Genomic DNA, 72,089 nt, shown 5'->3' on the forward strand with positions numbered 1-72,089 from the left:
ATACGCTGACCCTGGTACTAGAGGGGGTACGCTGACCCTGGTGCTAGAGGGGGTACGCTGTCCCTGGTGCTAGAGGGGGTACGCTGTCCCTGGTGCTAGAGGGGGTACAGCTGACCCTGGTGCTAGAGGGGGTACACTGACCCTGGTGCTAGAGGGGGTACGCCTGACCCTGGTGCTAGAGGGGGTACGCTGACCCTGGTGCTAGAGGGGGTACAGCTGACCCTGGTGCTAGAGGGGGTACGCAGACCCTGGTACTAGAGGGGGTACGCTGACCCTGGTGCTAGAGGGGATACAGCTGACCCTGGTGCTAGAGGGGGTACAGCTGACCCTGGTACTAGAGGGGGTACAGCTGGAGGTACGGGACTATAACATGTTGGGGAACCACTGGTCGAGAACATTCCACTGGGAATCCATCATTAGATTTCCTAATTTGTAGATTATTGATGGCCTCCAACAATTGATTATGTAAATTGTCTATATCCTCCTTTAAACTTTTTTTTTCTTCGGATTTATACAGTTTGTGATACATTTCAGAAGGATCCACTGCTACCATCTGGGGTTTTAATAGTGTGGATGGTATGTTTCTCTTCTTTTTTCTATATTTGCTAAGCAAGCATTTTCCCTGCTCTGTCATCCTGATCAACATATTCTTGTATAGGTTGTCAGTCAGGGTGTCAACATTTCAATCTCTGCTGGGTTAGGTTATCAGTCAGGGTGTTAACATTTCAATCTCTGCTGGGTTAGGTTATCAGTCAGGGTGTCAACATTTCAATCTCTGCTGGGTTAGGTTATCAGTCAGGGTGTTAACATTTCAATCTCTGCTGGGTTAGGTTATCAGTCAGGGTGTTAACATTTCAATCTCTGCTGGGTTAGGTTATCAGTCAGGGTGTTAACATTTCAATCTCTGCTGGGTTAGGTTATCAGTCAGGGTGTTAACATTTCAATCTCTGCTGGGTTAGGTTATCAGTCAGGGTGTTAACATTTCAATCTCTGCTGGGTTAGGTTATCAGTTAGGGTGTCAACATTTCAATCTCTGCTGGGTTAGATTATCAGTCAGGGTGTCAACATTTCAATCTCTGCAAATCAGGGGTTTATTGTGTTATAGTCGAGCTTCAAAGTGTTCAACTGTTGAAGGGTGTCAACATTTCTATCTGTGTTTTCTTTCTACGTCATGGATTTTCTGTTCTAGTATTTCTAATTCTTTATATTTCTAATTCCTACAACTGGCTTGTCTAAAGTTGCATCCCCCAAACAGTTTAACGTATCCTTACAACTTCTTCAAGACTTACTGTGTTATCTATCTATTAACTTCCCCTAAAGAGAGGATATGACAACATCTCCAACCGGTCATAACTCCCCCCCCCCCCCTCATAGAACAGTGTCATCGTCATAATAAAAATTAAACTCTGAAAATATGTGTTTTTATTTTACCTTTATTTAACTAGGCAAGTCAGTTAAGAACAAATTCTTATTTACAATGACAACCAAACCTGGACGACGCCGGGCCAATTGTGCGCCGCCCTATGGGACTCCTGAACATGGCCAGTTGTGATACAGCCCAGGATTGAACTCAGGTCTGTAGTGACACCTCTAGCACTGCAATGCAGTGCTTTAGACACCTGCGCCACTCAAAGATCCATAATCGTCAGGAAATGTCTCTGGTTTAATGTGTTGAGATTCCACCCTGTTGCTTGTGTGTAGCCTCTAAATCTGGTATCAGAGATTAGCTATCTGCACTCTTAGAAAAAAGGGTTCCAAAAGGGTTCTTCAACTGTCTCCTAGGAAAACCATTTTTGGTTCCAGGTAGAACCATTTTTGGTTCCAGGTAGAACCGTTTTTGGTTCCAGGTAGAACCGTTTTTGGTTCCAGACAGAACTCTTTTGAGTTCCATGTAGAACCCTCTGTTTTCCTACGGGGACAGCCAAAGAACTCTTTTAGGTTCTCTTATGTTCACATTATGCTGCCTTAAAATGACATCTAAAAACGGATTACATTAGATTCTTTCCCCCCTACACAACCTTCTCCATAATTTTCAAAGTGAAATAAAGTTAGAGAACATTTTCCAAATTAAAAATAAATAAATAAATAAAATGTTTCGATTGCATATGTCTTCACACCCAGAGTTAATACATGGTGTAAGCATTGGCAGCCATTACAGCTGGGAATCATTTGGAATAACATTCTACCAATTCAACCGTTTAATATACATAACTACCGGCATACAAAAACAACAAACACACGGGCACAAAACCCGTAGCGCACCAGTCACATAAAGCACACGCACTTATAATAAACAATTCCCGACAAGGACATGGGGGGAAACAGAGGGAAAACATACAACATGTAATTAAGGAATTGAAACCAGGTGAGTGTGAAAACAAGACAAAACAAATGGAACATGAAAAATGGATCGGCGATGGCTAGAAGACCGGTGACGTCGACCGCCGAACACCGCCCGAACAAGGAGAGGAACCGTCTTCGGTAGAAGTCGTGACAACAGAAATATCTAATTTACATAAGTACTCACACCACTGAGTCAATACTTTGTAGAAGTACCTTTAGCGGTGATTACAGCAGTGCGTATTTCTGGGTAAGTCTTTAAGAGTGAATAGAACTGTGAGTCTTTCTGGGTAAGTCTCTAATAGCTGGATTGTACAATATTTGCCCATTATTCTTTAAAAAATTCTTCAAGCTCTGTGAAGTTGATTGTTGCTCATCGACAGACAGCCATTTTCAAGTCTTGCCATAGATTTTCAAGCCGATTTAAATCAAAACTGTAACTAGGTCACTCAGGAGCATTAATTGTTTTCTTGGTAAGCAACTAATGTAGATTTTGCCTTGTGTTTTAAGGTTGTTGTCCTGCTGAAAGGCGAATTTGTTTCCCAGTGTCTGTTGGAAAGCAGATTGAACCAGATTTTCCTCTAGGATTTTGCCTGTCCTTCACCTCCCAGTGTCTGTTGGAAAGCAGATTGAACCAGATTTTCCTCTAGGATTTTGCCTGTCCTTCACCTCCCAGTGTCTGTTGGAAAGCAGATTGAACCAGATTTTCCTCTAGGATTTTGCCTGTGCTTATAGCTGTATTCCCTTTATTTTTATCCTAAGAAAAGCTCTTGTCCTTGCTGATGACAAGCATACCCATAACATGATGCAGCCACCACCATCTCGAAAAGATGAAGAGTGGTACTCAGTGATGTGTTGGATTTTCCCCAAACATAACGCTTTGTATTCAGGACAAAAAGTTAATTTCTTTGCCACATCTTTAGCTGTATTACTTAAGTGCCTTGTTGCATAGTCACTTTAACTCTACCTCCATGTACATATTACCTCAATTACCTTGACTAACCGGTACCCCCGCACATTGACTCAGTACTGGTACCCCCCTGTATATAGCCTCGCTATTGTTATTTTACTGCTGCTGTTTAATTATTAGTTACTTTTATTTTCAATTTTTTACTTATCTATTTTCTACTTAACACTTTTTTTCCCCTTAAAACTTCTTAAAGCATTTGATTTGATTTGAAACAGGATTCATGTCTTGGAATATTTTTATTCTGTACAGGCTTCCTTCTTTTCACTCTGTCATTTAGGTTAGTATTGTGGAGTAACTACAATGTTGTTGATCCATCCTCAGTTTTCTCCTATCACAGCCATTAAACTACCTGTTTTAAAATCAACATTGGTCTCTTTGTGAAATCCCTGAGCAATTTCCTTCAGCTCCGGCAACTGAGTTAAATAAACATTTTATTTCTCACATTTTATTTTATTTATTTTAGTTCACCTTTATTTAACCAGGTAAGCTAGTTGAGAACAAGTTCTCATTTGTAACTGCGACCTGGCCAAGATAAATGCACCAAATACAACAGGTGTAGTAGACCTTATTGTGAAATGTGAAATGCTTACTTACAAGCTCTTAATTAACCAACAATGCAGTTCAAGAAATAGAGTTAAGAAAATATTTACTAAATAAACTAAAGTAAAAAAAAAAAAAAAAAGTAACACAATAAAATAACAACAACGAGGCTATATACAGGGTATTACGGTACAGAGTCAATGTGGAGGCTATATACAGGGTGTTACGGTACAGAGTCAATGTGGAGGCTATATACAGGGGGTACAGGTACAGAGTCAATGTGGAGGCTATATACAGGGGGTACCGGTACAGAGTCAATGTGGAGGCTATATACAGGGTGTTACGGTACAGAGTCAATGTGGAGGCTATATACATGGGGTACCGGTACAGAGTCAATGTGGAGGCTATATACAGGGTGTTACGGTACAGAGTCAATGTGGAGGCTATATACAGGGTGTTACGGTACAGAGTCAATGTGGAGGCTATATACAGGGGGGTACCGGTACAGAGTCAATGTGGAGGCTATATACAGGGGGTACCGGTACAGAGTCAATGTGGAGGCTATATACAGGGTGTTACGGTACAGGGTCAATGTGGAGACTATATACAGGGTGTTACGGTACAGAGTCAATGTGGAGACTGTATACAGGGGGTACCGGTACAGAGTCAATGTGGAGGCTATATACAGGGTGTTACGGTACAGAGTCAATGTGGCGGCTATATACAGGGGGTACCGGTACAGAGTCAATGTGGAGGCTATATACAGGGTGTTACGGTACAGAGTCAATATGGAGGCTATATACAGGGGGTACTGGTACAGAGTCAATGTGGAGGCTATATACAGGGTGTTACGGTACAGAGTCAATATGGAGGCTATATACAGGGGGGTATTACGGTACAGAGTCAATGTGGAGACTATATACAGGGTGTTACGGTACTGAGTCAATGTGGAGGCTATATACAGGGGGTACAGGTACAGAGTCAATATGGAGGCTATATACAGGGTGTTACGGTACAGAGTCAATATGGAGGCTATATACAGGGTGTTACGGTACAGAGTCAATGTGGAGGCTATATACAGGGGGTACCGGTACAGAGTCAATGTGGAGGCTATATACAGGAGGTACCGGTACAGAGTCAATGTGGAGGCTATATACAGGGGGTACCGGTACAGAGTCAATGTGGAGGCTATATACAGGGTATTACGGTACAGAGTCAATATGGAGGCTATATACAGGGTGTTACGGTACAGAGTCAATGTGGAGGCTATATACAGGGGGTACCGGTACAGAGTCAATGTGGAGGCTATATACAGGGTGTTACGGTACAGAGTCAATGTGGAGACTATATACAGGGTGTTACGGTACAGAGTCAATGTGGAGGCTATATACAGGGGGTACCGGTACAGAGTCAATGTGGAGACTATATACAGGGGGTACCGGTACAGAGTCAATGTGGAGGCTATATACAGGGTATTACGGTACAGGGTCAATGTGGAGGCTATATACAGGGTATTACGGTACAGAGTCAATGTGGAGGTTATATACAGGGTATTACGGTACAGGGTCAATGTGGAGGCTATATACAGGGTATTACGGTACAGAGTCAATGTGGAGGCTATATACAGGGTGTACCGGTACCGAGTCAGTGTGGAGGCTATATACAGGGGGTACCGGTACAGAGTCAATGTGGAGGCTATATACAGGGGGTACCGGTACAGAGTCAATGTGGAGGCTATATACAGGGTGTTACGGTACAGGGTCAATGTGGAGACTATATACAGGGTGTTACGGTACAGAGTCAATATGGAGGCTATATACAGGGGGGTATTACGGTACAGAGTCAATGTGGAGACTATATACAGGGTGTTACGGTACTGAGTCAATGTGGAGGCTATATACAGGGGGTACAGGTACAGAGTCAATATGGAGGCTATATACAGGGTGTTACGGTACAGAGTCAATATGGAGGCTATATACAGGGTGTTACGGTACAGAGTCAATGTGGAGGCTATATACAGGGGGTACCGGTACAGAGTCAATGTGGAGGCTATATACAGGAGGTACCGGTACAGAGTCAATGTGGAGGCTATATACAGGGGGTACCGGTACAGAGTCAATGTGGAGGCTATATACAGGGTATTACGGTACAGAGTCAATATGGAGGCTATATACAGGGTGTTACGGTACAGAGTCAATGTGGAGGCTATATACAGGGGGTACCGGTACAGAGTCAATGTGGAGGCTATATACAGGAGGTACCGGTACAGAGTCAATGTGGAGGCTATATACAGGGGGTACCGGTACAGAGTCAATGTGGAGGCTATATACAGGGGGTACCGGTACAGAGTCAATGTGGAGGCTATATACAGGGGGTACCGGTACAGAGTCAATGTGGAGGCTATATACAGGGTGTTACGATACAGAGTCAATGTGGAGGCTATATACAGGGTATTACGGTACAGAGTCAATGTGGAGGCTATATACAGGGTGTTACGGTACAGAGTCAATGTGGAGGCTATATACAGGGGGTACCGGTACAGAGTCAATGTGGAGGTTATATACAGGGTATTACGGTACAGGGTCAATGTGGAGGCTATATACAGGGTATTACGGTACAGAGTCAATGTGGAGACTATATACAGGGTGTTACGGTACAGAGTCAATATGGAGGCTATATACAGGGTGTTACGGTACAGAGTCAATGTGGAGGCTATATACAGGGGGTACCGGTACAGAGTCAATGTGGAGGCTATATACAGGAGGTACCGGTACAGAGTCAATGTGGAGGCTATATACAGGGGGTACCGGTACAGAGTCAATGTGGAGGCTATATACAGGGGGTACCGGTACAGAGTCAATGTGGAGGCTATATACAGGGTGTTACGGTACAGAGTCAATGTGGCGGCTATATACAGGGGGTACCGGTACAGAGTCAATGTGGAGGCTATATACAGGGTGTTACGGTACAGAGTCAATATGGAGGCTATATACAGGGGGTACTGGTACAGAGTCAATGTGGAGGCTATATACAGGGTGTTACGGTACAGAGTCAATATGGAGGCTATATACAGGGGGGTATTACGGTACAGAGTCAATGTGGAGACTATATACAGGGTGTTACGGTACTGAGTCAATGTGGAGGCTATATACAGGGGGTACAGGTACAGAGTCAATATGGAGGCTATATACAGGGTGTTACGGTACAGAGTCAATATGGAGGCTATATACAGGGTGTTACGGTACAGAGTCAATGTGGAGGCTATATACAGGGGGTACCGGTACAGAGTCAATGTGGAGGCTATATACAGGAGGTACCGGTACAGAGTCAATGTGGAGGCTATATACAGGGGGTACCGGTACAGAGTCAATGTGGAGGCTATATACAGGGTATTACGGTACAGAGTCAATATGGAGGCTATATACAGGGTGTTACGGTACAGAGTCAATGTGGAGGCTATATACAGGGGGTACCGGTACAGAGTCAATGTGGAGGCTATATACAGGGTGTTACGGTACAGAGTCAATGTGGAGACTATATACAGGGTGTTACGGTACAGAGTCAATGTGGAGGCTATATACAGGGGGTACCGGTACAGAGTCAATGTGGAGACTATATACAGGGGGTACCGGTACAGAGTCAATGTGGAGGCTATATACAGGGTATTACGGTACAGGGTCAATGTGGAGGCTATATACAGGGTATTACGGTACAGAGTCAATGTGGAGGTTATATACAGGGTATTACGGTACAGGGTCAATGTGGAGGCTATATACAGGGTATTACGGTACAGAGTCAATGTGGAGGCTATATACAGGGTGTACCGGTACCGAGTCAGTGTGGAGGCTATATACAGGGGGTACCGGTACAGAGTCAATGTGGAGGCTATATACAGGGGGTACCGGTACAGAGTCAATGTGGAGGCTATATACAGGGTGTTACGGTACAGGGTCAATGTGGAGACTATATACAGGGTGTTACGGTACAGAGTCAATATGGAGGCTATATACAGGGGGGTATTACGGTACAGAGTCAATGTGGAGACTATATACAGGGTGTTACGGTACTGAGTCAATGTGGAGGCTATATACAGGGGGTACAGGTACAGAGTCAATATGGAGGCTATATACAGGGTGTTACGGTACAGAGTCAATATGGAGGCTATATACAGGGTGTTACGGTACAGAGTCAATGTGGAGGCTATATACAGGGGGTACCGGTACAGAGTCAATGTGGAGGCTATATACAGGAGGTACCGGTACAGAGTCAATGTGGAGGCTATATACAGGGGGTACCGGTACAGAGTCAATGTGGAGGCTATATACAGGGTATTACGGTACAGAGTCAATATGGAGGCTATATACAGGGTGTTACGGTACAGAGTCAATGTGGAGGCTATATACAGGGGGTACCGGTACAGAGTCAATGTGGAGGCTATATACAGGAGGTACCGGTACAGAGTCAATGTGGAGGCTATATACAGGGGGTACCGGTACAGAGTCAATGTGGAGGCTATATACAGGGGGTACCGGTACAGAGTCAATGTGGAGGCTATATACAGGGGGTACCGGTACAGAGTCAATGTGGAGGCTATATACAGGGTGTTACGATACAGAGTCAATGTGGAGGCTATATACAGGGTATTACGGTACAGAGTCAATGTGGAGGCTATATACAGGGTGTTACGGTACAGAGTCAATGTGGAGGCTATATACAGGGGGTACCGGTACAGAGTCAATGTGGAGGTTATATACAGGGTATTACGGTACAGGGTCAATGTGGAGGCTATATACAGGGTATTACGGTACAGAGTCAATGTGGAGGCTATATACAGGGTGTACCGGTACCGAGTCAGTGTGGAGGCTATATACAGGGGGTACCGGTACAGAGTCAATGTGGAGGCTATATACAGGGGGTACCGGTACAGAGTCAATGTGGAGGCTATATACAGGGTGTTACGGTACAGGGTCAATGTGGAGACTATATACAGGGTGTTACGGTACAGAGTCAATATGGAGGCTATATACAGGGGGGTATTACGGTACAGAGTCAATGTGGAGACTATATACAGGGTGTTACGGTACTGAGTCAATGTGGAGGCTATATACAGGGGGTACAGGTACAGAGTCAATATGGAGGCTATATACAGGGTGTTACGGTACAGAGTCAATATGGAGGCTATATACAGGGTGTTACGGTACAGAGTCAATGTGGAGGCTATATACAGGGGGTACCGGTACAGAGTCAATGTGGAGGCTATATACAGGAGGTACCGGTACAGAGTCAATGTGGAGGCTATATACAGGGGGTACCGGTACAGAGTCAATGTGGAGGCTATATACAGGGTATTACGGTACAGAGTCAATGTGGAGGCTATATACAGGGGGTACCGGTACAGAGTCAATGTGGAGGCTATATACAGGGTGTTACGGTACAGAGTCAATGTGGAGACTATATACAGGGTGTTACGGTACAGAGTCAATGTGGAGGCTATATACAGGGGGTACCGGTACAGAGTCAATGTGGAGACTATATACAGGGGGTACCGGTACAGAGTCAATGTGGAGGCTATATACAGGGTATTACGGTACAGGGTCAATGTGGAGGCTATATACAGGGTATTACGGTACAGAGTCAATGTGGAGGGTATATACAGGGTATTACGGTACAGGGTCAATGTGGAGGCTATATACAGGGTATTACGGTACAGAGTCAATGTGGAGGCTATATACAGGGTGTACCGGTACCGAGTCAGTGTGGAGGCTATATACAGGGGGTACCGGTACAGAGTCAATGTGGAGGCTATATACAGGGTGTACCGGTACCGAGTCAGTGTGGAGGCTATATACAGGGGGTACCGGTACAGAGTCAATGTGGAGGCTATATACAGGGGGTACCGGTACAGAGTCAATGTGGAGGCTATATACAGGGGGTACCGGTACAGAGTCAATGTGGAGGCTATATACAGGGGGTACCGGTACAGAGTCAATGTGGAGGCTATATACAGGAGGTACCGGTACAGAGTCAATGTGGAGGCTATATACAGGGGGTACCGGTACAGAGTCAATGTGGAGGCTATATACAGGGGGTACCGGTACAGAGTCAATGTGGAGGCTATATACAGGGGGTACCGGTACAGAGTCAATGTGGAGGCTATATACAGGGTGTTACGATACAGAGTCAATGTGGAGGCTATATACAGGGTATTACGGTACAGAGTCAATGTGGAGGCTATATACAGGGTGTTACGGTACAGAGTCAATGTGGAGGCTATATACAGGGGGTACCGGTACAGAGTCAATTTGGAGGCTATATACAGGGGGTACAGGTACAGAGTCAATGTGGAGGCTATATACAGGGGGTACCGGTACAGAGTCAATGTGGAAGCTATATACAGGGTGTACCGGTACAGAGTCAATGTGGAGGCTATATACAGGGGGTACCGGTACAGAGTCAATGTGGAGGCTATATACAGGGGGTACAGGTACAGAGTCAATGTGGAGGCTATATACAGGGGGTACCGGTACAGAGTCAATGTGGAGGCTATATACAGGGTGTTACGGTACAGAGTCAATGTGGAGGCTATATACAGGGGGTACAGGTACAGAGTCAATGTGGAGGCTATATACAGGGGGTACAGGTACAGAGTCAATGTGGAGGCTATATACAGGGGGTACAGGTACAGAGTCAATGTGGAGGCTATATACAGGGGGTACCGGTACAGAGTCAATGTGGAGGCTATATACAGGGGGTACAGGTACAGAGTCAATGTGGAGGCTATATACAGGGGGTACAGGTACAGAGTCAATGTGGAGGCTATATACAGGGGGTACCGGTACAGAGTCAATGTGGAGGCTATATACAGGGGGTACCGGTACAGAGTCAATGTGGAGGCTATATACAGGGTGTACCGGTACAGAGTCAATGTGGAGGCTATATACAGGGGGTACCGGTACAGAGTCAATGTGGAGGCTATATACAGGGGGTACCGGTACAGAGTCAATGTGGAGGCTATATACAGGGGGTACAGGTACAGAGTCAATGTGCGGGGGTACAGGTTAGTCGAGGTAATTTGTACATGTAGTTAGGGGTGAAGTACCTATGGATAGATAATAAACAGCGAGTAGCAGCAGAGTACAAACAAAGGGGGGGTGTCAATGTAAATAGTCTGAGAGGCCATTTGATGAAATGTTCAGCAGTCTTACGGCTTGGGGGTAAAAGCTGTTAAGGAGCCTTTTGGACCTAGACTTGGCACTCCGGTACTGCTTGACGTGCGTTAGCAGAGAGAACAGTCTATGACTTGGGTGACCGGAGTCTTTGACAATGTTTTGGGCCTTCCTCTGACACCAGTTAATATATACACTACCAGTCAAAAGTTTAGACACACCTACTCATTCAAGGGATTTTCTTTATTTTTACTATTTTCTACATTGTAGAATAATAGTGAATACAACCAAACTATGAAATAACACAAATAATAATTTGAGATTCTTCAAAGTAGCCACCACCCTTTGCCTTGTTGACAGCTTTGCACACTCTTGGCATTCTCTCAACCAGCTTCATGAGGTAGTCACCTGGAATGCATTTCAATTAACAGGTGTTCCTTGTTAAAAGTTAATTTGTGGAATTTATTTTCTTCTTAATGCATTCGAGCCAACGAGCCAATCAGTTGTGGTGTGACAAGGTAGGGATGGTATACAGAAGATAGCCCTATTTGGTAAAGGACCAAGTCCATATTATGGCAAGAACAGCTCAAATAAGCAAAGAGAAACGACAGTCCATCATTACTTTAAGACATGAAGGTCAGTCAATACGGAACATTTCAAGAACTTTGAAAGTTTCTTCAAGAGAGTTACCTCTGCTGCAGAGGATAAATTCCTTAGAGTTAACTGCACCTCAGATTGCAGCCCAAATAAATGCTTCACAGAGTTCAAGTAACAGACACATCTCAACATCAACTGTTCAGAGGAGACTGCGTGAATCAGGCCTTCATGGTCGAATTTCTGCAAAGAAAACACTGCTTTTTTCCCCGTTCACATCGAACAATCGTGCCCTTATTTGCGAGGCATTGAAAAACCTCCCTGGTATTTGTAGTTGATACTTTGCTTGAAATGCACTACTCGATTTAGGGACCTTACAGATAATTGTATATGTGCGGTACAGAGATGAGGTAGTCAATCAAAAAATCATGTTAACCACTATTATTGAACACAGAGTGAGTCCATGCAACTTCTACCCCATCTCTTGCCAGCAGCATACCACCCTGCATCCCACTGCTGGCTTACTTCTGAAGCTAAGCAGGCTAAGCAGGGTTGGTCAGTCCCTGGATGGGAGACCAGATGCTGCTGGATGTGGTTTTGGAAGGCCAGTAGGAGGCTCCCTTTCCTCAGGTCTAAAAAAATATCCCAATTCCCCAGGGAAGTGATTGGGACATTGCCCTGTGTAGGGTGCTGTATTTTGGATGGGGATGTTAAACGGGTGTCCTGACTCTCTGTGGTCACTAAAGATCCCATGGCGCTTATTGTAGGAGTAGGGGTGTTAACCCCGGTGTCCTGGCTAAATTCCCAATCTGATCGTCATGGTCACCTAATCATCCCTGTCTCATTTATCCCTGTAACTATTCCCCAGGTCGTTGTTGTAAATTATGCCATTTGTTAAGCACATATTTACTTCTGAACTTATTTAGGCAAAAAAATGTTGAGATACAACAATTATAATTACAAATAAAATTCCACTTTGACATTATGTGGTATTGTGTGTAGATCAGGAGAACAAAATATCAACGTAATACATTTTAAATTCAGGCTGTAACAACAACAACATGTGGGAAAAACTAAAGGGGTTGGAATATGTTCTGAAGGTTTTGACAAAAAAAAAATATTTTATATTATTTCAACAATTCAGTAAATTAAAACATAAGTTAGTTGAAATAATATAAAATAATTTAAATACAGTAAGACATTGTTAGTGTGGCAAAAAAAAAACTAAGACAACATGTGGGTTAAATCTTTTGTCTAATGGAAAATAATTGAAAAAAAAGGCTAAGGATATATGCTGCCCAAACAGCTGTGCAAGGTTGGTAGAATCATATTCAAAATGATTCACAGCTGTGATTTCTGCCAAATGTGTTTCCACCAGACATACACAATCAATACATCCTCATTTTCTATTTCTTAGTCATTTTGCACATTTTCTATCATTTTTAATTTCACTTTGAAAACGTAGAGTAGGTTGTGTAGATCGATAGGTGAAAAAAAAATCACCTTATAATCCCGTTTTAGATAGAACTTTATTAAGGCAGAAAAAATGTGAAGACAACACAAAGATTGTGTACATTTTCACTCGCGACTGTAGATTGACCTGAGGGCGAGACTGATGGTGGTTGCACTAGCTATAGGTTTAGGGTCTAAAGGTTAAACATCTGGCTGGACTCTAGTCCTCCCACTCCATAGGCTGGAGCCATGGGATTGGCTGATTGGGTTTCCTAGGCACGGCAGCAGGGGCAGGAGCGAAGCCTGATTGGTGCTTGGAGAGGGTGTTGGTCTGCTCCTTCTTTGTTGACCCTCTCTGTCCCACTATGGTCTGCTGATGAGCTGTGGAGCCCCTCTGCCCTGTCCCCCCCAAGGCCTGGTCCAGCTTCAGGGCCTCATCTGTGGCTGATCTCCCCCGGAGGAGCTGTCTGATGGTGAGCAGAGCCAGGTCAGACTTACAGCCCAGGTAGCTGCGCAGGTTGAGCTCTGGGAACAGAGTTTCTCTGAGAGCCTCGACCAGCTGGGTGTCTGTATGGGGAAGGGATCTCCCTCTGCTCAGCTGGCGAGACACGTTCTGCTCCAAGGAGACGTAACACAGCATGTCCTCGCTCAGACCTGACTTCCTGTTCTGCTGGTTCTTCCAGGGAGCGGGGACTAGTCTGGCAGCTCCTGCCCTGCCGGATGGCACCTTATTGGGCTTCAGCCACTGCTGCTTGAGGCTGTTCTGGGTCTGAGACCAGGTGTTCTGGTGGGGCTTGGACCCAATATGGCTCTGGGTCCAGCCTTTCTGGTGGTTTTTGAGATCATTCCACTTCTTGCCCGGTGCTCTGGGCTTCTTGGGCAGGAGCTTGTTGAGCTCATCCTGGTCTGCCAGGTCTGCCAGGTCTCCATCTAACAGCTGGTTGAGCCCATCCTGGTCTGCCAGGTCTGCCAGGTCTCCACCTAACAGCTGGTTGAGCTCATCCTGGTCTGCCAGGTCTGCCAGCTCTCCATCTAACATCTGGTTGAGCCCATCCTGGTCTGCCAGGTCTCCATCTAACAGCTGGTTGAGCCCATCCCGGTCTGCCAGGTCTGCCAGGTCTCCACCTAACAGCTGGTTGATGACCTGCCTCCTCAGGAACGGAGAGGTGACCGTCTGAGTAGCACCCTGTAGTCCTCTGCCTGAATCAGATACAGAGCCAAGTACAATAGAGTTTAAGTCCCAGGGACATGTCCTATACGGTGTGGCGTTGGCCTGGTGCATGCAGCGGCATGGCCAATTGAGAGACATTGAAAGTAAGATTCAGATTCTCCTTCTGAAGGTAGACGGGTCCCCCAACCCCCCCCCCCCCCCCCCCCCCCCCCCGCCCCGCCCCGGGCAAGCTAGAGGAAGAGGAGATACAGCACTGCCATGCCAAAGAAGAGCCATACTCAGAGAATCCTGCTTTTATAAAGAAGCGTACAGCCCTTTGGAAATGGAAAGTGAATTTGAGGAGATGAGAATAACATGCAGATTCCTGTCATACTGTCAAGACCGCAGAGCAGAGCATGGTATGTCATACAGACTGTATTATGGTATGTGGATCTATAGTGTGTGGTGAACCGCCACTGAAGAGAGGGCTGGCAAGTCACATTTATGAGCAGAGGGAAGAGCATCTCATTTCATCCCATTCTGACGCGGTAACGGTTCATTTCTAGAGACATGAAGCACGCCCCGTCTTTTAAAAGCTCATTGATGACGATCAAGTCAGAGAGAAAGTCAGGAATAAAGTGGAGAATAATCAAGGATCAACTTGAAAAGAGAAAGTCGGAAAAAGCATCAAAGAAGACCGAGAAGCACAGTTACGGTAAGCTACGGTAAATTACGGTAAGCTACGGTAAGTTACGGTAAGCTACGGTAAATTACGGTAAGCTACGGTAAGTTACGGTAAGCTACGGTAAATTACGGTAAGTTACGGTAAGCTACGGTAAATTACGGTAAGCTACGGTAAATTACGGTAAGCTACGGTAAATTACGGTAAGTTACGGTAAGCACTAAGCAGACACCCAGAAACCATAACCAGGTGATAGCAGACGAGCCACAGACAGTTTGACAGCCCTGGTCTCTACCCCACAGATCTCATCCACCCACACCGACCCTAACCGAGCACCATCCCCAGTTCATACCTCCCTAATCCAACACCAACCCCAGTTCATACCACCCTAATCCAACACCAACCCCAGTTCATACCACCCTAATCCAACACCAACCCCAGTTCATACCTCCCTAATCCAACACCAACCCCAGTTCATACCTCCCTAACCCAGCACCAACCCCACCGTGGGGTAGTACTGTAGTAATACTGTGGTAATAATGTGGTAGGACTGTAGCACCATACTCACCCCCCTGGAAAGAGCAGAGCACAACTCTGTTGTCTGTGTACTGTGGTTTCCTGTAGTTGCTGTTCATGGCCACCGGGGCCAACTCCTGTTGGTCGGAGGAGTAGATGGCCGTTGCCAGGGCCAGAAACTAAAGGCACAACAAAACAAAACCTCTCAGTCACACAGCGATGTTTCAGACAGAGACAGGGCCAGAAACTAAGGGCACAACAAAACCTCTCAGTCACACAGCGATGTTTCAGACAGAGACAGGGCCAGAAACTAAGGGTACAACAAAACCTCTCAGTCCCACAGCGATGTTTCAGACAGAGACAGGGCCAGAAACTAAGGGTACAACAAAACCTCTCAGTCCCACAGCGATGTTTCAGACAGAGACAGGGCCAGAAACTAAGGGTACAACAAAACCTCTCAGTCCCACAGCGATGTTTCAGACAGAGACAGGGCCAGAAACTAAGGGTACAACAAAACCTCTCAGTCCCACAGCGATGTTTCAGACAGAGACAGGGCCAGAAACTAAGGGTACAACAAAACCTCTCAGTCACACAGCGATGTTTCAGACAGAGACAGGGCCAGAAACTAAGGGTACAACAAAACCTCTCAGTCACACAGCGATGTTTCAGACAGAGACAGGGCCAGAAACTAAGGGTACAACAAAACCTCTCAGTCCCACAGCGATGTTTCAGACAGAGACAGGGCCAGAAACTAAGGGTACAACAAAACCTCTCAGTCCCACAGCGATGTTTCAGACAGAGACAGGGCCAGAAACTAAGGGTACAACAAAACCTCTCAGTCACACAGCGATGTTTCAGACAGAGACAGGGCCAGAAACTAAGGGTACAACAAAACCTCTCAGTCACACAGCGATGTTTCAGACAGAGACAGGGCCAGAAACTAAGGGTACAACAAAACCTCTCAGTCACACAGCGATGTTTCAGACAGAGACAGGGCCAGAAACTAAGGGCACAACAAAACCTCTCAGTCCCACAGCGATGTTTCAGACAGAGACAGGGCCAGAAACTAAGGGTACAACAAAACCTCTCAGTCCCACAGCGATGTTTCAGACAGAGACAGGGCCAGAAACTAAGGGTACAACAAAACCTCTCAGTCCCACAGCGATGTTTCAGACAGAGACAGGGCCAGAAACTAAGGGTACAACAAAACCTCTCAGTCCCACAGCGATGTTTCAGACAGAGACAGGGCCAGAAACTAAGGGCACAACAAAACAAAACCTCTCAGTCACACAGCGATGTTTCAGACAGAGACAGGGCCAGAAACTAAGGGTACAACAAAACCTCTCAGTCACACAGCGATGTTTCAGACAGAGACAGGGCCAGAAACTAAGGGTACAACAAAACCTCTCAGTCACACAGCGATGTTTCAGACAGAGACAGGGCCAGAAACTAAGGGTACAACAAAACCTCTCAGTCCCACAGCGATGTTTCAGACAGAGACAGGGCCAGAAACTAAGGGTACAACAAAACCTCTCAGTCCCACAGCGATGTTTCAGACAGAGACAGGGCCAGAAACTAAGGGCACAACAAAACAAAACCTCTCAGTCACACAGCGATGTTTCAGACAGAGACAGGGCCAGAAACTAAGGGTACAACAAAACCTCTCAGTCCCACAGCGATGTTTCAGACAGAGACAGGGCCAGAAACTAAGGGTACAACAAAACCTCTCAGTCCCACAGCGATGTTTCAGACAGAGACAGGGCCAGAAACTAAGGGTACAACAAAACCTCTCAGTCACACAGCGATGTTTCAGACAGAGACAGGGCCAGAAACTAAGGGTACAACAAAACCTCTCAGTCCCACAGCGATGTTTCAGACAGAGACATGGCCAGAAACTAAGGGTACAACAAAACCTCTCAGTCACACAGCGATGTTTCAGACAGAGACAGGGCCAGAAACTAAGGGTACAACAAAACAAAACCTCTCAGTCACACAGCGATGTTTCAGACAGAGACAGGGCCAGAAACTAAGGGTACAACAAAACCTCTCAGTCCCACAGCGATGTTTCAGACAGAGACAGGGCCAGAAACTAAGGGTACAACAAAACCTCTCAGTCACACAGCGATGTTTCAGACAGAGACAGGGCCAGAAACTAAGGGTACAACAAAACCTCTCAGTCCCACAGCGATGTTTCAGACAGAGACATGGCCAGAAACTAAGGGTACAACAAAACCTCTCAGTCACACAGCGATGTTTCAGACAGAGACAGGGCCAGAAACTAAGGGTACAACAAAACAAAACCTCTCAGTCACACAGCGATGTTTCAGACAGAGACATGGCCAGAAACTAAGGGTACAACAAAACCTCTCAGTCACACAGCGATGTTTCAGACAGAGACATGGCCAGAAACTAAGGGTACAACAAAACCTCTCAGTCACACAGCGATGTTTCAGACAGAGACAGGGCCAGAAACTAAGGGTACAACAAAACCTCTCAGTCACACAGCGATGTTTCAGACAGAGACATGGCCAGAAACTAAGGGTACAACAAAACCTCTCAGTCACACAGCGATGTTTCAGACAGAGACAGGGCCAGAAACTAAGGGTACAACAAAACCTCTCAGTCACACAGCGATGTTTCAGACAGAGACAGGGCCAGAAACTAAGGGTACAACAAAACCTCTCAGTCACACAGCGATGTTTCAGACAGAGACAGGGCCAGAAACTAAGGGTACAACAAAACCTCTCAGTCACACAGCGATGTTTCAGACAGAGACATGGCCAGAAACTAAGGGTACAACAAAACCTCTCAGTCACACAGCGATGTTTCAGACAGAGACAGGGCCAGAAACTAAGGGTACAACAAAACCTCTCAGTCACACAGCGATGTTTCAGACAGAGACTTTGGTTTTATTGTGGTTTCAGATACAGTTATAAATCCATATATGTAAAGGTTTTATGTTGCAGGTATAGTCTATAAAATGAACAAGCGGGATTGACATCAAACCAAGGCCCTTACTGGCAGACATCTTCAGTAAGGGCATTAAAATGCATGTAACTCTGACCCTGATGCTAAAACCCTCAGTGGAGGAGACTAGATAGGCCTGCTCCATTGTGAAACTAAACCTGTTTGAGTGAGATGAACAACCCTGTTTGAGTGAGATGAAAAACCTTGTTGGAGTGAGATGGACTAACCTGTTTGAGTGAGATGGACTAACCTGTTTGAGTGAGATGGACTAACCTGTTTGAGTGAGATGGACTAACCTGTTTGAGTGAGATGGACTAACCTGTTTGAGTGAGATGGACTAACCTGTTTGAGGGAGATGGACTAACCTGTTTGAGTGAGATGGTGACAGGGTTTTTGAACACAGTCCAAAGTACGCTGGGATAGCAAGGGGGAGTGGTCAGCGAGCCATCATAGCGGTAGTATTCATCCAGGAGTGGAGGCAGCAGACTGCGGATGTTGAAGGCTGGGACCTGCACCCTCTGATCTACATGTTCCAATAGAATAGAATTAAATGGAATGGAAAAGGATGGAATATAATAGAAATGAATGGATTAGAAAAGAATGGAATAGAATATAATGGAATGGAATAGGATGGAATAGAATTAAATGGAATAGAATGGAATGGAATAGAATGGAATAGAATGGAATGGAATAGAATGGAATAGAATGGAATAGAATGGAATGGAATGGAATAGAATGGAATAGAATGGAATAGAATGGAATAGAATGGAATAGAATAGAATGGAATGGAATGGAATGGAATAGAATGGAATAGAATGGAATAGAATGGAATAGAATGGAATGGAATAGAATGGAATAGAATGGAATAGAATGGAATAGAATGGAATGGAATAGAATGGAATAGAATGAATGGAATGGAATAGAATGGAATAATCATCACCCTCTGATCTACCAGTCAAACACACACAACAGTTGTTTTCACGAACCATTACCATATAAACCAAATAGCCTAAAACGCACCTCTGTATCTAATACCCTTGATGTACTTGAGGAACTGATCGAACGCTGGGTTGAATTCCCCGACCTGCAGCAGAGGCACAGTTAGTTAGTGATGCTCACTGATAGACATTCCCAAATCACTCCCTATCCCTCCACCTGGCACTATCCCTTTGATGTTTGCAGATTTGTAAGGTGTACGAATCCAAGAATTATGACCAAGGGGAAAGGGTAAGGAGCAATTTTGGGACTGTCTGAGAGTCTGTAGTGAGTCTCTCATCTCCTCTCCTCTCCATCTCATCTCCTCTCCTCTCCTCTCCTCTCCTCTCCATCTCCCTCTCCTCTCCTCTCCTCTCCTCTCCTCCCTCCATCTCCTCTCCATCTCCTCTCCTCTCCTCTCCTCTCCATCTCCCTCTCCTCTCCATCTCATCTCCCTCTCATCATCTCATCTCCTCTCCTCTCCTCTCAACTCCATCTCATCTCCTCACCATCTCCACTCTTTTCTTATCCTCTCCTCTCTTCTCTCCATCTCATCTCATCTCTTCATCTCCCCTCCTCTCTTCATCTCCTCTCCATCTCATCTCTTCATCTCCCCTCCTCTCATCCCGCTACTCTCCTCTCTCCTCCTCATCTTATCCTCTCCTCTCTTGTCCTCTCATCCCTCCTCTCCTCCACTTACCTCCCCTCTCCTTGATTCCCCTACCTCTACCCCTACCCTACTCACCTCTATCAGAACTCCCAGTACAGCCAGGCCGTCTGACTTGTCTGCTGCCACAGAGATGTTGGGGTACTTGTCTGAGTTGAAGAGCACCATATGCATCTGAGGAGAGACATTGGAAGAGATAAGTCAGGATCCCCTGTAGCTACAAACACTTATGTTACCATCAGTCACAGGGTAATGTAATAATATATAACCCTAACTCTATCTAGTCTAGTTTATCAGGGTAATGTCAGTAGGTATAAACCTATGAACCTAGCCTGGCATGCAGATATATGCAGTGCATTCAGAAAGTATTCAGACCCCTTGACTTTTTCCACATTTTGATACATTACAGCCTTATTCTAAAATGTATTAAATTGTTAGTTCCCCTCATAAATCTACAAACAATACCCCATAGTTAAAAAAGCAAAAACAGGTTTTTAGACCTGGTTTTAGAACAGGTTTTTAGACCTTTAGACAGATAATCTTGTTTCTCATGGTCTGAGAGTCTTTAGGAGCTTTTTGGTAAACTCCAAGCGGGCTGTCACGTGCCTTTTAAAAAAAAAAATTTAAAATATTTTATTTTTGCATTTTCCAATTAACAACATTCAAGACAAACGTGAAAAGATATTAGACAACAATTAACTGAGGAGTGGCTTCCGTCTGGCCACTCTACCATAAAGGCCTGATTGGTGGAGTGCTGCAGAGATGGTTGTCCTTCTGGAAGGTTCTCCCACTTCCACAGAGAAACTCTGGAGCTCTGTCAGAGTGACCATCCGGTTCTTGGTCACCTCCCTGACCAAGACTTTTGTCCCCTGATTGCTCAGTTTGGCCGGGCGGCCAGCTCTAGGAAGAGTCCTGGTGGTTCCAAACACTGTGTTCTTGGGGACCTTCAATGCTGCAGAAATGCATCGGTACCTGTCCTCAGATCTGTGCCTCGACACAATCCGGTCTCGGAGCTCTACAGAAAATTCCTTCGACCTCATGGCTTGGTTTTTGCTCTGACATCCACTGTCAACTGTGGGACCTTATATAGACAGGTGTGTGCCTTTCCAAATCATGTTCATTCAATTGAATTTACCACAGGTGGACTCCAATCAAGTTGTAGAAACATCTCAAGGATGATTAATGGAAACAGGATGCACCTGAGCTCAATGTCGAGTCTCATAGCAAAGGGTCTGAATACTTATTGTAAATACGGTATTTCTGTTTATTATATTTAATACATTTGCAAAAATTTCAAAAAACCTGTTTTCACTTTGTCAATATGGGGTATTGTGTGTAGATTGATGAGGTAAAAAATGTATTCAATTCATTTTAGAATAAGGCTGTAACGTAACAAAATGTGGATAAAGTCAAGGGGTCTGAATACTTTCCCAATGCACTGTATGCAAACGTATGTGGACACCCCTTCAAATTAGTGGTTCCGGCTATTTCAGCCACACCCATTGCTGACAGGTGTATAAAGTCGAGCACACATCCATGCAATCTCCATAGACAAACATCGACAGTAGAATGGCAAGTACTCTGACTTTCAACGTGGCACCGTCATAGGATGCCACCTTTCCAACAAGTCAGTTTGTCAAAAGTCTGTCCTGCTAGAGCTTCCCCGGTCAACTGTCAGTGCTGTTATTGTGAAGTGGAAACGTCTAGATGCAACAATGGCTCAGCCAGGAAGTGGTAGGCCACACAAGCTCACAGAACGGGACCGTGAAGTGGTAGGCCACACAAGCTCACAGAACGGGACCGTGAAGTGGTAGGCCACACAAGCTCACAGAACGGGACCGTGAAGTGGTAGGCCACACAAGCTCACAGAACGGGACCGTGAAGTGGTAGGCCACACAAGCTCACAGAACGGGATGGCCGAGTGCTGAATTACGTAAAAATCTTCTGTCCTCGGTTGCAACACTCACTACCGAGTTCCAAACTGCCTCTGGAAGCAACGTCAGCACAAGAACTGCTCATCGGGAGCTTCATGAAATGGGTTTCCATGGCCGAGCAGCCGCACACAAGCCTAAGATCACTATGTGCAATGCCAAGCGTCGGCTGGAGTGGTGTACATTTTGCCGCCATTGGTCTCTGGAGCAGTGGAAAGCCTTCCCAAAAGAGTAGGGGCTGTTATAGCATCAAAGGGGGACCAACTCCATATTAATGCCCTTGATTTCAGAATGAGATGTTTGACGAGCAGGTGTCCACATACTGTTGGTCATGTAGGGAATCTTCTCCTTCCTCACTATAAACAGTCTTGGAGAGACCTATCCATCCATCTTCTCAACTAGTACCTCTTCCCTGCAGGCCATCATCATAGTCTTGGAGAGGAACAGTGAGGTTAAGGTTAAGGTTATGGACAGTGTGGTTAAGGTTAGGGACAGTGTGGTTCAGGTTAGGGACAGTGTGGTTCAGGTTAAGGTTAGGGACAGTGTGGTTAAGGTTAGGGACAGTGTGGTTCACGTTAAGGTTAGGGACAGTGTGGTTAAGGTTAAGGTTAGGGACAGTGTGGTTCAGGTTAAGGTTAGGGACAGTGTGGTTCAGGTTAAGATTAGGGACAGTGTGGTTCAGGTTAAGGTTAGGGACAGTGTGGTTCAGGTTAGGGACAGTGTGGTTCAGGTTAGGTTAGGGACAGTGTGGTTAAGGTTAGGGACAGTGTGGTTAAGGTTAGGGACAGTGTGGTTCAGGTTAAGGTTAGGGACAGTGTGGTTCAGGTTAGGGACAGTGTGGTTCAGGTTAAGGTTAGGGACAGTGTGGTTAAGGTTAGGGACAGTGTGGTTCAGGTTAGGGACAGTGTGGTTCAGGTTAGGGACAGTGTGGTTCAGGTTAGGGACAGTGTGGTTCAGGTTAGGGACAGTGTGGTTCAGGTTAAGGTTATGGACAGTGTGGTTCAGGTTAAGGTTAGGGACAGTGTGGTTCAGGTTAGGGACAGTGTGGTTCAGGTTAGGGACAGTGTGGTTCAGGTTAGGGACAGTGTGGTTCAGGTTAAGGTTAGGGACAGTGTGGTTCAGGTTAAGGTTAGGGACAGTGTGGTTCAGGTTAAGGTTAGGGACAGTGTGGTTCAGGTTAAGGTTAGGGACAGTGTGGTTCAGGTTAGGGACAGTGTGGTTCAGGTTAGGGACAGTGTGGTTCAGGTTAGGGACAGTGTGGTTCAGGTTAAGGTTATGGACAGTGTGGTTCAGGTTAAGGTTAGGGACAGTGTGGTTCAGGTTAGGGACAGTGTGGTTCAGGTTAAGGTTAGGGACAGTGTGGTTCAGGTTAAGGTTATGAACAGTGTGGTTCAGGTTAAGGTTAGGGACAGTGTGGTTCAGGTTAAGGTTAGGGACAGTGTGGTTAAGGTTAGGGACAGTGTGGTTCAGGTTAGGGACAGTGTGGTTCAGGTTAAGGTTAGGGACAGTGTGGTTCAGGTTAGGGACAGTGTGGTTCAGGTTAAGGTTATGGACAGTGTGGTTCAGGTTAAGGTTAGGGACAGTGTGGTTCAGGTTAAGGTTAGGGACAGTGTGGTTAAGGTTAGGGACAGTGTGGTTCAGGTTAGGGACAGTGTGGTTCAGGTTAAGGTTAGGGACAGTGTGGTTCAGGTTAGGGACAGTGTGGTTCAGGTTAAAGTTAGGGACAGTGTGGTTCAGGTTAAGGTTAGGGACAGTGTGGTTCAGGTTAAGGTTAGGGACAGTGTGGTTAAGGTTAGGGACAGTGTGGTTCAGGTTAGGGACAGTGTGGTTCAGGTTAAGGTTAGGGACAGTGTGGTTCAGGTTAAAGGTTAGGGACAGTGTGGTTCAGGTTAAGGTTAGGGACAGTGTGGTTCAGGTTAAGGTTAGGGACAGTGTGGTTCAGGTTAAGGTTAGGGACAGTGTGGTTCAGGTTAAGGTTAGGGACAGTGTGGTTCAGGTTAAGGTTAGGGACAGTGTGGTTCAGGTTAGGGACAGTGTGGTTCAGGTTAAGGTTAGGGAGAGTGTGGTTAAGGTTAGGGACAGTGTGGTTCAGGTTAAGGTTATGGACAGTGTGGTTCAGGTTAGGGACAGTGTGGTTCAGGTTAAGGTTAGGGAGAGTGTGGTTAAGGTTAGGGACAGTGTGGTTCAGGTTAAGGTTAGGGACAGTGTGGTTAAGGTTAGGGACAGTGTGGTTCAGGTTAAGGTTAGGGACAGTGTGGTTCAGGTTAAGGTTATGGACAGTGTGGTTCAGGTTAGGGACAGTGTGGTTCAGGTTAAGGTTAGGGACAGTGTGGTTCAGGTTAAGGTTATGGACAGTGTGGTTCAGGTTAAGGTTATGGACAGTGTGGTTCAGGTTAGGGACAGTGTGGTTCAGGTTAAGGTTAGGGACAGTGTGGTTCAGGTTAAGGTTAAGGTTAGGGACAGTGTGGTTCAGGTTAAGGTTAGGGACAGTGTGGTTAAGGTTAAAGGTTAGGGACAGTGTGGTTCAGGTTAAGGTTAGGGACAGTGTGGTTCAGGTTAAGGTTAGGGACAGTGTGGTTCAGGTTAAGGTTAGGGACAGTGTGGTTCAGGTTAAGGTTAGGGACAGTGTGGTTCAGGTTAAGGTTAGGGACAGTGTGGTTCAGGTTAAGGTTAGGGACAGTGTGGTTCAGGTTAAGGTTAGGGACAGTGTGGTTCAGGTTAAGGTTAGGGACAGTGTGGTTCAGGTTAAGGTTAGGGACAGTGTGGTTCAGGTTAAGGTTAGGGACAGTGTGGTTCAGGTTAAGGTTAGGGACAGTGTGGTTAAGGTTAGGGACAGTGTGGTTCAGGTTAAGGTTAGGGACAGTGTGTTTCAGGTTAAGGTTATGGACAGTGTGGTTCAGGTTAAGGTTAGGGACAGTGTGGTTCAGGTTAGGGACAGTGTGGTTAAGGTTAGGGACAGTGTGGTTCAGGTTAAGGTTAGGGACAGTGTGGTTCAGGTTAAGGTTAGGGACAGTGTGGTTAAGGTTAGGGACAGTGTGGTTCAGGTTAAGGTTAGGGACAGTGTGGTTCAGGTTAAGGTTAGGGACAGTGTGGTTCAGGTTAAGGTTAGGGACAGTGTGGTTAAGGTTAGGGACAGTGTGGTTAAGGTTAGGGACAGTGTGGTTCAGGTTAAGGTTAGGGACAGTGTGATTCAGGTTAAAGGTTAGGGACAGTGTGGTTCAGGTTAAGGTTAGGGACAGTGTGGTTCAGGTTAAGGTTAGGGACAGTGTGGTTCAGGTTAAGGTTAGGGACAGTGTGGTTCAGGTTAAGGTTAGGGACAGTGTGGTTCAGGTTAAGGTTAGGGACAGTGTGGTTAAGGTTATGGACAGTGTGGTTCAGGTTAAAGTTGGGGACAGTGTGGTTCAGGTTAAGGTTATGGACAGTGTGGTTCAGGTTAAGGTTAGGGACAGTGTGGTTCAGGTTATGGACAGTGTGTTTCAGGTTAAGGTTAGGGACAGTGTGGTTCAGGTTAGGGACAGTGTGGTTCAGGTTAAGGTTAGGGACAGTGTGGTTCAGGTTAAGGTTATGGACAGTGTGGTTCAGGTTAAGGTTAGGGACAGTGTGGTTCAGGTTAAAGTTAGGGACAGTGTGGTTCAGGTTAAGGTTATGGACAGTGTAGAGTCCAGTCAGTGTGTGGGTAGAGTCCAGTCAGTGTGGTTGTAGAGTCCAGTCAGTGTGTGGGTAGAGTCCAGTCAGTGTGGTTGTAGAGTCCAGTCAGTGTGTGGGTAGAGTCCAGTCAGTGTGGTGGTAGAGTCCAGTGTGTGGGTAGAGTCCAGTCAGTGTGTGGGTAGAGTCCAGTCAGTGTGTGGGTAGAGTCCAGTGTGTGGGTAGAGTCCAGTCAGTGTGTGGGTAGAGTCCAGTCAGTGTGGTGGTAGAGTCCAGTCAGTGTGTGGGTAGAGTCCAGTCAGTGTGGTGGTAGAGTCCAGTGTGTGGGTAGAGTCCAGTCAGTGTGTGGGTAGAGTCCAGTCAGTGTGTGGGTAGAGTCCAGTGTGTGGGTAGAGTCCAGTCAGTGTGTGGGTAGAGTCCAGTCAGTGTGGTGGTAGAGTCCAGTCAGTGTGTGGGTAGAGTCCAGTCAGTGTGGTGGTAGAGTCCAGTCAGTGTGTGGGGTAGAGTCCAGTCAGTGTGTGGGTAGAGTCCAGTGTGTGGGTAGAGTCCAGTCAGTGTGTGGGTAGAGTCCAGTCAGTGTGTGGGTAGAGTCCAGTCAGTGTGTGAGTAGAGTCCAGTCAGTGTGTGGGTAGAGTCCAGTGTGTGGGTAGAGTCCAGTCAGTGTGTGGGTAGAGTCTAGTCAGTGTGTGGGTAGAGTCCAGTCAGTGTGTGGGTAGAGTCCAGTCAGTGTGTGGGTAGAGTCCAGTCAGTGTGTGGGTAGAGTCCAGTCAGTGTGTGGGTAGAGTCCAGTCAGTGTGTGGGTAGAGTCCAGTCAGTGTGTGGGTAGAGTCCAGCCAGTGTGGTGGTAGAGTCCAGTCAGTGTGTGGGTAGAGTCCAGTCAGTGTGTGGGTAGAGACCAGTCAGTGTGTGGGTAGAGTCCAGTCAGTGTGTGAGTAGAGTCCAGTCAGTGTGTGGGTAGAGTCCAGTCAGTGTGGTGGTAGAGTCCAGTCAGTGTGTGGGTAGAGTCCAGTCAGTGTGTGGGTAGAGTCCAGTGTGTGGGTAGAGTCCAGTCAGTGTGTGGGTAGAGTCCAGTCAGTGTGTGGGTAGAGTCCAGTCAGTGTGTGGGTAGAGTCCAGTCAGTGTGTGGGTAGAGTCCAGTCAGTGTGTGGGTAGAGTCCAGTCAGTGTGTGGGTAGAGTCCAGTCAGTGTGTGGGTAGAGTCGAGTCAGTGTGTGGGTAGAGTCCAGTCAGTGTGTGGGTAGAGTCCAGTCAGTGTGTGGGTAGAGTCCAGTCAGTGTGTGGGTAGAGTCCAGTCAGTGTGTGGGTAGAGTCCAGTCAGTGTGTGGGTAGAGTCTAGTCAGTGTGTGGGTAGAGTCCAGTCAGTGTGTGGGTAGAGTCCAGTCAGTGTGTGGGTAGAGTCCAGTCAGTGTGTGGGTAGAGTCCAGTCAGTGTGTGGGTAGAGTCCAGTCAGTGTGTGGGTAGAGTCCAGTCAGTGTGTGGGTAGAGTCCAGTCAGTGTGTGGGTAGAGACCAGTCAGTGTGTGGGTAGAGTCCAGTCAGTGTGGGTAGAGTCCAGTCAGTGTGTGGGTAGAGTCCAGTGTGTGGGTAGAGTCCAGTGTGTGAGTAGAGTCCAGTCAGTGTGTGGGTAGAGTCCAGTCAGTGTGTGGGTAGAGCCCAGTCAGTGTGTGGGTAGAGCCCAGTCAGTGTGTGGGTAGAGTCCAGTCAGTGTGTGGGTAGAGTCCAGTGTGTGGGTAGAGTCCAGTGTGTGGGTAGAGTCCAGTGTGTGGGTAGAGTCCAGTCAGTGTGTGGGTAGAGTCCAGTCAGTGTGTGGGTAGAGTCCAGTCAGTGTGTGGGTAGAGTCCAGTGTGTGGGTAGAGTCCAGTGTGTGGGTAGAGTCCAGTCAGTGTGTGGGTAGAGTCCAGTCAGTGTGTGGGTAGAGTCCAGTGTGTGAGTAGAGTCCAGTCAGTGTGTGGGTAGAGTCCAGTCAGTGTGTGGGTAGAGTCCAGTCAGTGTGTGGGTAGAGTCCAGTCAGTGTGTGGGTAGAGTCCAGTCAGTGTGTGGGTAGAGTCCAGTGTGTGGGTAGAGTCCAGTCAGTGTGTGGGTAGAGTCCAGTCAGTGTGTGGGTAGAGTCCAGTCAGTGTGTGGGTAGAGTCCAGTGTGTGGGTAGAGTCCAGTCAGTGTGTGGGTAGAGTCCAGTCAGTGTGTGGGTAGAGTCCAGTGTGTGGGTAGAGTCCAGTCAGTGTGTGGGTAGAGTCCAGTCAGTGTGTGAGTAGAGTCCAGTCAGTGTGTGGGTAGAGTCCAGTCAGTGTGTGGGTAGAGTCCAGTCAGTGTGTGGGTAGAGTCCAGTCAGTGTGTGGGTAGAGTCCAGAGTGTGAGTAGAGTCCAGTCAGTGTGTGGGTAGAGTCCAGTCAGTGTGTGGGTAGAGTCCAGTCAGTGTGTGGGTAGAGTCCAGTGTGTGGGTAGAGTCCAGTCAGTGTGTGGGTAGAGTCCAGTCAGTGTGTGGGTAGAGTCCAGTCAGTGTGTGGGTAGAGTCCAGTCAGTGTGTGGGTAGAGTCCAGTCAGTGTGTGGGTAGAGTCCAGTCAGTGTGTGGGTAGAGTCCAGTCAGTGTGTGGGTAGAGTCCAGTCAGTGGTAGAGTCCAGTCAGTGGTAGAGTCCAGTCAGTGTGTGGGTAGAGTCCAGTCAGTGTGTGGGTAGAGTCCAGTCAGTGTGTGAGTAGAGTCCAGTCAGTGTGTGGGTAGAGTCCAGTGTGTGAGTAGAGTCCAGTCAGTGTGTGGGTAGAGTCCAGTGTGTGAGTAGAGTCCAGTCAGTGTGTGGGTAGAGTCCAGTCAGTGTGTGGGTAGAGTCCAGTCAGTGTGTGGGTAGAGTCCAGTCAGTGTGTGGGTAGAGTCCAGTCAGTGTGTGGGTAGAGTCCAGTCAGTGTGTGGGTAGAGTCCAGTCAGTGTGTGGGTAGAGTCCAGTCATTGTGTGGGTAGAGACCAGTCAGTGTGTGGGTAGATTCCAGTCAGTGTGTGGGTAGAGTCCAGTGTGTGGGTAGAGTCCAGTCAGTGTGTGGGTAGAGTCCAGTCAGTGTGTGGGTAGAGTCCAGTCAGTGTGTGGGTAGAGTCCAGTCAGTGTGTGGGTAGAGTCCAGTCAGTGTGTGAGTAGAGTCCAGTCAGTGTGTGGGTAGAGTCCAGTGTGTGAGTAGAGTCCAGTCAGTGTGTGGGTAGAGTCCAGTCAGTGTGTGGGTAGAGTCCAGTCAGTGTGTGGGTAGAGTCCAGTCAGTGTGTGGGTAGAGTCCAGTCAGTGGTAGAGTCCAGTCAGTGTGTGGGTAGAGTCCAGTCAGTGTGTGGGTAGAGTCCAGTCAGTGTGTGAGTAGAGTCCAGTCAGTGTGTGGGTAGAGTCCAGTGTGTGAGTAGAGTCCAGTCAGTGTGTGGGTAGAGTCCAGTGTGTGAGTAGAGTCCAGTCAGTGTGTGGGTAGAGTCCAGTCAGTGTGTGGGTAGAGTCCAGTCAGTGTGTGGGTAGAGTCCAGTCAGTGTGTGGGTAGAGTCCAGTCAGTGTGTGGGTAGAGTCCAGTCAGTGTGTGGGTAGAGTCCAGTCAGTGTGTGGGTAGAGTCCAGTCAGTGTGTGGGTAGAGTCCAGTCAGTGTGTGGGTAGAGTCCAGTCAGTGTGTGGGTAGAGTCCAGTGTGTGGGTAGAGTCCAGTCAGTGTGTGGGTAGAGTCCAGTCAGTGTGTGGGTAGAGTCCAGTCAGTGTGTGGGTAGAGTCCAGTCAGTGTGTGGGTAGAGTCCAGTCAGTGTGTGAGTAGAGTCCAGTCAGTGTGTGGGTAGAGTCCAGTGTGTGAGTAGAGTCCAGTCAGTGTGTGGGTAGAGTCCAGTCAGTGTGTGGGTAGAGTCCAGTCAGTGTGTGGGTAGAGTCCAGTCAGTGTGTGGGTAGAGTCCAGTCAGTGGTAGAGTCCAGTCAGTGTGTGGGTAGAGTCCAGTCAGTGTGTGGGTAGAGTCCAGTCAGTGTGTGAGTAGAGTCCAGTCAGTGTGTGGGTAGAGTCCAGTGTGTGAGTAGAGTCCAGTCAGTGTGTGGGTAGAGTCCAGTGTGTGAGTAGAGTCCAGTCAGTGTGTGGGTAGAGTCCAGTCAGTGTGTGGGTAGAGTCCAGTCAGTGTGTGGGTAGAGTCCAGTCAGTGTGTGGGTAGAGTCCAGTCAGTGTGTGGGTAGAGTCCAGTCAGTGTGTGGGTAGAGTCCAGTCAGTGTGTGGGTAGAGTCCAGTCAGTGTGTGGGTAGAGTCCAGTCAGTGTGTGGGTAGAGTCCAGTCAGTGTGTGGGTAGAGTCCAGTCAGTGTGTGAGTAGAGTCCAGTCAGTGTGTGGGTAGAGTCCAGTGTGTGAGTAGAGTCCAGTCAGTGTGTGGGTAGAGTCCAGTCAGTGTGTGGGTAGAGTCCAGTCAGTGTGTGGGTAGAGTCCAGTCAGTGTGTGGGTAGAGTCCAGTCAGTGTGTGGGTAGAGTCCAGTCAGTGGTAGAGTCCAGTCAGTGTGTGGGTAGAGTCCAGTCAGTGTGTGGGTAGAGTCCAGTCAGTGTGTGGGTAGAGTCCAGTCAGTGTGTGGGTAGAGTCCAGTCAGTGTGTTGGTAGGGTCCAGTCAGTGTGTGGGTAGAGTCCAGTCAGTGTGTGGGTAGAGTCCAGTCAGTGTGTGGGTAGAGTCCAGTCAGTGTGTGGGTAGAGTCCAGTCAGTGTGTGGGTAGAGTCCAGTCAGTGTGTGGGTAGAGTCCAGTGTGTGGGTAGAGTCCAGTCAGTGTGTGGGTAGAGTCCAGTCAGTGTGTGGGTAGAGTCCAGTCAGTGTGTGGGTAGAGTCCAGTCAGTGTGTGGGTAGAGTCCAGTCAGTGTGTGGGTAGAGTCCAGTCAGTGTGTGGGTAGAGTCCAGTCAGTGTGTGGGTAGAGTCCAGTCAGTGTGTGGGTAGAGTCCAGTCAGTGTGTGGGTAGAGTCCAGTGTGTGGGTAGAGTCCAGTCAGTGTGTGGGTAGAGTCCAGTCAGTGTGTGGGTAGAGTCCAGTCAGTGTGTGGGTAGAGTCCAGTCAGTGTGTGGGTAGAGTCCAGTGTGTGGGTAGAGTCCAGTCAGTGTGATGGTAGCCATTTGACGAACTGTTCAGCATTTGGCTTGGGGGTAGAAGCTGTTCAGGAGCCCTTTGATCCCAGACCCGGAGACATGTGAATCACCAACATGCTGATAATAAGGTTGAGAATACTTCTAGATTTTTGTAGCTTTTCTAACTATGTGACCAGATATGCAAATTCACGAACAGTAGTTAACGAGATGTCATGAGACGCCACCAGATCTGTAGTTACTCATCTGATTCACATTTTTGAGGCCATACCTCCATTCCCTTATTTCTAATTACATTGCACTTAGACATGACAATGAAAAGCAAACATTTTAAAAATACTTCACAGTGAACCCGCCTATTGCAGTCTCTCATTTTCCACCGAAGATTAGCTGAATCATAAAAGAGTTCTACATTCTAACTTTCATGGTTCTCATCTACAGACATCATTCATGGTTCTCATCTACAGACATCATTCATGGTTCTCATCTACAGACATCATTCATGGTTCTCATCTACAGACATCATTCATGGTTCTCATCTACAGACATTCTGTCTTTCATGGTTCTCATCTACAGACATTCTGTCATTCATGGTTCTCATCTACAGACATCATTCATGGTTCTCATCTACAGACATTCTGTCTTTCATGGTTCTCATCTACAGACATTCTGTCATTCATGGTTCTCATCTACAGACATCATTCATGGTTCTCATCTACAGACATCATTCATGGTTCTCATCTACAGACATCATTCATGGTTCTCATCTACAGACATCATTCATGGTTCTCATCTACAGACATCATTCATGGTTCTCATCTACAGACATCATTCATGGTTCTCATCTACAGACATTCTGTCATTCATGGTTCTCATCTACAGACATTCTGTCATTCATGGTTCTCATCTACAGACATTCTGTCATTCATGGTTCTCATCTACAGACATACTGTCGCCACTTTCAATGAAAGTATTGGAAAGAATGGATGAAGGTTCTCCGTCTTGAACCACTGAGCTAGACGATACATCTTCTGATGGTTCTCTGTCTTGAACCACAGAGCTAGACGATACATCTTCTGATGGTTCTCTGTCTTGAACCACAGAGCTAGACCATACATCTTCTGATGGTTCTCTGTCTTGAACCACAGAGCTAGACGATACATCTTCTGATGGTTCTCTGTCTTGAACCACAGAGCTAGACCATACATCTTCTGATGGTTCTCTGTCTTGAACCACAGAGCTAGACCATACATCTTCTGATGGTTCTCTGTCTTGAACCACTGAGCTAGACGATACATCTTCTGAAGGTTCTCCGTCTTGAACCACAGAGCTAGACGATAAATCTTCTGAAGGTTCTCTGTCTTGAACCACTGAGCTAGACCATACATCTTCTGAAGGTTCTACGTCTTGAACCACAGAGCTAGACCATACATCTTCTGAAGGTTCTCTGTCTTGAACCACAGAGCTAGACGATACATCTTCTGAAGGTTCTCCGTCTTGAATCACTGAGCTAGACCATACATCTTCTGACGGTTCTCTATCTTGAACCACTGAGCTAGACGATACATCTTCTGAAGGTTCTCTGTCTTGAACCACTGAGCTAGACCATACATCTTCTGATGGTTCTACGTCTTGAACCACAGAGCTAGACCATACATCTTCTGAAGGTTCTCCGTCTTGAACCACAGAGCTAGACCATACATCTTCTGAAGGTTCTCCGTCTTGAACCACTGAGCTAGACCATACATCTTCTGACGGTTCTCTATCTTGAACCACTGAGCTAGACGATACATCTTCTGAAGGTTCTCTGTCTTGAACCACTGAGCTAGACCATACATCTTCTGATGGTTCTACGTCTTGAACCACAGAGCTAGACCATACATCTTCTGAAGGTTCTCCGTCTTGAACCACAGAGCTAGACCATACATCTTCTGAAGGTTCTCCGTCTTGAACCACAGAGCTAGACCATACATCTCCTGAAGCATATTGTATCTCCCTGTTGACTGTTTATATAAACGGTGATGTTCTGAGAGTCTAAAACCAGAATGGAACATAGATGGCTTTACTGGAATCTAGATATAGATAGTGATGATGTCATCCAAACCACACAGACCAGACTCTAACTGAGTGTTCAATTATACTATAAAATGGAAGATGCACAATACGCTGGTTTTATAACTGTTGAATGGGGAAAGGGTGTGTTCCTGAAAGTGCACAGTTGACTACCACTTGATGTTGAGAGAAATAGGACAGAGATTTGCAGACAGACAGGTGATCAGCTCTCTGGAACCCCCTCAGAAGTAGTCTGGACAGAAGGCCAGTGTGTTGTGTGTGTGTGTGTGTCTGTGTGTGTGTGTGTGTGTGTGTGTGTGTGTTGACCCTGTGTTAGTGTGTGTGTGTGTGTGTGTGTGTGTGTGTGTGTGTGTGTGTGTGTGTGTGTGTGTGTGTGTGTGTGTGTGTGTGTGTGTGTTGACCCTGTGTTAAGTATATTATGGGAAGACTTCAAAGGGCTGACCAGGGTGTGTCCTGTGTGTGTGTGTGTGTGTGTGTGTGTGTGTGTGTGTGTGTGTGTGTGTGTGTGTGTGTGTGTGTGTGTGTGTGTGTGTGTGTGTGTGTGTGTGTGTGTGTGTGTGTGTGTGTGTGTGTGTGTGTGTGTGTGTGTGTGTGTTGACCGTGTGCGTGTGTGTGTGTGTGTGTTACTGGCTCCAGTCTCTGAACCAGTCAAATGTCACCAGCTGAAGTCACTATGACATAATTAGTCCGAGCCATCAAACGTCTATAACTAATCCAGAATGCTGAAGGCCACCTGGTGGTCAACGTTCCCAAGTTCCCCCGTGTCACCCCGCTCCTCTACAAACTTCCAGTCGAAGCATCCACTTCCAGACCATGGTACATCCCTAAGGAGCAGCAAGAGGAACTGCCTCTCCCTACCTGCAGGCTATGCTGAAACCCTACACCCCAACCCGAGCCCTCTGTTCTGGTCTTTTGAACCAGAGGTAGTTCCCTGTCAGCCCAGTCAAAGCTCTCATCTATCCTGCCACCTCAATGGTGGAACCATCTTCCCCCTGAAGCTAGGACAGCAGAGTCCCTGTCCATCTTCTCCCTGAAGCTAGGACAGCAGAGTCCCTGTCCATCTTCCCCCTGAAGCTAGGACAGCAGAGTCCCTGTCCATCTTTCCCCTGAAGCTAGGACAGCAGAGTCCCTGTCCATCTTCCCCCTGAAGCTAGGACAGCAGAGTCCCTGTCCATCTTTCCCCTGAAGCTAGGACAGCAGAGTCCCTGCCCATCTTCCCCCTGAAGCTAGGACAGCAGAGTCCCTGTCCATCTTTCCCCTGAAGCTAGGACAGCAGAGTCCCTGCCCATCTTCCCCCTGAAGCTAGGACAGCAGAGTCCCTGCCCATCTTCCCCCTGAAGCTAGGACAGCATAGTCCCTGTCCATCTTCCCCCTGAAGCTAGGACAGCAGAGTCCCTGTCCATCTTCCCCCTGGAGCTAGGACAGCAGAGTCCCTGTCCATCTTCCCCCTGAAGCTAGGACAGCAGAGTCCCTGTTCATCTTCCCCCTGAAGCTAGGACAGCAGAGTCCCTGTCCATCTTCCCCCTGGAGCTAGGACAGCAGAGTCCCTGTCCATCTTCCCCCTGAAGCTAGGACAGCAGAGTCCCTGCCCATCTTCTGAAAACATCTGAAACCCTACCTCATCAACGTGTATCTTAAATAATACATCTCAGTCAGTCTTATCCCCTGTAGGTCACTAAACCAACTGGACGTCTGTCCCAGCTGTAGGTCTCTGTCCCAGCTGTAGGTCTCTATCCCAGCTGTAGGTCTCTACCCCAGCTGTAGGTCTCTGTCCCAGCTGTAGGTCTCTGTCCCAGCTGTAGGTCTCTGTCCCAGCTGTAGGTCTCTACCCCAGCTGTAGGTCTCTACCCCAGCTGTAGGTCTCTGTCCCAGCTATAGGTCTCTACCCCAGCTGTAGGTCTCTGTCCCAGCTGTAGGTCTCTGTCCCAGCTATAGGTCTCTGTCCCAGCTGTAGGTCTCTATCCCAGCTGTAGGTCTCTGTCCCAGCTGTAGGTCTCTGTCCCAGCTATAGGTCTCTGTCCCAGCTGTAGGTCTCTGTCCCAGCTATAGGTCTCTACCCCAGCTGTAGGTCTCTGTCCCAGCTATAGGTCTCTGTCCCAACTGTAGGTCTCTACCCCAGCTGTAGGTCTCTACCCCAGCTGTAGGTCTCTACCCCAGCTGTAGGTCTCTGTCCCAGCTGTAGGTCTCTGTCCCAGCTGTAGGTCTCTGTCCCAGCTGTAGGTCTCTGTCCCAGCTGTAGGTCTCTGTCCCAGCTGTAGGTCTCTACCCCAGCTGTAGGTCTCTGTCCCAGCAGTAGGTCTCTGTCCCAGCTGTAGGTCTCTGTCCCAGCTGTAGGTCTCTGTCCCAGCTGTAGGTCTCTACCCCAGCTGTAGGTCTCTGTCCCAGCTGTAGGTCTCTGTCCCAGCTGTAGGTCTCTGTCCCAGCTGTAGGTCTCTACCCCAGCAGTAGGTCTCTACCCCAGCTGTAGGTCTCTGTCCCAGCTGTAGGTCTCTACCCCAGCTGTAGGTCTCTGTCCCAGCTGTAGGTCTCTGTCCCAGCTGTAGGTCTCTGTCCCAGCTGTAGGTCTCTGTCCCAGCTGTAGGTCTCTGTCCCAGCTGTAGGTCTCTGTCCCAGCTGTAGGTCTCTAACCCAGCTGTAGGTCTCTACCCCAGCTGTAGGTCTCTACCCCAGCTGTAGGTCTCTGTCCCAGCTATAGGTCTCTACCCCAGCTATAGGTCTCTGTCCCAGCTGTAGGTCTCTGTCCCAGCTATAGGTCTCTGTCCCAGCTGTAGGTCTCTATCCCAGCTGTAGGTCTCTGTCCCAGCTGTAGGTCTCTGTCCCAGCTATAGGTCTCTGTCCCAGCTGTAGGTCTCTGTCCCAGCTATAGGTCTCTACCCCAGCTATAGGTCTCTGTCCCAGCTGTAGGTCTCTACCCCAGCTGTAGGTCTCTGTCCCAGCTGTAGGTCTCTGTGTAACAGTGTGTTAGAGTGTGTTAGTGTGTAACAGTGAGTTAGAGTGTGTTAGTGTGTAACAGTGAGTTAGAGTGTGTTAGTGTGTAACAGTGAGTTAGAGTGTGTTAGTGTGTAACAGTGAGTTAGAGTGTGTTAGTGTGTAACAGTGAGTTAGAGTGTGTTAGTGTGTAACAGTGAGTTAGAGTGTGTTAGTGTGTAACAGTGAGTTAGAGTGTGTTAGTGTGTAACAGTGAGTTAGAGTGTGTTAGTGTGTAACAGTGAGTTAGAGTGTGTTAGTGTGTAACAGTGAGTTAGAGTGTGTTAGTGTGTAACAGTGAGTTAGAGTGTGTTAGTGTGTAACAGTGAGTTAGAGTGTGTTAGTGTGTAACAGTGAGTTAGAGTGTGTTAGTGTGTAACAGTGAGTTAGAGTGTGTTAGTGTGTAACAGTGAGTTAGAGTGTGTTAGTGTGTAACAGTGAGTTAGAGTGTGTTAGTGTGTAACAGTGAGTTAGAGTGTGTTAGTGTGTAACAGTGAGTTAGAGTGTGTTAGTGTGTAACAGTGAGTTAGAGTGTGTTAGTGTGTAACAGTGAGTTAGAGTGTGTTAGTGTGTCCCAGTGAGTTAGAGTGTGTTAGTGTGTCCCAGTGAGTTAGAGTGTGTTAGTGTGTAACAGTGAGTTAGAGTGTGTTAGTGTGTAACAGTGAGTTAGAGTGTGTTAGTGTGTAACAGTGAGTTAGAGTGTGTTAGTGTGTAACAGTGAGTTAGAGTGTGTTAGTGTGTAACAGTGAGTTAGAGTGTGTTAGTGTGTAACAGTGAGTTAGAGTGTGTTAGTGTGTAACAGTGAGTTAGAGTGTGTTAGTGTGTAACAGTGTGTTAGGTTACCTCGGCAGCGAACTGTCTGCCGTTGACGGTGTGTTCTGAGCCGACGGGCAGGTGTTCTGAGCCCCAGTGGAAGTGGAGCTGAGCAGCAGTGTAACGATGAGGCAGGCTGGAGAGATACATCCTCCTGGGTAGGGACAGCTGAACTGGAGAAAGAGAAATGAACTGTCTTTAGAGATGTACTCTAGAGACAGCTATAGGTACACTCCTTTAGACCATTCAATCCCAACCTTTTCCTTTAAACAGGGATCTTGCAATGCACCATGAACCCGAGGAAGATACGCCAGAGGCAGAGATGTAAACATGCTGAGAATAATAGCACATTTTTCAGCAGCATATCTCATCCAAGTTTAAGTGACTTTTTAATAAATCAGAGTCAGCTGGAGATGTCTGAATCCCTGACTAAAGATGCAGAGCAACCTGTTCTCTGCTGTCAAACGATCGTCTGATAATTAGCTTGGTGGAGGATGACGACGATGATGTAACAACGTCTCCGGCTGTGTTGGTCGTCAAGACAACAAGACATCGCATTACACTGACCGTCAGTGACATCAGAGTAGTTTAAAAGCTAGCCTGCATCCTAAATGCCACCCTATTTACTATGTAGGCATGGAATAGCACTATGTAGGCATGGAATAGCACTATGTAGGCATGGAATGGCACTATGTAGGCATGGAATGGCACTATGTAGGCATGGAATAGGACTATGTAGGCATGGAATAGCACTATGTAGGCATGGAATAGCACTATGTAGGCATGTAATAGCACTATGTAGGCATGGAATAGCACTATGTAGGCATGGAATGGCACTATGTAGGCATGTAATAGCACTATGTAGGCATGGAATAGCACTATGTAGGCATGGGATGGCACTATGTAGGAATGGAACGGCACTATGTAGGCATGGAATAGCACTATGCAGGCATGGAATAGCACTATATAGGAATGGAATGGCACTATGTAGGAATGGAATAGGACTATGTAGGAATGGAATAGCACTATGTTGGAATGGAATGGCACTATGTAAGAATGGAATAGGACTATGTAGGAATGGAATAGCACTATGTAGGCATGGAATGGCACTATGTAGGAATGGAATAGGACTATGTAGGAATGGAATAGCACTATGTAGGAATGGAATGGCACTATGTAGGAATGGAATAGGACTATGTAGGAATGGAATAGCACTATGTAGGAATGGAATGGCACTATGTAGGAATGGAATAGCACTATGTAGGAATGGAATAGCACTATGCAGGCATGGAATAGCACTATGCAGGCATGGAATAGCACTATGCAGGCATGGAATAGCACTATGTAGGCATAAAATGGCACTATGTAGGAATGGAATAGCACTATGCAGGCATGGAATGGCACTATGTAGGAATGGAATAGCAATATGTAGGCATGGAATGGCACTATGTGGGCATGGAATGGCACTATGTAGGCATGGAATGGCAATATGTAGGAATGGAATAGCACTATGCAGGCATGGAATGGCACTATGCAGGCATGGAATGGCACTATGTAGGAATGGAACAGCACTATGTAGGAATGGAATAGCACTATGCAGGCATGGAATGGCACTATGTAGGCATGGAATGGCACTATGTAGGCATGGAATAGCAATATGTAGGCATAAAATGGCACTATGTAGGAATGGAATAGCACTATGCAGGCATGGAATGGCACTATGCAGGCATGGAATAGCACTATGCAGGCATGGAATAGGAATATGTAGGCATGGAATGGCACTATGTAGGCATGGAATGGCACTATGTAGTTATGGAACGGCACTATGTAGGAGATAGGGTGTCATTAGAGATACAGCTCCTCTATGTAGGAGATAGGGTGTCATTAGAGATACAGCTCCTCTATGTAGGAGATAGAGTGTCATTAGAGATATAGCTCCACTATGTAGGAGATAGGGTGTCATTAGAGATATAGCTCCACTATGTAGGAGATAGAGTGTCATTAGAGATACAGCTCCACTATGTAGGAGATAGGGTGTCATTAGAGATACAGCTCCTCTATGTAGGAGATAGGGTGTCATTAGAGATACAGCTCCTCTATGTAGGAGATAGGGTGTCATTAGAGATATAGCTCCACTATGTAGGAGATAGGGTGGCATTAGAGATACAGCTCCACTATGTAGGAGATAGGGTGTCATTAGAGATACAGCTCCTCTATGTAGGAGATACAGCTCCTCTATGTAGGAGATAGGGTGTCATTAGAGATACAGCTCCTCTATGTAGGAGATAGGGTGTCATTAGAGATACAGCTCCTCTATGTAGGAGATAGGGTGTCATTAGAGATACAGCTCCTCTATGTAGGAGATAGGGTGTCATTAGAGATACAGCTCCTCTATATTAGAGATACAGCTCCTCTATGTAGGAGATAGAGTGTCATTAGAGATACAGCTCCTCTATGTAGGAGATAGGGTGTCATTAGAGATACAGCTCCACTATGTAGGAGATAGGGTGTCATTAGAGATACAGCTCCTCTATGTAGGAGATAGGGTGTCATTAGAGATACAGCTCCTCTATGTAGGAGATAGGGTGTCATTAGAGATACAGCTCCTCTATGTAGGAGATAGGGTGTCATTAGAGATACAGCTCCTCTATGTAGGAGATAGGGTGTCATTAGAGATACAGCTCCTCTATGTAGGAGATAGGGTGTCATTAGAGATACAGCTCCTCTATGTAGGAGATAGGGTGTCATTAGAGATACAGCTCCACTATGTAGGAGATAGGGTGTCATTAGAGATACAGCTCCTCTATGTAGGAGATAGAGTGTCATTAGAGATATAGCTCCACTATGTAGGAGATAGGGTGTCATTAGAGATATAGCTCCACTATGTAGGAGATAGAGTGTCATTAGAGATACAGCTCCACTATGTAGGAGATAGGGTGTCATTAGAGATACAGCTCCTCTATGTAGGAGATAGGGTGTCATTAGAGATACAGCTCCTCTATGTAGGAGATAGGGTGTCATTAGAGATATAGCTCCACTATGTAGGAGATAGGGTGGCATTAGAGATACAGCTCCACTATGTAGGAGATAGGGTGTCATTAGAGATACAGCTCCTCTATGTAGGAGATACAGCTCCTCTATGTAGGAGATAGGGTGTCATTAGAGATACAGCTCCTCTATGTAGGAGATAGGGTGTCATTAGAGATACAGCTCCTCTATGTAGGAGATAGGGTGTCATTAGAGATACAGCTCCTCTATGTAGGAGATAGGGTGTCATTAGAGATACAGCTCCTCTATATTAGAGATACAGCTCCTCTATGTAGGAGATAGAGTGTCATTAGAGATACAGCTCCTCTATGTAGGAGATAGGGTGTCATTAGAGATACAGCTCCACTATGTAGGAGATAGGGTGTCATTAGAGATACAGCTCCTCTATGTAGGAGATAGGGTGTCATTAGAGATACAGCTCCTCTATGTAGGAGATAGGGTGTCATTAGAGATACAGCTCCTCTATGTAGGAGATAGGGTGTCATTAGAGATACAGCTCCTCTATGTAGGAGATAGGGTGTCATTAGAGATACAGCTCCTCTATGTAGGAGATAGGGTGTCATTAGAGATACAGCTCCTCTATGTAGGAGATAGGGTGTCATTAGAGATACAGCTCCACTATGTAGGAGATAGGGTGTCATTAGAGATACAGCTCCACTATGTAGGAGATAGGGTGTCATTAGAGATACAGCTCCTCTATGTAGGAGATAGGGTGTCATTAGAGATACAGCTCCTCTATGTAGGAGATAGGGTGTCATTAGAGATACAGCTCCTCTATGTAGGAGATAGGGTGTCATTAGAGATATAGCTCCTCTATGTAGGAGATAGGGTGTCATTAGAGATACAGCTCCTCTATATTAGAGATAGTGTGTCATTAGAGATACAGCTCCTCTATGTAGGAGATAGGGTGTCATTAGAGATACAGCTGCTCTATGTAGGAGATAGGGTGTCATTAGAGATACAGCTCCTCTATGTAGGAGATAGGGTGTCATTAGAGATACAGCTCCTCTATGTAGGAGATAGGGTGTCATTAGAGATACAGCTCCTCTATGTAGGAGATAGTGTGTCATTAGAGATACAGCTCCTCTATGTAGGAGATAGGGTGTCATTAGAGATACAGCTCCTCTATGTAGGAGATAGGGTGTCATTAGAGATACAGCTCCTCTATATTAGAGATACAGCTGCTCTATGTAGGAGATAGGGTGTCATTAGAGATACAGCTCCTCTATGTAGGAGATAGGGTGTCATTAGAGATATAGCTCCTCTATGTAGGAGATAGGGTGTCATTAGAGATACAGCTCCTCTATGTAGGAGATAGGGTGTCATTAGAGATACAGCTCCTCTATGTAGGAGATAGGGTGTCATTAGAGATACAGCTCCTCTATATTAGAGATACAGCTCCTCTATGTAGGAGATAGGGTGTCATTAGAGATATAGCTCCTCTATGTAGGAGATAGGGTGTCATTAGAGATACAGCTCCTCTATGTAGGAGATAGGGTGTCATTAGAGATACAGCTCCTCTATGTAGGAGATAGGGTGTCATTAGAGATACAGCTCCTCTATATTAGAGATACAGCTCCTCTATGTAGGAGATAGTGGAGCTATATCTCTAATGACACCCTATGTCATCATCCTTCGGTTGCAGAACGCTGGACCAGCCTTAGGCCACTGTTTCACCACCTATCATCAACCAATAAGGTGCCTGGACCAGAGAGGTGATTATGCTAGCATGTCTAATAGGGGTTTCTATGCCGTCGGCTATACGGCGATGTCAGTGTGAGTGGTCAGTATGTGAGTTGCTGACACTGCTCTCGCCATCCCATAATGATACAGGTCCTGACAGTGGCAGGTATCTGCGTCATCCAGCCTTGTGATCACTAAACAGCCGTGGGGGTTTAACGAACAGTGCAAGTTGCCTCTGGAAAATGAAGAATTGTATCCATGTGATGAAGTGTTGTGTTATATTTTCAGAAGACTGTTTTAAAGAGTTATTCTATGTAAGAGGATGTTTACAAAGATTTCAAAAATAACACTGGGGATTGTTGTCATGAGATTGCTGTAATTGATCCAGTCAGAGGATAATCCATAATTATCCTCAAACTGAAATGAGGTCACTAAGAAGACGAGAGCGTTCTAAGTATACTACCAATGCCAGGTATGCTCGTTCAATGTCATACGTGTGCTACATCGTGGGTATGGCACACGTATGACATGATTCTGGCACCAGGATCAGCCTTCTCAGTCGCAGCAGGACCCCACAACATCTAAAGCCTGTAAAGATGAGATCATCTTTAACCTGAAGGGATTGCTTTACTCACTCGAGTGTCCATTGTTCCCGAGGGTCAGCTGCTCATTGGTTGAGAGGTTGTAGTTCTGGAGCTCGATTGGCCGTAGTGTGGGGTCAAACCTCAGCAGCTGGGTCTGGATGTCGATGGGTGACTGGAATGTTCCGCCACAGAATGGGTAATGCTTGGACCAGTGGTGCTCACCGTCGGGACCTTAATAACATATAACAATATTATAGTATATAATACAATATAACACAGAACACCACAGAATGGGTAATGCTTGGACCAGTGGTGCTCACCGTCGGGACCTTAATAACATATAACAATATTATAGTATATAATACAATATAACACAGAACACCACAGAATGGGTAGTGCTTGGACTCCATCTCTGGTGGTCTCCATCTCTGTAACGGATCTCCTCTCCGTCTGTCTGAGGAGGAGTAGGAAGGATCGGACCAATGTGCAGCGTGGTAAGTGTTCGTCATTTTATTAAAAATGCACTGAACACTAAAATACAAAAAAAAAAAACAAAGAACAACCGAAACAGTTCCGTCTGGTAACTAATACAAAGACAGAAAACAACTACCCACAAATCATAGTAGGAAAACAGGTTACCTAAGTATGGCTCTCAGTCAGAGACACATAACACAGTACAAGTCAGCCCTGGACCTGACCGGGGCTGAACACTTGGTATTTGGTATCATCTTTCAAATTTCAGAAGGGGGAGGGGACATTTGGCCCGTAACCTGCAAAGTGAGAGGGTGGAGCTCCTCATTTTGGTTCCGAGTGGTATACTGATATACTGATATAGTGATACAATGATATAGTGATATAGTGATATAGTGATATAGTGGTATAGTGGTATAGTGATATAGTGATATAGTGATATAGTGGTATAGTGATATAGTGATATAGTGATATAGTGGTATAGTGTAGTGATATAGTTATATAGTGTTATAGTGATATAGTGATATAGTGATATACTGATATAGTGATATAGTGGTGTAGTGGTATAGTGTTATAGTGATATACCGATATAGTGATATAGTGATATACTGATATAGTGGTATAGTGTAGTGATATAGTTATATAGTGTTATAGTGATATAGTGATATAGTGGTATAGTGTTATAGTGATATAGTGGTATAGTGATACAGTGATATAGTGTTATAGTGGTATAGTGATATAGTGATATAGTGATATAGTGATATAGTGATATAGTGGTATAGTGATATAGTGATATAGTGGTATAGTGATACAGTGATACAGTGATACAGTGATATAGTGGTATAGTGGTGTAGTGGTGGTATAGTGATATAATGATATACTGATATAGTGGTATAGTGGTATAGTGGTATAGTGATATAGTGATATAGTGGTATAGTGGTATAGTGATATAGTGATATAGTGATATAGTGGTATACTGGTGTAGTGGTGGTATAGTGATATAATGATATACTGATATAGTGGTATAGTGGTATATTGGTATAGTGATATTGTCACGCCCTGGCCTTAGTATTCTTTGTTTTCTTTATTATTTTAGTTAGGTCAGGGTGTGACATGGGGAATGTTTGTGTTTTGTCGGTTTTGGGTGATTATATGGTAAAGGGGGTGTTGGGTGTATTGTATGGGTTTGTGTGTAGTGCATGTGTCTAGCGTTGTCTATGTTGGTTTAGTTGTTTAGGAGAGTCTATGGTTGCCTGAATGAGTTCCCAATTAGAGACAGCTGATTTCTGTTGTCTCTGATTGGGAGCCATATTTAGGGTAGCCATAGGCTCTCATTGGTTGTGGGTAATTGTCTATGTAGAACGTTTGTAGCCTGTATGTGTATGTGCACAACGTTATTTAGCTTCACGGTCGTTTGTTGTTTTGTATAGTTTGTTAAAGTGTGTCGTGTTCGTTCATCTTCTTTAAATAAAAAGAGAAGATGTATCATTATTCCGCTGCATCTTGGTCCGTCTCTCCAGTACACGATCGTGACAGAATTACCCACCAAAGGATCAAGCAGCGTGAATTGGAGCAGTGGCCTGCTACACAGGATTATTGGAGTTGGGAGGAAATATTGGACGGAGAAGATCCATGGGCACAGCCGGGAGAATATCGCCGTCCCAAAGCTGAGCTGGAGGCAGCGAAAGCAGAGAGGCGGCGATATGAGGAGGCAGCACGGAAACAAGGCTGGAACCCCGTAAGTCAAACCCAAAAATTTCTTGGGGGAGGGCTCTCGGGTAGTTTAGTTGGATCAGTCGGGAGACGTGAGCCAACTCCTCCTGCTTACCGTAAGGAGCCGGTGAGGGCGGATTTGGAAGTGAGCGACGCAGAGACAGTAAAGGAATTAATGGAGAAATTGGAGGAGAGAGTTATGAGGGATGTACTGGTTTGGTGCATGAGGCACGGCATCCGTCCGAATGAGCGTGTTGGTGAGTTAATGTCACCGGGAACAGCTCTCCATACTCGTCCTGAGGTGCGTGCTAGCCGTCTGGTTAAGACAGTGCCTACAGCACGCACAAAGCCTCCTGTGTGTCTCCAGAGTCCTGTGCGTCCTGTTACTGTTCCTCCACGTACTAGCCCTGTGGTGCGTGTCTCCAGCACATTACCACCAGTGCCTACACCACGCACCAAGCCTTCTGTGTGTCTCCAGAGTCCTGTACGCACTGTTCCTTCTCCCCGTACTCGTCCTGATGTGCGGGTCCTCAGCCCGGTACCACCAGTACCGGTACCACGCACAAGGCCTATAGTACGCCTTGAGAGTCCAGTATGCCCTGTTCCTTCTCCCCGCACTAGCCCTGAGAAGCGTGTTCCCAGCCCGATACCACCAGTGCCGGCACCACGCACTAGGCCTAATGTGCGTCTCCAGGGTCCAGTATGCCCTGTTCCTTCTCCCCGCACTAGCCCTGAGATGCGTGTCCCCAGCCCGGTGCCACCAGTCCCGGCACCACGCACCAGGCCTACAGTGCGCCTCAGCCGGCAGGAGTCTGCCGTCTGCACAGCGGTGCCTGAACTGCCCGTCTGCCAAGCGCCATCTGAGCCATCCGTCTCCCCAGCGCCATCTGAGCCATCCGTCTCCCCAGCGCCATCTGAGCCATCCGTCTCCCCAGCGCCATCTGAGCCATCCGTCTGCCATGAGCCTGCAAAGCCGCCCGTCTGCCATGAGCCTGCAAAGCCGCCCGTCTGCCATGAGCCTACTGAGCCGTCCGCCAGACAGGAGCCGCTAGAGCCGCCAGCCAGACAGGAGCCGCTAGAGCCGTCCGTCAGACAGGATCTGCCAGAGCCGCCAACCAGACAGGATATGCCAGAGCCGCCAACCAGACAGGATCTGCCAGAGCCGCCAACCAGACAGGATCTGCCAGAGCCGCCAATCAGACAGGATCTGCCAGATCAGTCAGCCAGCCATGAGCAGCCAGATCAGTCAGCCAGCCATGAGCAGCCAGATCCGTCAGCTAGCCTTGAGCAGCCAGATCCGTCAGCTAGCCTTGAGCAGCCAGATCCATCAGCTAGCCATGAGCAGCCAGATCCGTCAGCTAGCCATGAGCAGCCAGATCCGTCAGCTAGCCATGAGCAGCCAGATCCGTCAGCTAGCCATGAGCAGCCAGATCCGTCAGCTAGCCATGAGCAGCCAGATCCGTCAGCCAGCCATGAGCAGCCAGATCCGTCAGCTAGCCATGAGCAGCCAGATCCGTCAGCTAGCCATGAGCAGCCAGATCCGTCAGCTAGCCATGAGCAGCCAGATCCGTCAGCCAGCCATGAGCAGCCAGATCCGTCAGTTAGCCATGAGCAGCCAGATCTGTCAGCCAGTCATGGGCCGTCCCTCAGTACGGAGCTGCAGTCCCTCAGTCCGGAGCTGCCATTCCTCAGTCCGGAGCTGCCATTCCTCAGTCCGGAGCTGCCATTCCTCAGTCCGGAGCAGCCATTCCTCAGTCCGGAGCTGCCATTCCTCAGTCCGGAGCTGCCATTCCTCAGTCCGGAGCTGCCATTCCTCAGTCCGGAGCTGCCCCTTATCCTGGTGCTGCCCCTTACCCTGGTACTGCCCCTTACCCTGGTACTGCCCCTTACCCTGGTACTGCCCCTTACCCTGGTACTGCCCCTGACCCTGGTACTGCCCCTGACCCTGGTACTGCCCCTTACCCTGGTACTGCCCCTTACCCTGGTACTGCCCCTTAGTCCGGAACTGCCCCTTAATGCTATGGGGTTAATGTGGAGGGGGGTCATTTGGAGGAAGCTAAGGAGGCGGTTAGGGACTATGGTGACGTGGGGACCACAACCAGAGCCGGAGCCGCCACCGTGGATGGAAGCCCACCCAGACCCTCCCCTAGACTGTGTAATGGTGCGCCCGGAGTTCGCACCTTAAGGGGGGGGTTATGTCACGCCCTGGCCTTAGTATTCTTTGTTTTCTTTATTATTTTAGTTAGGTCAGGGTGTGACATGGGGAATGTTTGTGTTTTGTCGGTTTTGGGTGATTATATGGTAAAGGGGGTGTTGGGTGTATTGTATGGGTTTGTGTGTAGTGCATGTGTCTAGCGTTGTCTATGTTGGTTTAGTTGTTTAGGAGAGTCTATGGTTGCCTGAATGAGTTCCCAATTAGAGACAGCTGATTTCTGTTGTCTCTGATTGGGAGCCATATTTAGGGTAGCCATAGGCTTTCATGTGATGTGGGTAATTGTCTATGTAGAACGTTTGTAGCCTGTATGTGTATGTGCACAACGTTATTTAGCTTCACGGTCGTTTGTTGTTTTGTATAGTTTGTTAAAGTGTGTCGTGTTCGTTCATCTTCTTTAAATAAAAAGAGAAGATGTATCATTATTCCGCTGCATCTTGGTCCTTCTCTCCAGTACACGATCGTGACAGATATAGTGATATAGTGATATAGTGATATAGTGATATAGTGATAGTGATATAGTGATATAGTGATATAGTGATATAGTGGTATAGTGATATAGTGATATAGTGGTATAGTGGTATAGTGGTATAGTGGTATATTGGTGTAGTGGTGTAGTGGTGTAGTGATGTAGTGGTGTAGTGGTATAGTGGTATAGTGATATACTGATATACTGGTATATTGATATAGTGATATAGTGATATAGTGGTATAGTGGTATAGTGATATAGTGATATAGTGGTATAGTGATATAGTGATATAGTGATATAGTGGTATAGTGGTATAGTGGTATAGTGGTATAGTGGTGTAGTGGTGTAGTGGTGTAGTGGTATAGTGATGTAGTGGTGTAGTGGTATAGTGGTATAGTGGTATAGTGGTATAGTGGTATAGTGGTATAGTGATATACTGATATACTGATATAGTGATATAGTGGTATAGTGGTATAGTGATATAGTGATATACTGGTATATTGATATAGTGATATAGTGACATAGTGATATAGTGGTATAGTGGTATAGTGGTATAGTGGTATAGTGGTATAGTGATATACTGGTATAGTGATATAGTGATATACTGGTATAGTGATATAGTGATATACTGGTATATTGATATAGTGATATAGTGATATAGTGGTATAGTGGTATAGTGGTATACTGGTATAGTGGTATAGTGATATACTGGTATATTGATATAGTGATATAGTGATATAGTGATATATACCCTTTTCCCTAAGTAGTGACCTACTTTATCATATTTCCTAAGTAGTGACCTACTCTACCCTATTCCCTTTGTAGTGTGATACTTTTACCTTATTCCCTATGTAGTGTGATACTTTTACCTTATTCCCTATGTAGTGAGCTACTTTTGCCTTATTCTCTATGTAGTGAGATACTTTTACCCTATTCCCGGGATAGGGGATGGGACCGGGATAGGGGCTGGGACCGGGACAGGGGCCGGGACAGGGGATGGGACCGGGACAGGGGATGGGACCGGAACAGGGGCCGGGATAGGGAATGGGACCGGGACAGGGGCCGGGACAGGGGATGGGACCGGGACAGGGGCCGGAACAGGGGATGGGACCGGAACAGGGGCCGGGATAGGGGATGGGACCGGGACAGGGGCCGGGACAGGGGATGGGACCGGGACAGGGGCCGGAACAGGGGATGGGACCGGAACAGGGGCCGGGATAGGGGATGGGACCGGGACAGGGGCCGGGACAGGGGATGGGACCGGGACAGGGGCCGGAACAGGGGATGGGACCGGGAGAGGGGCCGGGATAGGGGATGGGACCGGGACAGGGGCCGGGACAGGGGATGGGACCGGAACAGGGGATGGGACCGGAACAGGGAATAGGAGCGGGACAGGGGCCGGGACAGGGGATGGGACCGCAACAGGGGCCGGGACATGGGATGGGACCGGGACAGGGGCCGGAACAGGGGATGGGACCGGGACAGGGGCCGGCATAGGGGATGGGACCGGGACAGGGGCCGGGACAGGGGATGGGACTTGGACAGGGACAGGGGATAGGACCGGGATAGGGGATGGGACCAAAACAGGGGCCGGGACAGGGGCCGGGACAGGGGATGGGACCGGAACAGGGGCCGGGACAGGGGATGGGACCGGAACAGGGGCCGGGATAGGGGATGGGACCGGAACAGGGGCCGGGACAGGGGATAGGACCGGGACAGGGGCCGGGACAGGGGATGGGACCGGGACAGGGGATGGGACCGGGACAGGGGATGGGATAGGGGCCGGGGCTGGGACATGGGCAGGGACAAGGGCAGGGACAAGGACAGGGACAAGGACCGGGACATGGGCAGGGACTGGGACATGGGCTGGGACATGGGCAGGGGCCGGGACAGGGGATGGCCGGGACAGGGGATGGGACCGGGACAGGGGCCGGAACAGGGGATGGGACCGGGACAGGGGATGGGACCGGAACAGGGGCCGGGACAGGGGATGGGACCGGAACAGGGGCCGGGACAGGGGATGGGACCGGAACAGGGGCCGGGACAGGGGATGGGACCGGGACAGGGGCCGGGATAGGGGATGGGACCGGAACAGGGGCCGGGACAGGGGATGGGACCGGGACAGGCGCCGGGACAGGGGATGGGACCGGAACAGGGGCCGAGATAGGGGATGGGACCGGGACAGGGGCCGGGACAGGGGATGGGACCGGAACAGGGGCCGGGATAGGGGATGGGACCGGGACAGGGGCCGGGACAGGGGATGGGACCGGGACAGGGGCCGGGATAGGGGATGGGACCGGGACAGGGGCTGGGACAGGGGATGGGACCGGGACAGGGGATGGGACCGGGACAGGGGCCGGGACAGGGGATGGGACCGAGATAGGGGATGGGACCGGAACAGGGGCCGGGACAGGGGATGGGACCGGGACAGGGGCCGGGACAGGGGATGGGACCGGAACAGGGGCCGGGACAGGGGATGGGACCGGAACAGGGGCCGGGACAGGGGCCGGGACAGGGGATGGGACCGGGACATGGGATGGGATAGGGGCCGGGGCTGGGACATGGGCAGGGACAAGGGCAGGGACAAGGGCAGGGACAAGGACCGGGACATGGGCAGGGGCTGGGACATGGGCAGGGGCCGGGACAGGGGATGGCCGGGACAGGGGATTGGACCGGGACAGGGGCCGGAAAAGGGGATGGGACCGGGACAGGGGCCGGGATAGGGGATGGGACCGGGACAGGGGCCGGGACAGGGGATGGGACCGGAACAGGGGCCGGGACAGGGGATGGGACCGGGACAGGGGCCGGAACAGGGGCCGGGACAGGGGATGGGACCGGAACAGGGGTCGGGATAGGGGCCGGGACAGGGGCCAGGATAGGGGATGGGACCGGGACAGGGGCCGGGATAGGGGATGGGACCGGAACAGGGGCCGGGACAGGGGATGGGACCGGAACAGGGGCCGGGACAGGGGATGGGACCGGAACAGGGGATGGGACCGGAACAGGGGATAGGAGCGGGACAGGGGCCGGGACAGGGGATGGGACCGCAACAGGGGCCGGGACATGGGATGGGACCGGGACAGGGGCCGGAACAGGGGATGGGACCGGGACAGGGGCCGGCATAGGGGATGGGACCGGGACAGGGGCCGGGACAGGGGATGGGACTTGGACAGGGACAGGGGATAGGACCGGGATAGGGGATGGGACCAAAACAGGGGCCGGGACAGGGGCCGGGACAGGGGATGGGACCGGAACAGGGGCCGGGACAGGGGATGGGACCGGAACAGGGGCCGGGATAGGGGATGGGACCGGAACAGGGGCCGGGACAGGGGATAGGACCGGGACAGGGGCCGGGACAGGGGATGGGACCGGGACAGGGGATGGGACCGGGACAGGGGATGGGATAGGGGCCGGGGCTGGGACATGGGCAGGGACAAGGGCAGGGACAAGGACAGGGACAAGGACCGGGACATGGGCAGGGACTGGGACATGGGCTGGGACATGGGCAGGGGCCGGGACAGGGGATGGCCGGGACAGGGGATGGGACCGGGACAGGGGCCGGAACAGGGGATGGGACCGGGACAGGGGATGGGACCGGAACAGGGGCCGGGACAGGGGATGGGACCGGAACAGGGGCCGGGACAGGGGATGGGACCGGAACAGGGGCCGGGACAGGGGATGGGACCGGGACAGGGGCCGGGATAGGGGATGGGACCGGAACAGGGGCCGGGACAGGGGATGGGACCGGGACAGGCGCCGGGACAGGGGATGGGACCGGAACAGGGGCCGAGATAGGGGATGGGACCGGGACAGGGGCCGGGACAGGGGATGGGACCGGAACAGGGGCCGGGATAGGGGATGGGACCGGGACAGGGGCCGGGACAGGGGATGGGACCGGGACAGGGGCCGGGATAGGGGATGGGACCGGGACAGGGGCCGGGATAGGGGATGGGACCGGAACAGGGGCCGGGATAGGGGATGGGACCGGGACAGGGGCTGGGACAGGGGATGGGACCGGGACAGGGGATGGGACCGGGACAGGGGCCGGGACAGGGGATGGGACCGAGATAGGGGATGGGACCGGAACAGGGGCCGGGACAGGGGATGGGACCGGGACAGGGGCCGGGACAGGGGATGGGACCGGAACAGGGGCCGGGACAGGGGATGGGACCGGAACAGGGGCCGGGACAGGGGCCGGGACAGGGGATGGGACCGGGACATGGGATGGGATAGGGGCCGGGGCTGGGACATGGGCAGGGACAAGGGCAGGGACAAGGGCAGGGACAAGGACCGGGACATGGGCAGGGGCTGGGACATGGGCTGGGACATGGGCAGGGGCCGGGACAGGGGATGGCCGGGACAGGGGATTGGACCGGGACAGGGGCCGGAAAAGGGGATGGGACCGGGACAGGGGCCGGGATAGGGGATGGGACCGGGACAGGGGCCGGGACAGGGGATGGGACCGGAACAGGGGCCGGGACAGGGGATGGGACCGGGACAGGGGCCGGAACAGGGGCCGGGACAGGGGATGGGACCGGAACAGGGGTCGGGATAGGGGCCGGGACAGGGGCCAGGATAGGGGATGGGACCGGGACAGGGGCCGGGATAGGGGATGGGACCGGAACAGGGGCCGGGACAGGGGATGGGACCGGAACAGGGGCCGGGACAGGGGATGGGACCGGAACAGGGGCCGGGACAGGGGCCGGGACAGGGGATGGGACCGGGACATGGGATGGGATAGGGGCCGGGGCTGGGACATGGGCAGGGACAAGGGCAGGGACAAGGGCAGGGACAAGGACCGGGACATGGGCAGGGGCTGGGACATGGGCTGGGACATGGGCAGGGGCCGGGACAGGGGATGGGACCGGGACAGGGGCCGTTACACGGGCCGGGACAGGGGATGGGACCGGAACAGGGGTCGGGATAGGGGCCGGGACAGGGGCCGGGATAGGGGATGGGACCGGGACAGGGGCCGGGATAGGGGATGGGACCGGAACAGGGGCCGGGACAGGGGATGGGACCGGAACAGGGGCCGGGACAGGGGCCGGGAGAGGGGATGGGACCGGGACAGGGGCCGGGATAGGGGATGGGACCGGAACAGGGGCCGGGACAGGGGATGGGACCGGGACAGGGGCCGGGATAGGGGATGGGACCGGGACAGGGGATGGGACCGGGACAGGGGCCGGGATAGGGGCCGGGATAGGGGATGGGACCGGGACAGAGGCCGGGACAGGGGATGGGACCGGAACAGGGGATGGGACCGGAACAGGGGCCGGGACAGGGGATGGGACCGGGACAGGGGCCGGAACAGGGGCCGGGACAGGGGATGGGACCGGAACAGGGGTCAGGATAGGGGCCGGGACAGGGGCCGGGATAGGGGATGGGACCGGGACAGGGGCCGGGACAGGGGATGGGACCGGGACAGGTGCCGGGATAGGGGATGGGACCGGAACAGGGGTCGGGATAGGGGCCGGGACAGGGGCCGGGATAGGGGATGGGACCGGGACAGGGGCCGGGATAGGGGATGGGACCGGGACAGGGGCCGGGACAGGGGATGGGACCGGGACAGGGGCCGGGATAGGGGATGGGACCGGGACAGGGGCCGGGACAGGGGCCGGGATAGGGGCCGGGACAGGGGATGGGACCGGGACAGGGGATGGGACCGGAACAGGGGCCGGGATAGGGAATGGGACCGGGACAGGGACCGGGACAGGGGATGGGACCGGGACAGGGGCCGGAACAGGGGATGGGACCGGAACAGGGGCCGGGATAGGGGATGGGACCGGGACAGGGGCCGGGACAGGGGATGGGACCGGGACAGGGGCCGGAACAGGGGATGGGACCGGAACAGGGGCCGGGATAGGGGATGGGACCGGGACAGGGGCCGGGACAGGGGATGGGACCGGGACAGGGGCCAGAACAGGGGATGGGACCGGGAGAGGGGCCGGGATAGGGGATGGGACCGGGACAGGGGCCGGGACAGGGGATGGGACCGGAACAGGGGATGGGACCGGAACAGGGGATAGGAGCGGGACAGGGGCCGGGACAGGGGATGGGACCGCAACAGGGGCCGGGACATGGGATGGGACCGGGACAGGGGCCGGAACAGGGGATGGGACCGGGACAGGGGCCGGCATAGGGGATGGGACCGGGACAGGGGCCGGGACAGGGGATGGGACCGGGACAGGGGCCGGGACAGGGGATGGGACCGGAACAGGGGCCGGGATAGGGGATGAGACCGGAACAGGGGATGGGACCGGGGATGGGACCGGGATAGGGGATGGGACCGGAACAGGGGCCGGGACAGGGGATGGGACCGGGACAGGGGATGGGACCGGGACAGGGACCGGAACAGGGGATGGGACCGGAACAGGGGCCGGGACAGGGGATGGGATAGGGGATGGGACCGGGACAGGGGATGGGACCGGGACAGGGGATGGGACCGGGACAGGGACCGGGATAGGGGATGGGACAGGGACCGGGATAGGGGATGGGACCGGGACAGGGGATGGGACCGGGACAGGGGCCGGGATAGGGGATGGGACAGGGACAGGGGATGGGACAGGGGATGGGACCGGGACAGGGACCGGGATAGGGGATGGGACCGGGACAGGGGATGGGACAGGGGATGGGACCGGGAAAGGGGTTGGGACCGGGACAGGGACCGGGATAGGGGATGGGACCGGAACAGGGGATGGGACCGGGGATGGGACAGGGACAGGGGATGGGACCGGGACAGGGACCGGGATAGGGGATGGGACCGGGACAGGGACCGGAACAGGGGATGGGACCGGGACAGGGACCGGGATAGGGGATGGGACCGGGACAGGGGCCGGGACAGGGGATGGGACCGGGACAGGGGCCGGGATAGGGGATGGGACCGGAACAGGGGCCGGGATAGGGGCCGGGATAGGGGATGGGACCGGGACAGGGACCGGGATAGGGGATGGGACCAAGACAGGGGCCGGAATAGGGGATGGGACCGGAACAGGGACCGGGACAGGGGATGGGACCAGAACAGGGGCCGGGACAGGGGCCGGGACAGGGGATGGGACCGGAACAGGGGCCGGGACAGGGGATGGGACCGGAACAGGGGCCGGGATAGGGGATGGGACCGGGACAGGGGCCGGGACAGGGGATGGTACCGGGACAGGGGCCGGGACAGGGGATGGGACCGGGACAGGGGCCGGGATAGGGGATGGGACCGGAACAGGGGCCGGGACAGAGGATGGGACCGGGACAGGGGCCGGGACAGGGGATGGGACCGGGACAGGGGCCGGGACAGGGGATGGGACCGGGACAGGGGCCGGGACAGGGGATGGGACCGGGACAGGGGCCGGAACAGGGGATGGGACCGGGACAGGGGCCGGGATAGGGGATGGGACCGGGACAGGGGCCGGGACAGGGGCCGGAACAGGGGATGGGACCGGGAGAGGGACCGGGATAGGAGATGGGACCGGAACAGGGGCCGGGACAGGGGATGGGACCGGAACAGGGGCCGGGACAGGGGATGGGACCGGGACAGGGGATGGGACAGGGGATGGGACCGGAACAGGGGATGGGACCGGGACAGGGGCCGGGATAGGGGATGGGACCGGAACAGGGGATGGGACCGGAACAGGGGCCGGGACAGGGGATGGGACCGGGACAGGGGCCGGAACAGGGGATGGGACCGGGACAGGGGCCGAGATAGGGGATGGGACCGGGACAGGGGCCGGGACAGGGGATGGGACCGGAACAGGGGCCGGGACAGGGGATGGGACCGGAACAGGGGCCGGGATAGGGGATGGGACCGGGACAGGGGCGGGACAGGGGATGGGACCGGAACAGGGGATGGGATAGGGGATGGGAAAGGGGATGGGACCGGGACAGGGGATGGGACCGGAACAGGGGATGGGACCGGAACAGGGGCCGGGACAGGGGATGGGACCGGAACAGGGGCCGGGATAGGGGATGGGACAGGGGATGGGACCCGGACAGGGGATGGGACCGGAACAGGGGCCGGGACAGGGGATGGGACCGGAACAGGGGCCGGGACAGGGGATAGGACCGGAACAGGGGCCGGGATAGGGGATGGGACCGGGACAGGGGCCGGGACAGGAGATGGGACCGGGACAGGGACCGGGATAGGGGATGGGACAGGGGATGGGACCGGGACAGGGGCCGGGACAGGGGATGGGACCAGAACAGGGGCCGGGACAGGGGATGGGACAGGGGATGGGACCGGGACAGGGGATGGGACCGGGACAGGGGCCGGGATAGGGGATGGGATAGGGGATGAGACCGGGACAGGGGATGGGACCGGAACAGGGGCCGGGATAGGGGATGGGACCGGGACAGGGACAGGGGATGGGACCGAGATAGGGGATGGGACCGGAACAGGGGCCGGGATAGGGGATGGGACCTGGACAGGGGCCGGGATAGGGGATGGGACCGGAACAGGGGCCGGGATAGGGGCCGGGACAGGGGATGGGACCGGGACAGGGGATGGGACTTGGACAGGGACAGGGGATGGGACCGGGATAGGGGATGGGACCGGAACAGGGGCCGGGACAGGGGCCGGGACAGGGGATGGGACCGGAACAGGGGCCGGGATAGGGGATGAGACCGGAACAGGGGATGGGACCGGGGATGGGACCGGGATAGGGGATGGGACCGGAACAGGGGCCGGGACAGGGGATGGGACCGGAACAGGGGCCGGGATAGGGGCCGGGATAGGGGATGGGACCGGGACAGGGACCGGGATAGGGGATGGGACCAAGACAGGGGCCGGAATAGGGGATGGGACCGGAACAGGGACCGGGACAGGGGATGGGACCAGAACAGGGGCCGGGACAGGGGCCGGGACAGGGGATGGGACCGGAACAGGGGCCGGGACAGGGGATGGGACCGGAACAGGGGCCGGGATAGGGGATGGGACCGGAACAGGGGCCGGGACAGGGGATGGTACCGGGACAGGGGCCGGGACAGGGGATGGGACCGGGACAGGGGCCGGGATAGGGGATGGGACCGGAACAGGGGCCGGGACAGAGGATGGGACCGGGACAGGGGCCGGGACAGGGGATGGGACCGGGACAGGGGCCGGGACAGGGGATGGGACCGGGACAGGGGCCGGGACAGGGGATGGGACCGGGACAGGGGCCGGAACAGGGGATGGGACCGGGACAGGGGCCGGGATAGGGGATGGGACCGGGACAGGGGCCGGGACAGGGGCCGGAACAGGGGATGGGACCGGGAGAGGGACCGGGATAGGGGATGGGACCGGAACAGGGGCCGGGACAGGGGATGGGACCGGAACAGGGGCCGGGACAGGGGATGGGACCGGGACAGGGGATGGGACAGGGGATGGGACCGGAACAGGGGATGGGACCGGGACAGGGGCCGGGATAGGGGATGGGACCGGAACAGGGGATGGGACCGGAACAGGGGCCGGGACAGGGGATGGGACCGGGACAGGGGCCGGAACAGGGGATGGGACCGGGACAGGGGCCGAGATAGGGGATGGGACCGGGACAGGGGCCGGGACAGGGGATGGGACCGGAACAGGGGCCGGGACAGGGGATGGGACCGGAACAGGGGCCGGGATAGGGGATGGGACCGGGACAGGGGCGGGACAGGGGATGGGACCGGAACAGGGGATGGGATAGGGGATGGGAAAGGGGATGGGACCGGGACAGGGGATGGGACCGGAACAGGGGATGGGACCGGAACAGGGGCCGGGACAGGGGATGGGACCGGAACAGGGGCCGGGATAGGGGATGGGATAGGGGATGGGACCCGGACAGGGGATGGGACCGGAACAGGGGCCGGGACAGGGGATGGGACCGGAACAGGGGCCGGGACAGGGGATAGGACCGGAACAGGGGCCGGGATAGGGGATGGGACCGGGACAGGGGCCGGGACAGGAGATGGGACCGGGACAGGGACCGGGATAGGGGATGGGACAGGGGATGGGACCGGGACAGGGGCCGGGACAGGGGATGGGACCAGAACAGGGGCCGGGACAGGGGATGGGACAGGGGATGGGACCGGGACAGGGGATGGGACCGGGACAGGGGCCGGGATAGGGGATGGGATAGGGGATGAGACCGGGACAGGGGATGGGACCGGAACAGGGGCCGGGATAGGGGATGGGACCGGGACAGGGACAGGGGATGGGACCGAGATAGGGGATGGGACCGGAACAGGGGCCGGGATAGGGGATGGGACCTGGACAGGGGCCGGGATAGGGGATGGGACCGGAACAGGGGCCGGGATAGGGGCCGGGACAGGGGATGGGACCGGGACAGGGGATGGGACTTGGACAGGGACAGGGGATGGGACCGGGATAGGGGATGGGACCGGAACAGGGGCCGGGACAGGGGCCGGGACAGGGGATGGGACCGGAACAGGGGCCGGGATAGGGGATGAGACCGGAACAGGGGATGGGACCGGGGATGGGACCGGGATAGGGGATGGGACCGGAACAGGGGCCGGGACAGGGGATGGGACCGGGACAGGGGATGGGACCGGAACAGGGGCCGGGATAGGGGATGGGACCGGAACAGGGGCCGGGACAGGGGATGGGACCGGGACAGGGGCCGGGATTGGGGATGGGACCGGGACAGGGGCCGGGACAGGGGATGGGACCGGAACAGGGGCCGGGATAGGGGATGGGACGGGGACAGGGGCCGGGACAGGGGATGGGACCGGGACAGGGGCCGGGATAGGGGATGGGACCGGGACAGGGGCCGGGATAGGGGATGGGACCGGAACAGGGGCCGGGATAGGGGATGGGACCGGGACAGGGGCCGGGACAGGGGATGGGACCGGGACAGGGACCGGGATAGGGGATGGGACAGGGGATCGGACCGGGACAGGGGCCGGGACAGGGGATGGGACCGGAACAGGGGCCGGGACAGGGGATGGGACCGGGACAGGGGATGGGACCGGGACAGGGGCCGGGATAGGGGATGGGATAGGGGATGGGACCGGAACAGGGGCCGGGACAGGGGATGGGACCGGGACAGGGGATGGGACCGGGACAGGGGCCGGGATAGGGGATGGGACCGGGACAGGGGATGGGACCGGAACAGGGGCCGGGATAGGGGATGGGACCGGGACAGGGTCAGGGGATGGGACCGAGATAGGGGATGGGACCGGAACAGGGGCCGGGATAGGGGATGGGACCGGGACAGGGGCCGGGATAGGGGATGGGACCGGAACAGGGGCCGGGATAGGGGCCGGGACAGGGGATGGGACCGGGACAGGGGATGGGACTTGGACAGGGACAGGGGATAGGACCGGGATAGGGGATGGGACCGGAACAGGGGCCGGGACAGGGGCCGGGACAGGGGATGGGACCGGAACAGGGGCCGGGACAGGGGATGGGACCGGAACAGGGGCCGGGATAGGGGATGGGACCGGAACAGGGGCCGGGACAGGGGATAGGACCGGGACAGGGGCCGGGACAGGGGATGGGACCGGGACAGGGGATGGGACCGGGACAGGGGATGGGATAGGGGCCGGGGCTGGGACATGGGCAGGGACAAGGGCAGGGACAAGGACAGGGACAAGGACCGGGACATGGGCAGGGACTGGGACATGGGCTGGGACATGGGCAGGGGCCGGGACAGGGGATGGCCGGGACAGGGGATGGGACCGGGACAGGGGCCGGAACAGGGGATGGGACCGGGACAGGGGATGGGACCGGAACAGGGGCCGGGACAGGGGATGGGACCGGAACAGGGGCCGGGACAGGGGATGGGACCGGAACAGGGGCCGGGACAGGGGATGGGACCGGGACAGGGGCCGGGATAGGGGATGGGACCGGAACAGGGGCCGGGACAGGGGATGGGACCGGGACAGGCGCCGGGACAGGGGATGGGACCGGGACAGGGGCCGGGATAGGGGATGGGACCGGGACAGGGGCCGGAACAGGGGATGGGACCGGGAGAGGGACCGGGATAGGGGATGGGACCGGAACAGGGGCCGGGACAGGGGATGGGACCGGAACAGGGGCCGGGACAGGGGATGGGACCGGGACAGGGGATGGGACAGGGGATGGGACCGGAACAGGGGATGGGACCGGGACAGGGGCCGGGATAGGGGATGGGACCGGAACAGGGGATGGGACCGGAACAGGGGCCGGGACAGGGGATGGGACCGGGACAGGGGCCGGAACAGGGGATGGGACCGGGACAGGGGCCGAGATAGGGGATGGGACCGGGACAGGGGCCGGGACAGGGGATGGGACCGGAACAGGGGCCGGGACAGGGGATGGGACCGGAACAGGGGCCGGGATAGGGGATGGGACCGGGACAGGGGCGGGACAGGGGATGGGACCGGAACAGGGGATGGGATAGGGGATGGGAAAGGGGATGGGACCGGGACAGGGGATGGGACCGGAACAGGGGATGGGACCGGAACAGGGGCCGGGACAGGGGATGGGACCGGAACAGGGGCCGGGATAGGGGATGGGACAGGGGATGGGACCCGGACAGGGGATGGGACCGGAACAGGGGCCGGGACAGGGGATGGGACCGGAACAGGGGCCGGGACAGGGGATAGGACCGGAACAGGGGCCGGGATAGGGGATGGGACCGGGACAGGGGCCGGGACAGGAGATGGGACCGGGACAGGGACCGGGATAGGGGATGGGACAGGGGATGGGACCGGGACAGGGGCCGGGACAGGGGATGGGACCAGAACAGGGGCCGGGACAGGGGATGGGACAGGGGATGGGACCGGGACAGGGGATGGGACCGGGACAGGGGCCGGGATAGGGGATGGGATAGGGGATGAGACCGGGACAGGGGATGGGACCGGAACAGGGGCCGGGATAGGGGATGGGACCGGGACAGGGACAGGGGATGGGACCGAGATAGGGGATGGGACCGGAACAGGGGCCGGGATAGGGGATGGGACCTGGACAGGGGCCGGGATAGGGGATGGGACCGGAACAGGGGCCGGGATAGGGGCCGGGACAGGGGATGGGACCGGGACAGGGGATGGGACTTGGACAGGGACAGGGGATGGGACCGGGATAGGGGATGGGACCGGAACAGGGGCCGGGACAGGGGCCGGGACAGGGGATGGGACCGGAACAGGGGCCGGGATAGGGGATGAGACCGGAACAGGGGATGGGACCGGGGATGGGACCGGGATAGGGGATGGGACCGGAACAGGGGCCGGGACAGGGGATGGGACCGGGACAGGGGATGGGACCGGAACAGGGGCCGGGATAGGGGATGGGACCGGAACAGGGGCCGGGACAGGGGATGGGACCGGGACAGGGGCCGGGATTGGGGATGGGACCGGGACAGGGGCCGGGACAGGGGATGGGACCGGAACAGGGGCCGGGATAGGGGATGGGACGGGGACAGGGGCCGGGACAGGGGATGGGACCGGGACAGGGGCCGGGATAGGGGATGGGACCGGGACAGGGGCCGGGATAGGGGATGGGACCGGAACAGGGGCCGGGATAGGGGATGGGACCGGGACAGGGGCCGGGACAGGGGATGGGACCGGGACAGGGACCGGGATAGGGGATCGGACCGGGACAGGGGCCGGGACAGGGGATGGGACCGGAACAGGGGCCGGGACAGGGGATGGGACCGGGACAGGGGATGGGACCGGGACAGGGGCCGGGATAGGGGATGGGATAGGGGATGGGACCGGGACAGGGGATGGGACCGGAACAGGGGCCGGGATAGGGGATGGGACCGGGACAGGGTCAGGGGATGGGACCGAGATAGGGGATGGGACCGGAACAGGGGCCGGGATAGGGGATGGGACCGGGACAGGGGCCGGGATAGGGGATGGGACCGGAACAGGGGCCGGGATAGGGGCCGGGACAGGGGATGGGACCGGGACAGGGGATGGGACTTGGACAGGGACAGGGGATAGGACCGGGATAGGGGATGGGACCGGAACAGGGGCCGGGACAGGGGCCGGGACAGGGGATGGGACCGGAACAGGGGCCGGGACAGGGGATGGGACCGGAACAGGGGCCGGGATAGGGGATGGGACCGGAACAGGGGCCGGGACAGGGGATAGGACCGGGACAGGGGCCGGGACAGGGGATGGGACCGGGACAGGGGATGGGACCGGGACAGGGGATGGGATAGGGGCCGGGGCTGGGACATGGGCAGGGACAAGGGCAGGGACAAGGACAGGGACAAGGACCGGGACATGGGCAGGGACTGGGACATGGGCTGGGACATGGGCAGGGGCCGGGACAGGGGATGGCCGGGACAGGGGATGGGACCGGGACAGGGGCCGGAACAGGGGATGGGACCGGGACAGGGGATGGGACCGGAACAGGGGCCGGGACAGGGGATGGGACCGGAACAGGGGCCGGGACAGGGGATGGGACCGGAACAGGGGCCGGGACAGGGGATGGGACCGGGACAGGGGCCGGGATAGGGGATGGGACCGGAACAGGGGCCGGGACAGGGGATGGGACCGGGACAGGCGCCGGGACAGGGGATGGGACCGGAACAGGGGCCGAGATAGGGGATGGGACCGGGACAGGGGCCGGGACAGGGGATGGGACCGGAACAGGGGCCGGGATAGGGGATGGGACCGGGACAGGGGCCGGGACAGGGGATGGGACCGGGACAGGGGCCGGGATAGGGGATGGGACCGGGACAGGGGCCGGGATAGGGGATGGGACCGGAACAGGGGCCGGGATAGGGGATGGGACCGGGACAGGGGCTGGGACAGGGGATGGGACCGGGACAGGGGATGGGACCGGGACAGGGGCCGGGACAGGGGATGGGACCGAGATAGGGGATGGGACCGGGACAGGGGCCGGGACAGGGGATGGGACCGAGATAGGGGATGGGACCGGAACAGGGGCCGGGACAGGGGATGGGACCGGGACAGGGGCCGGGACAGGGGATGGGACCGGAACAGGGGCCGGGACAGGGGATGGGACCGGAACAGGGGCCGGGACAGGGGCCGGGACAGGGGATGGGACCGGGACATGGGATGGGATAGGGGCCGGGGCTGGGACATGGGCAGGGACAAGGGCAGGGACAAGGACCGGGACATGGGCAGGGGCTGGGACATGGGCTGGGACATGGGCAGGGGCCGGGACAGGGGATGGCCGGGACAGGGGATTGGACCGGGACAGGGGCCGGAAAAGGGGATGGGACCGGGACAGGGACCGGGATAGGGGATGGGACCGGGACAGGGGCCGGGACAGGGGATGGGACCGGAACAGGGGCCGGGACAGGGGATGGGACCGGGACAGGGGCCGGAACAGGGGCCGGGACAGGGGATGGGACCGGAACAGGGGTCGGGATAGGGGCCGGGACAGGGGCCAGGATAGGGGATGGGACCGGGACAGGGGCCGGGATAGGGGATGGGACCGGAACAGGGGCCGGGACAGGGGATGGGACCGGAACAGGGGCCGGGACAGGGGATGGGACCGGAACAGGGGCCGGGACAGGGGCCGGGACAGGGGATGGGACCGGGACATGGGATGGGATAGGGGCCGGGGCTGGGACATGGGCAGGGACAAGGGCAGGGACAAGGGCAGGGACAAGGACCGGGACATGGGCAGGGGCTGGGACATGGGCTGGGACATGGGCAGGGGCCGGGACAGGGGATGGGACCGGGACAGGGGCCGTTACAGGGGCCGGGACAGGGGATGGGACCGGAACAGGGGTCGGGATAGGGGCCGGGACAGGGGCCGGGATAGGGGATGGGACCGGGACAGGGGCCGGGATAGGGGATGGGACCGGAACAGGGGCCGGGACAGGGGATGGGACCGGAACAGGGGCCGGGACAGGGGCCGGGAGAGGGGATGGGACCGGGACAGGGGCCGGGATAGGGGATGGGACCGGAACAGGGGCCGGGACAGGGGATGGGACCGGGACAGGGGCCGGGATAGGGGATGGGACCGGGACAGGGGATGGGACCGGGACAGGGGCCGGGATAGGGGCCGGGATAGGGGATGGGACCGGGACAGAGGCCGGGACAGGGGATGGGACCGGAACAGGGGATGGGACCGGAACAGGGGCCGGGACAGGGGATGGGACCGGGACAGGGGCCGGAACAGGGGCCGGGACAGGGGATGGGACCGGAACAGGGGTCAGGATAGGGGCCGGGACAGGGGATGGGACCGGGACAGGGGCCGGGACAGGGGATGGGACCGGGACAGGTGCCGGGATAGGGGATGGGACCGGAACAGGGGTCGGGATAGGGGCCGGGACAGGGGCCGGGATAGGGGATGGGACCGGGACAGGGGCCGGGATAGGGGATGGGACCGGGACAGGGGCCGGGACAGGGGATGGGACCGGGACAGGGGCCGGGATAGGGGATGGGACCGGGACAGGGGCCGGGACAGGGGCCGGGATAGGGGCCGGGACAGGGGATGGGACCGGAACAGGGGATGGGACCGGAACAGGGGCCGGGATAGGGGGTGGGACCGGGACAGGGGCCGGGACAGGGGATGGGACCGGGACAGGGGCCGGGATAGGGGATGGGACCGGGACAGGGGCAGGGACAGGGGATGGGACCGGGACAGGGGCCGGAACAGGGGCCGGGACAGGGGATGGGACCGGGACAGGGGCCGGGATAGGGGATGGGACCGGGACAGGGGCCGGGACAGGGGATGGGACCGGGACAGGGTCCGGGATAGGGGATGGGACCGGGACAGGGGCCGGGATAGGGGCCGGGATAGGGGCCGGGACAGGGGCCGGGATAGGGGCCGGGACAGGGGATGGGACCGGAACAGGGGCCGGGATAGGGGGTGGGACCGGGACAGGGGCCGGGACAGGGGACGGGACCGGGACAGGGGCCGGGATAGGGGATGGGACCGGGACAGGGGCAGGGACAGGGGATGGGACCGGGACAGGGGCCGGGACAGGGGATGGGACCGGAACAGGGGTCGGGACAGGGGATGGGACCGGGACAGGGGCCGGGATAGGGGATGGGACCGGGACAGGGGATGGGACAGGGGATGGGACCGGGACAGGGGCCGAGACAGGGGATGGGACCGGGACAGGGGCCGGGACAGGGGATGGGACCGGGACAGGGGCCGGGACAGGGGATGGGACCGGGACAGGGGATCGGACCGGAACAGGGGCCGGGACAGGGGATGGGACCGGGACAGGGGCCGGGATAGGGGATGGGATAGGAACAGGGGCCGGGACAGGGGATGGGACCGGGACAGGGGCCGGGACATGGGATGGGACCGGGACAGGGGCCGGGACAGGGGATGGGACCGGAACAGGGGCCGGGATAGGGGATGGGACCGGGACAGGGGATGGGACCGGGACAGGGGCCGGGACAGGGGATGGGACCGGGACAGGGGCCGGGATAGGGGATGGGATAGGGGATGGGACCGGGACAGGGGCCGGGATAGGGGATGGGACCGGGACAGGGGCCGGGATAGGGGATGGGACCGGGACAGGGGCTGGGATAGGGGCCGGGGCTGGGACATGGGCAGGGACAAGGGCAGGGACAAGGGCAGGGACAAGGACCGGGACATGGGCAGGGGCTGGGACATGGGCTGGGACATGGGCAGGGGCCGGGACAGGGGATGGCCGGGACATGGGATGGGACCGGGACAGGGGCCGGGACAGGGGATGGGACCGGGACAGGGGCCGGGATAGGGGCCGGGGCTGGGACATGGGCAGGGACAAGGGCAGGGACAAGGACCGGGACATGGGCAGGGGCTGGGACATGGGCTGGGACATGGGCAGGGGCCGGGACAAGGGCAGGGACAGGGGGCGGGACAAGGGCCAGGACATGGGATGGGACCGGTCTGAACTTATTCCAACTGATTTCTGAGCCCACTCGTTTGAATGTAAAGAATCCTGCTAAATCAACTCTGACTGATCTCATACTGACAACTGAACCTGATAAACAAGCTCCAATGAAGAGATTACGAAGGAAAGATAGAGCCAAGCCATGGCTCACGCCTGAACTTCCTGAGTTATTTCAGCTCAGGGACAAAGCTTGATCTGAAGCCAGACAGACTGGTAGTTCTGCTGACTGACTCGCCTTTAGGACAAATTAGAAACAAATGTACTGCTTCCATAAAAATCGCTAAGTCTAACCATTTCATTAATTCCATGTCTGATCTTCGTAGCGATCCAGCTACACTACGGAAGGCTATTAAATCACTAAGTCTAACCATTTCATTAATTCCATGTCTGATCTTCGTAGCGATCCAGCTACACTACGGAAGGCTATTAAATCACTAAGTCTAACCATTTCATTAAGTCCATGTCTGACCTTCGTAGCGATCCAGCTACACTACGGAAGGCTATTAAATCGCTAAGTCTAACCATTTCATTAATTCCATGTCTGACCTTCGTAGCGATCCAGCTACACTACGGAAGGCTATTAAATCGCTAAGTCTAACCATTTCATTAAGTCCATGTCTGATCTTCGTAGCGATCCAGCTACACTACGGAAGGCTATTAAATCGCTAAGTCTAACCATTTCATTAATTCCATGTCTGATCTTCGTAGCGATCCAGCTACACTACGGAAGGCTATTAAATCGCTAAGTCTAACCATTTCATTAAGTCCATGTCTGATCTTCGTAGCGATCCAGCTACACTACGGAAGGCTATTAAATCGCTAAGTCTAACCATTTCATTAAGTCCATGTCTGATCTTCGTAGCGATCCAGCTACACTACGAAAGACTATTAAATCACTAAAAAGAAACAGCCAGACAAACAAAACATTTTTTGGGGGGGGGGTGCATGCCAGCAAAGCCACTACACAAGCGAACACTAAACAATACATTCATTTCACTATAACGTCAACAAACGGTTATCACAGACAGTTAGGGCCGACGTAAAGCTGTCCCAACAGCAGAGCTTTCTTTTCTACATCACGGAGTGAATCCTTACCACTGATACACCTGGCTATCAGCGGAGCCTTGTCTGGCAGCAAAACAGTTCATTCAGACTCATTTACTGTCTTTTTAAAAAACAGAGCTGATATGGCTGACTTGTTTAAACAAATGTGGTTTCTATTGACAATTGAGATGTACAAACTATGGCATAAGGGAAAGACGAGAGGATAAGAGGCAATCCGTAATTTCAATTGAGACATTAATAAGCGATCTAGGACTGACGTGGTCAATATACTGTACTTGGAGTCCAACAGACAGGCCTGGATGAGATCAGGGCCCTCAGCAAGGTACTAGGAGTCAAACAGACAGGCCTGGATGAGATCTTTAAGGTCGGGGCCCTCAGCAAGGTACTTGGAGTCAAACAGACAGGCCTGGATGAGATCTTTAAGGTCAGGGCCCTCAGCAAGGTACTTGGAGTCAAACAGACAGGCCTGGATGAGATCTTTAAGGTCAGGGCCCTCAGCAAGGTACTTGGAGTCAAACAGACAGGCCTGGATGAGATCTTTAAGGTCATGGCCCTCAGCAAGGTACTTGGAGTCAAACAGACAGGCCTGGATGAGATCTTTAAGGTCAGGGTCCTCAGCAAGGTACTAGGAGTCAAACAGACAGGCCTGGATGAGATCTTTAAGGTCAGGGCCCTCCCCAAGGTACTTGGAGTCAAACAGACAGGCCTGGATGAGATCTTTAAGGTCATGGCCCTCCGCAAGGTACTTGGAGTTAAACAGACAGGCCTGGATGAGATCTTTAAGGTCAGGGCCCTCAGCAAGGTACTAGGAGTCAAACAGACAGGCCTGGATGAGATCTTTAAGGTCAGGGCCCTCAGCAAGGTACTAGGAGTCAAACAGACAGGCCTGGATGAGATCTTTAAGGTCAGGGCCCTCAGCAAGGTACTAAGAGTCAAACAGACAGGCCTGGATGAGATCTTTAAGGTCAGGGCCCTCTCCAAGGTACTAGGAGTCAAACAGACAGGCCTGGATGAGATCTTTAAGGTCAGGTTCCTCAGCAAGGTACTAGGAGTCAAACAGACAGGCCTGGATGAGATCTTTAAGGTCAGGGCCCTCAGCAAAGTACTAGGAGTCAAACAGACAGGCCTGGATGAGATCTTTAAGGTCAGGGCCCTCAGCAAGGTACTAGGAGTCAAACAGACAGACCTGGAGGAGATCTTTAAGGTCAGGGCCTTCAGCAAGGTACTAGGAGTCCAACAGACAGGCCTGGTTGAGATCTTTAAGGTCAGGTTCCTCAGCAAGGTACTAGGAGTCAAACAGACAGGCCTGGATGAGATCTTTAAGGTCAGGGCCCTCAGCAAGGTACTAGGAGTCAAACAGACAGGCCTGGATGAGATCTTTAAGGTCAGGGCCCTCAGCAAGGTACTAGGAGTCAAACAGACAGGTCTGGATGAGATCTATAAGGTCAGGGCCCTCAGCAAGGTACTAGGAGTCAAACAGACAGGCCTGGATGAGATCTTTAAGGTCAGGCCCCTCAGCAAGGTACTAGGAGTCCAACAGACAGGCCTGGATGAGATCTTTAAGGTCAGGGCCCTCAGCAAGGTACTAGGAGTCAAACAGACAGGCCTGGATGAGATCTTTAAGGTCAGGTTCCTCAGCAAGGTACTAGGAGTCAAACAGACAGGCCTGGATGAGATCTTTAAGGTCAGGGCCCTCAGCAAGGTACTAGGAGTCAAACAGACAGGCCTGGATGAGATCTTTAAGGTCAGGGCCTTCAGCAAGGTACTTGGAGTCAAACGGACAGGCCTGGATGAGATTTTTAAGGTCAGGGTCCTCAGCAACGCTCACAGAATCATTTTAGACCCAAGCCACCCCCTGTACCTGAACTTTGAACTACTCCCCTCTGGGCGCAGGTATAGGGCACCCCTCAGCAGGAAAAACACAACTAGACAATCATCTGTGCCAGGTGTGATATCCCTCCTAAACAGCTCGGGCTAATGTTCCTATAGACTCAGTAAGACCAGCAGGCTAATGTTCCTATCCACTCAGTAAGACCAGCAGGCTAATGTTCCTATAGACTCAGTAAGGCCAGCAGGCTAATGTTCCTATAGACTCAGTAAGACCAGCAGGCTAATGTTCCTATAGACTCAGTAAGGCCAGCAGGCTAATGTTCCTATCCACTCAGTAAGACCAGCAGGCTAATGCTCCTATAGACTCAGTAAGACCAGCAGGCTAATGTTCCTATCCACTCAGTAAGGCCAGCAGGCTAATGTTCCTATCCACTCAGTAAGACTACCAGGCTAATGTTCCTATAGACTCAGTAAAACCAGCAGGCTAATGTTCCTATCCACTCAGTTAGACCAGCAGGCTAATGTTCCTATAGACTCAGTAAGACCAGCAGGCTAATGTTCCTGTAGACTCAGTAAGGCCAACAGGCTAATGTTCCTATAGACTCAGTAAGGCCAGCAGGCTAATGTTCCTATAGACCCAGTAAGACCAGCAGGCTAATGTTCCTATAGACTCAGTAAGACCAGCAGGCTAATGTTCCTATCGACTCAGTAAGGCCAGAAGGCTAATGTTCCTATAGACTCAGTAAGACCAGCAGGCTAATGTTCCTATCCACTCAGTAAGGCCAGCAGGCTAATGTTCCTATAGACTCAGTAAGACCAGCAGGCTAATGTTCCTATAGACTCAGTAAGGCCAGCAGGCTAATGTTCCTATCCACTCAGTAAGACCAGCAGGCTAATGTTCCTATCCACCCAGTAAGACCAGCAGGCTAATGTTCCTATCAACTCAGTAAGACCAGCAGGCTAATGTTCCTATAGACTCAGTAAGACCAGCAGGCTAATGTTCCTATAGACTCAGTAAGACCAGCAGGCTAATGTTCCTATCCACTCAGTAAGACCAGCAGGCTAATGTTCCTATAGACTCAGTAAGACCAGCAGGCTAATGTTCCTATAGACTCAGTAAGACCAGCAGGCTAATGTTCCTATCCACTCAGTAAGACCAGCAGGCTAATGTTCCTATCCACTCAGTAAGACCAGCAGGCTAATGTTCCTATAGACTCAGTAAGACCAGCAGGCTAATGTTCCTATAGACTCAGTAAGACCAGCAGGCTAATGTTCCTATCCACTCAGTAAGACCAGCAGGCTAATGTTCCTATAGACTCAGTAAGACCAGCAGGCTAATGTTTCTATCCACTCAGTAAGACCAGCAGGCTAATGTTCCTATAGACTCAGTAAGACCAGCAGGCTAATGTTCCTATCCACTCAGTAAGACCAGCAGCCTAATGTTCCTATAGACCCAGTAAGACCAGCAGGCTAATGTTCCTATAGACTCAGTAAGACCAGCAGGCTAATGTTCCTATCCACCCAGTAAGACCAGCAGGCTAATGTTCCTATCCACTCAGTAAGACCAGCAGGCTAATGTTCCTATAGACTCAGTAAGACCAGCAGGCTAATGTTCCTATAGACTCAGTAAGACCAGCAGGCTAATGTCCCTATCCACTCAGTAAGACCAGCAGGCTAATGTTCCTATAGACTCAGTAAGACCAGCAGGCTAATGTTCCTATAGACTCAGTAAGACCAGCAGGCTAATGTTCCTATCCACTCAGTAAGACCAGCAAGCTAATGTTCCTATAGACTCAGTAAGACCAGCAGGCTAATGTTCCTATAGACTCAGTAAGACCAGCAGGCTAATGTTCCTATCCACTCAGTAAGACCAGCAGGCTAATGTTCCTATAGACTTAGTAAGGCCAGCAGGCTAATGTTCTTATCCACTCAGTAAGACCAGCAGGCTAATGTTCCTATCCACTCAGTAAGACCAGCAGGCTAATGTTCCTATCCACTCAGTAAGGCCAGCAGGCTAATGTTCCTATCCACTCAGTAAGACCAGCAGGCTAATGTTCCTATAGACTCAGTAAGGCCAGCAGGCTAATGTTCCTATCCACTCAGTAAGGTCAGCAGGCTAATGTTCCTATCCACCCAGTAAGGTCAGCAGGCTAATGTCCCTATAGACTCAGTAAGGACAGCAGGCTAATGTTCCTATAGACTCAGTAAGGACAGCAGGCTAATGTCCCTATAGACTCAGTAAGACCAGCAGGCTAATGTTCCTATAGACTCAGTAAGGACAGCAGGCTAATGTCCCTATAGACTCAGTAAGACCAGCAGGCTAATGTCCCTATAGACTCAGTAAGACCAGCAGGCTAATGTCCCTATAGACTCAGTAAGGACAGCAGGCTAATGTCCCTATAGACTCAGTAAGACCAGCAGGCTAATGTTCCTATAGACTCAGTAAGGTCAGCAGGCTAATGTCCCTATAGACTCAGTAAGGACAGCAGGCTAATGTTCCTATAGACTCAGTAAGGACAGCAGGCTAATGTCCCTATAGACTCAGTAAGACCAGCAGGCTAATGTTCCTATAGACTCAGTAAGGACAGCAGGCTAATGTCCCTATAGACTCAGTAAGACAAGCAGGCTAATGTCCCTATAGACTCAGTAAGGACAGCAGGCTAATGTCCCTATAGACTCAGTAAGACCAGCAGGCTAATGTCCCTATAGACTCAGTAAGGACAGCAGGCTAATGTCCCTATAGACTCAGTAAGACCAGCAGGCTAATGTTCCTATAGACTCAGTAAGGACAGCAGGCTAATGTTCCTATAGACTCAGTAAGGCCAGCAGGCTAATGTTCCTATCCACTCAGTAAGACCAGCAGGCTAATGTTCCTATAGACTCAGTAAGGCCAGCAGGCTAATGTTCCTATCCACTCAGTAAGACCAGCAGGCTAATGTTCCTATCCACCCAGTAAGACCAGCAGGCTAATGTCCCTATAGACTCAGTAAGGACAGCAGGCTAATGTTCCTATAGACTCAGTAAGGACAGCAGGCTAATGTCCCTATAGACTCAGTAAGACCAGCAGGCTAATGTTCCTATAGACTCAGTAAGGACAGCAGGCTAATGTCCCTATAGACTCAGTAAGACCAGCAGGCTAATGTCCCTATAGACTCAGTAAGACCAGCAGGCTAATGTCCCTATAGACTCAGTAAGGACAGCAGGCTAATGTCCCTATAGACTCAGTAAGACCAGCAGGCTAATGTTTCTATAGACTCAGTAAGGTCAGCAGGCTAATGTCCCTATAGACTCAGTAAGGACAGCAGGCTAATGTTCCTATAGACTCAGTAAGTACAGCAGGCTAATGTCCCTATAGACTCAGTAAGACCAGCAGGCTAATGTTCCTATAGACTCAGTAAGGACAGCAGGCTAATGTCCCTATAGACTCAGTAAGACAAGCAGGCTAATGTCCCTATAGACTCAGTAAGGACAGCAGGCTAATGTCCCTATAGACTCAGTAAGACCAGCAGGCTAATGTCCCTATAGACTCAGTAAGGACAGCAGGCTAATGTCCCTATAGACTCAGTAAGACCAGCAGGCTAATGTTCCTATAGACTCAGTAAGGCCAGCAGGCTAATGTTCCTATCCACTCAGTAAGACCAGCAGGCTAATGTTCCTATAGACTCAGTAAGGCCAGCAGGCTAATGTTCCTATCCACTCAGTAAGACCAGCAGGCTAATGTTCCTATCCACCCAGTAAGACCAGCAGGCTAATGTCCCTTTAGACTCAGTAAGGCCAGCAGGCTAATGTTCCTATAGACTCAGTAAGACCAGCAGGCTAATGTTCCTATAGACTCAGTAAGGCCAGCAGGCTAATGTTCCTATCCACTCAGTAAGACCAGCAGGCTAATGTTCCTATAGACTCAGTAAGGCCAGCAGGCTAATGTTCCTATCCACTCTGTAAGACCAGCAGGCTAATGTTCCTATCCACCCAGTAAGACCAGCAGGCTAATGTCCCTTTAGACTCAGTAAGGCCAGCAGGCTAATGTTCCTATAGACTCAGTAAGACCAGCAGGCTAATGTTCCTATAGACTCAGTAAGACCAGCAGGCTGATGTTCCTATCCACCCAGTAAGACCAGCAGGCTAATGTTCCCTATCGACTCAGTAAGACCAGCAGGCTAATGTTCCTATCCACTCAGTAAGACCAGCAGGCTAATGTTCCTATAGACTCAGTAAGACCAGCAGGCTAATGTTCCTATAGACTCAGTAAGACCAGCAGGCTAATGTTCCTATCCACTCAGTAAGACCAGCAGGCTAATGTTCCTATCCACTCAGTAAGACCAGCAGGCTAATGTTCCTATAGACTCAGTAAGGCCAGCAGGCTAATGTTCCTATAGACTCAGTAAGGCCAGCAGGCTAATGTTCCTATAGACTCAGTAAGGCCAGCAGGCTAATGTTCCTATCCACTCAGTAAGGCCAGCAGGCTAATGTTCCTATCCACTCAGTAAGACCAGCAGGCTAATGTTCCTATAGACTCAGTAAGGCCAGCAGGCTAATGTTCCTATAGACTCAGTAAGGCCAGCAGGCTAATGTTCCTATAGACTCAGTAAGGCCAGCAGGCTAATGTTCCTATAGACTCAGTAAGGCCAGCAGGCTAATGTCCCTATAGACTCAGTAAGGCCAGCAGGCTAATGTTCCTATCCACTCAGTAAGACCAGCAGGCTAATGTTCCTATCCACTCAGTAAGGCCAGCAGGCTAATGTTCCTATAGACTCAGTAAGACCAG

General features: G+C 52.6%; 1 protein-coding gene across 1 annotated transcript; it reads right to left on the minus strand.

Annotated features, from left to right (window-relative positions):
- Positions 1-11,240: 11,240 nt before the first annotated feature.
- ca12 (carbonic anhydrase XII) lies at positions 11,241-42,034 on the minus strand (the record flags this gene model as incomplete). Its single annotated transcript, XM_055910099.1, has 7 exons — positions 11,241-14,262; positions 15,463-15,589; positions 18,743-18,900; positions 19,398-19,461; positions 20,098-20,193; positions 36,518-36,660; positions 41,854-42,034. Coding segments are annotated over 7 exons (1,749 nt in total), but the record flags the coding sequence as incomplete, so codon positions are not given.
- Positions 42,035-72,089: the final 30,055 nt, after the last annotated feature.

Source organism: Salvelinus fontinalis, unplaced genomic scaffold, assembly GCF_029448725.1.
Source record: "Salvelinus fontinalis isolate EN_2023a unplaced genomic scaffold, ASM2944872v1 scaffold_0001, whole genome shotgun sequence".
NCBI classification, from domain to species: Eukaryota; Metazoa; Chordata; class Actinopteri; order Salmoniformes; family Salmonidae; genus Salvelinus; species Salvelinus fontinalis.